Genomic DNA, 60,948 nt, shown 5'->3' on the forward strand with positions numbered 1-60,948 from the left:
AACCCAAATTTTACAAGCTCTTAAGGTGGGTCCTGTGAGAGTCTTGACCATTGACGAAGAGGGTAAAAGGGGGCTAAGAAAGTACACTATATTTCCAAAGGTATTCACTCACCCATCCAAATGATTGAATTCAGGAGTTCCAATCTCTTCCATGGCCACAGGTGTATAAAACCAAGCACCTAGGCATGCAGACTGCTTCACCAAACATTAGTAAAAGAATGGGTCGCTCTGAGGAGCTCAGTGAATTCCAGTGTGGTACTGTGATTGGATGCCACCTATGCAAGTCCAGTCGTCAAATTCCTTGCTGGACAAAGTGGAAGCAATTGGGAATGACAGCAACTCTGACACAAAGTGGTAGGCCACGTAAAATGACAGAGTGGGGTCAGCGAATGCTGAGGCGCATAGGGTGCAGAGCTCACCACCTTTCTGCTTAGTCAATTGCTACAGACCTCCAAACTTCATGTGGCCTTCAGATGAGCTCAAGAACAGCATAGAGAGCTTCATGGAATGGGCTTCCAATATAGTGTATGTAAAACAACAGATGCTAGAACTACAACATACATCTATATGGTATGTGGGGCTGAATGGACCTTGAGTGTAGAACCAAGGAGTACCGGTGTACATCAATATGTTTGTAGGCACCTGCCTTTCCAGAGATTCTTTAGAAATTAAGGATATTAATAGAGTTTCTCCTCCTTTGCTACAGTAACATCCTTTGCTTTTTTACACTATATTTTGGGATGTTGCTTTGGGGATTTGCATTCAGCCACAAGAGCATTAGTAAAGTCAGGTACTGATGTTGGATGAGTAGTTCCAGATCACCAACTCATCCTAAAAAACATAACATGGTTCCACTGCTCCTCAGCCGAATGCTGGGCATGATGACGCTAGGCTCATTCTATTGGCAGTACTTTTCTATGGCGATGATATTACCTGTATTTGCAATTAACACTTGTGTCAGCAATGAGTGAACCTTCAGATAGCTGAATTTACTAATTAGAAGAGGTGTCTGGATGTATTTGGACATATATCGTATATCTGATGTCTGAACAGGTTCTGGAAGGAAGATTGTGGGACCCTAGACAAAGACATAGGGAATGGGAGCCCCTGCACATTTCTAAATTAAAGAGTGCCATCTACACTGCAAAACAGGTCTAAGCAAGTGAAATTTTGAGATGGTTGCGTGATCGTTATATAATTATTTAACTACTACAGCCAACTGGCAGAAGGTACTGGTACAACCATCCCACCACCACTAGGCTCTGCAGCAGCTTCTTCCCCAAGGCAGTCAGAATACTGAACGTAATAATGTAGACTGTTCACCCACCCCTTGGCCATCAATGCACACCTGCACTTTAATTATTGAAAGCTTAATTTTATATATATATATATAAAATTCTTTATTTATCGTATGTGTTTTTTCATAACAAAAACCCCATCAAATAAAATAGAATTAAAAAAAAAAAGATAATAATAATAGATATACATACATATAAAATAAATAAATAATGGTCACAATACATATCCTGTAACTACCCAATCACAACAGACGGTGCCGGCTACATAAAACAGTCAGAGGTCCATAAGTGGTTCCTATATTTTCTGAAAAATGTCTCCTTTATCTTTTAAGCAGTAAGTAAGTTGTTCCAATTGCAATGTTTCATTCATCGTTTTTTTGAACAGACTGAGTGTTGGAGTCCTTTGTTGATTCCAGTTGTGCAAGATGCACTTCTTTGCTATGTGTGATATTAAGCCAATCCTCTTGACAGTTGTGGGATCCAGTGTCCTGTCCAGATCGGTACCAAATAGGTACCATATAGGTGCAAAACGTATTGGGATTTCCAAAACCTTAACAGTTAAATCAAGTATCTCTTTCCAAAAATGTTTTAATGCCCCACAAAACCAAAAAACATGAATAAATGACCCTAAGCACGTTTTACAGCGATGACATCTGGAGGAGGAGTTAGGGTATATTTTGTTTAAACGAACTGGGGTGAGGTTCATCCTATGTAAGAATTTATAGTTCTGTTCAATTATTTTGTTGCTAGACAATGAGATACAGACATTCTGACAGATAGTATCCCATTGTTCATCACTGAGAACACATCCCAAATCTTTCTGCCACACACTCTTCAGTGACGTCAAAGAGGAACTATGGTTGTCTAACAAGGTACTATAGAGTAGGGAAATTTTTCCTTTCAGTGGCGTGGAACTTTCCAAAATCTCCTCCAAAGACAGACGCCCATTCCTCTTCAGTGTAGTAATTAAGTGCCGAATTTGTAGGTATTTAGGTAGTTTTAAATCAGAAAAAGATTTAAAGACAAGTTCTGAAACTTGTATATACCATATTCTTTCCAGTTAATGAATAGGGATTTACCGACTGAAGGCGGCAAATCCGGATTGGAGGATATTGGAGCTAACAAAGATATTTTGCTAAAGGAACCACAGAACTTCTTTACATCTTGCCAAGCCAGCAAAATATTATAAATTACAAATGTTCTTGGCACTGAATGTAATACATTTATATTAGTGATGAATGGTAGGTAATCCAGAGGGGTAGGAAAACAAAGTTCTCCCTCAATATCTGTCCAGCAAGCAGATCCTCGGTTCTGTAAGCAGCCAATCAAACCCTTCACCTGAGCAGCCCAATAGTATAACTGTAAATCCGGGAGTCCCAATCTCCCTTTTGCTTTGGATTTGGTTAAAGTTTTTAGAGCTATTCTAGGTAGGATTTAAAGCTTAATCTTTTTAATGCTTTTATGGGACTTCAATTCATGTATATTGTTTTGCTGTTACTTGTGTGTCCTGTGTTTGTCATGAATATTTACTGTTCTGTTTATTTATTAATTTATTGACTTGTGCACTGTTCTGTATTTTTCTGATGTATCTATTGTATATTCTGCACTCGTTTAGTACTGTCATGTATCAGCACTTAATATGTTTTTGTGTTGCACCTTAGGGCCTGAACAACACTGTGTTCCAATGCATACAAATTATATTGAGAAAAGACAATAAAGACCACTTCACTTAACTAATTCAACATGGACTGCAGTGTATATATGCTGATGCATATCGCCCTCATGTGTCTCTGTAGTGTAACCACACCAGTCAACTCTGGTTTCATCTACCTCTACTCCTTTACTGTTGTAATGCTGTAACACACTGGATGCAAGTCATTCAAATAAGCTAATTATTAAGCCTTTATGATGCTTAGTTTAATGGAAAAATCAATTTTTCAGTATTAGAGAAACACACACTTTCTAAACTGCTTCTCCTTCTGGGTCACAGGGGGTACTGGAGCCTATCCCAGGGGTCACTGGGCAGAAGGCAGGATACACCCTGGACAGGTTGCACAAGGCAGGATACACCCTGGACAGGTTGCACAAGGCAGACAGACATACACTCTCTCTCTCTCTCTCTCTCTCTCTCTCTCTCTCTCTCTCTCTCTCTCTCTCTCTCTCTCTCTCTCTCTCTCTCTCTCTCTCTCTCTCTCTCTCTCTCTCTCTCTCTCTCTCTCTCTCTCTCTCTCCCCCTCTCTCTCTCTCTCTCTCTCTCTCTCTCTCTCTCCCCCTCTCTCTCTCTCTCTCTCTCTCTCTCTCTCTCTCCCCCTCTCTCTCTCTCTCTCTCTCTCTCTCTCTCTCCCCCTCTCTCTCTCTCTCTCTCTCTCTCTCTCTCTCTCCCACCTATGGGGAGAACTTGCAAACTCCACACAGAAAGGACCCTGGTTGCCCAGCTCCTTAAACGTTCTATACAAGGTTCTTGACCATGGTACACTTTTTCTTTCCTGATAATACCACCAACTGTTTCATCACCAAAAAACTAAAAGCAGATTTTCCGAAAACTAATGGAAGCACTAATATAAGCATAGGTGGACACAATAGATACTAAAAAATTATATTATTATTATGATTTATGGCTTCTGTGTGATTGTGTGTGCTTTTTGTTCAATAGATTTTTTACTTGATGTATGAAAAACAAATAACTTGTATTTAAAGGCATTTTTGACTGGCAATTAAATAAATGAGGGTTTGATCTCTGACATTTGTACAGTACCATATGAAGAATTAGTGTATGTGATGTTCATACATAAATAAAGAATACAAAAAGTAAACAAACTCGGTCTTTCTTTCTTAAGAGAATACAAGGATTGGCTCATTTTAAACATAGCTAAAACAGCTGCTAAATATAGGTGTATTATGTGTGAATTTACATATTTTTATGACTATTTTTATGGTATCTACTGCACATAATTGTGGACACCTTTGGCCACAAAAAGGTTTATCAAGAGTAGGCCTCGATTTTAAAATTCTTTTATGGTAACAACCGAAGTACTTCAGTACTACTGAAGCAGTCGATCTTATCAGCATCAATAAGACAATAAACATGCTGATTGGACTATAAGAAAATTTTGACACATCAGTATTTGTATCTCAATTGGTGTTGGACATTTCTGGATGGCATATACCCATCCAGTTCCATCACTGAGTTGAGCCTTGAAGCTTGTTTTGTTTGGCAAATTTTCAATATTATTATGGTAGTTATTTTTAAAACGTAGCAAATGTCTGAAATGCACTAATGCATATTGAATTAATTTCACTACAGGTCTGTTGATAACATGGTTTGAATTAATTGCTTTTTGGCGTCACAAAAACAAACACATTTACATACATCCTCTACTCATGCTATAGATATTCGGAGAGTTGCAGCCTGGGCTACTCCAAGGATTGGACACAATAACAGGTAGCCAATCAAATCTTTAAGGCACAGAATCCTTACTCTAAGGGTTAAAGAAAGTTCAGGCAACATAGAACTGTTTTTAATGCATAAAACCACATAAGGACATTAGGGAGAAAAATACAATACAAAAAAGATAAGGAAATGTGCCCTATTGTAGTCAGGCCTATAAAGGAATACAGTATTGCTACGTGCTAATGGTTTTTAATTTAGCAGCATCCAAATGGGTTGCTGAAGTAAAAGGTAATGAATTGCAGACTGTTTTACCGGGCCATAGCATTTACTGCAGTCATGTGAAGCAGCAAACAGGCTGAGCACAGCCTTTCTAGCAGCTAGTGAGGACTTAACAGAGATAATCAATTCTCACATGCTGTAAACAACATGAAAAATTGATTTAAACTAGTTTTACATGTGAAGCAGAGGCAGTAGGCAGTGGACTGGTAAATAATAATGAGCTCTATGAAAGAGGCTGCAATTGCATGTACACCATATTGCCAAACGTATTCACTCACCAATCCAAATCATTGAATTCAGGTGTTAAAATCACTTCCATGGCCACAGGTGTATAAAACCAAGCACATAGGCTTGCAGACTGCTTCTACATTTGTGAAAGAGTGAGTCGCTCTCAGGAGCTCAGTGAATTCCAGCGCAGTACCGTGATAGGATACCACTTGTGAAACAAGTCTAGTCATGAAACTTCCTCACTACTAAATATTCCACAGTTAACTGTCAGTGGTACTATAACAAAGTGGAAGCGATTGGGAATGACAATAACTCAGCCACAAAGTGATAGGCCACATAAAATGACAGTGGGGTCAGCAGATGCTTAGGTGCATAGTGTGCAGAGGTCGCCAACTTTCTGCAGAGTCAATCACTACAGACCTCCAAACTTCATGTGGCCTTCAGATGAGCTCAAGAACAGCGCATGGAGAGCTTCATGGAATGGGTCTCCATGGCCAAGCAGCTGCATCCAGGCCTTACATCACCAAGCACAATGCAAAGTGTCGAGTGCAGTGGTATAAAGCGCCACCACTGGACTCTAGAGTAGTGGAGACGTGTTCTCTGTAGTGATGAATCACACTTCTCGATCTGGCAATCTGATAGACGAGTCTGGGTTCGGCAGTTGCCAGGAGAACAGTACTTGTCTGACTGCATTGTGCCAAGTGTAAAGTTTGGTGGAGGGAGGATAATTGTGAGGGGTTGTTTTCCAGGAGTTGGGCTCAGCCCCTTAGTTCCAGTAAAAGGAACTCTTAATGCTTAATCTGTGATCAGTCACTCATTACAGAACTCTGTTTTTCTTTCCTTTCTTTGCCAAGTTGAATAGCTGCCCATCCTGCACATCTCATGCTGTTGCCTCTTCTGCCTTGATTGGGTGCCCACTGCTCTCTAGCCTTCTAGACCAGCTTGACCATCATTGAGCTTCTTGCTGTACAACAATGTGCCATCCCCACCCTCAGATGCTGCTGTTGCTGTATAATCATAAACTAATCTATCACCTATTTTTCCTGCTTTGTACTATAATGCTATAATACTTTATACTAACAATGTTTGCTATCCAGTGTTGACCAGAGGAGGATGGGTTCCCCTTCTGAGTCTTGGTTCCTCTCAAGGTTTCTTCCTCTTGCTCTTAGGGAGTTTTTCCTTGCCACTGTCGCTAGTGGCTTGCTCATGGGGGCTTGGACCCAGATTTTCTTTTCTTTTCTTTCTGTGATGCTGATTGTTCTGTAAAGCTGCTTTGTGACAACACCTGTTGTAAAAAGTGCTATATAAATAAAATTTGTTTGCTTGTTTGCTCAATGCTTCAGCAGACCAAGAGATTTTGGACAATTTCTTGCTCCTAACTTTGTGGGAACAGTTTGGGGATGGCCCCTTCCTGTTCCAACATGACAGTGCACCAGTGCACAAAGCAAGGTTCATAAAGACATGGATGAGCGACTTTGGTGTGGAAGAACTTGACTGTCACAAATGTGCTTCTGGATGAATGGTCAAAAATTCCCATAAACACACTCCTAAACCTTGTGGAAAGCTTTCCCAGAAGAGTTGAAGCTGTTATAACTACAAAGGGTGGGCTGACATCATATTAAACACTAAGGATTAAGAATAGGATGTTCAAGTTCATTTGTGTATGAAGGCAGATGAGCGAATACTTTTGGCAATATAGGGTACATACAGTTTTTGGTAATTCAGGTGACTAAATCACCTGCTGTTATGAATCAGGGTTACTGCACTTAAAAATGTAAAAATTCTTTCTAGGATTCTTCATCTCCTTTATCATAATGCCATTCACATTGACTCACTGCTAGTTTTCATCAGAAACTGCTGGATCTGACTGGACTTCTAAAACTGAGTAGAAGAATTTTTGCCTGGCTCTCTCTCTCTCTATCTCTCTCTCTCTCTCTCTATATATATATATATATATATATATATATATGTATATATATGTCTTTTTCTTCTTAGATATTTATGTTTTTTTGTTGTATTTAAATTCTATAAGGGGCTGTGCACCTATGATTTTCACTCACTTTCCACCTGTGTAAATGTGATGTGACAATAAACGTGACTTGATTTGATTTATACATTGATATATGATTATTGTATATACACTGCTCAAAAAAAATAAAGGGAACACTTAAACAACACAATATAACTCCAAGTAAATCAAACTTCTGTGAAATCAAACTGTCCACTTAGGAAGAAACACTGATTAACAATCAATTTCACATACTGTTGTGCAAATGGAATAGACAACAGGTGGAAATTATTGGCCATTAGCACGACACACTCAATAAAGGAGTGGTTCTGCAGGTGGGGACCACAGACCCCTTCTCAGTACCTATGCTTTCTGGCTGATGTTTTGGTCACTTTTGAATGTTGGTGGTGCTTTCACACTCGTGGTAGCATGAGATGGACTCTACAACCCACACAAGTGGCTCAGGTAGTGCAGCTCGTCCAGGATGGCACATCAATGCGAGCTGTGGCAAGAAGGTTTGCTGTGTCTGTCAGCGTAGTGTCCAGAGGTTGGAGGCGCTACCAGGAGACAGGCCAGTACACCAGGAGACGTGGAGGAGGCCGTAGGAGGGCAACAACCCAGCAGTAGGACCGCTACCTCCGCCTTTGTGCTGAGGAACAGGAGGAGCACTGCCAGAGCCCTGCAAAATGACCTCCAGCAGGCCACAAATGTGCATGTGTCTGCACAAACAGTTAGAAACTGACTCCATGAGGATGGTATGAGGGCCCGACGTCCACAGATGGGAGTTGTGCTCACAGCCCAACACCGTGCAGGACGCTTGACGTTTGCCAGAGAACATCAGGATTGGCAAATTTGCCACTGGCGCCCTGTGCTCTTCACAGATGAAAGCAGGTTCACACTGAGCACATGTGACAGACGTGACAGAGTCTGGAGACGCCGTGGAGAGCGATCTGCTGCCTGCAACAACCTTCAGCATGACCGGTTTGGCAGTGGGTCAGTAATGGTGTGGGGTGGCATTTCTATGGAGGGCCACACAGCCCTCCATGTGCTCGCCAGAGGTAACCTGACTGCCATTAGGTACCAAGATGAGATCCTCAGATCCCTTGTGAGACCATATGCTGGTGCGGTTGGCCCTGGGTTCCTCTTGATGCAGGGCAATGCTAGACCTCATGTGGCTGGAGTGTGTCAGCAGTTCCTGCAAGATGAAGGCATTGAAGCTATGGACTGGTCTGCCCGTTCCCCAGACCTGAATCCGAATGAGCACATCTGGGACATCATGTCTCGCTCCATCCACCAACGCCACGTTGCACCACAGACTGTCCAGGAGTTGGCGGATGCTTTAGTCCAGGTCTGGGAGGAGATCCCTCAGGAGACCATCCACCACCTCATCAGGAGCATGCCCAAGCATTGTAGGGAGGTCATACAGGCACGTGGAGGCCACACACAATACTGAGCCTCATTTTGACTAGTTTTAAGGACATTACATCAAAGTTGTATCAGCCTGTAGTGTGTTTTTCCACTTTAATTTTGTGTGTGACTCCAAATCCAGGCCTCCATTGCTTAATAAATTTGATTTCCATTGATTTTTGTGATTTTGTTGTCAGCACATTCAACTTTGTACAGAACAAAGTATTCAATGAGAATATTTCATTCATTCAGATCTAGGATGTGTTATTTGAGCGTTCCCTTTATTTTTTTGAGCAGTATATATATCACCTGCCACTTTATTATTATTTATTAGGTTGCCAGTAAAAGATTGGATCCCCTTTTGCCTTTAGAACTGTCTTAATTCTTCGTGGCATACTTTCAACAAGGTGTTGGAAACATTCTTCAGAGATTTTGCTTGGTTATTTGAGTTACTGTTACCTTTTCTATCATCTCGAACCAGTGTGCCCATTCTCCTCTGACATCAACAAGGCATTTTCATCAACACAACTGTGTACAAAATCTGTAAATCCTAGAGATGGTTGTGCGTAAAAATCCCAGTAGATCAGCAGTTTCTGAAATATTCCGACCAGCCCGTCTGGCACCAACAACCAGGCCGTGTTCAAAGTCACTTAAATCATTCTGATGCTCAGTTTGTACTTCAGCAATTTGTCTTGACCACCTATATATTCCTAAATGTATTGAATTGCAGCCATGTGATTGGCTGAGCAGCTATTTGTGTTAGTAAGCAATTGAACAATATAAAAAAAATATAACCTAATAAAGTGGCCGCTGAGTGTATATATAAACATACATACTCATTGTCCATTTAGTCAGCGGATTAGACACAGCAGTGCTGCTGGAGTTTTTAAACTCACCTCCTACCTTTTTGGTCCACTTGATGTGTAGATCTAAAGTCAAATCAAATCAAATCAAATTTATTTATATAGCGCTTTTTACAACTGATGTTGTCACAAAGCAGCTTTACAAAAATGGGAATCACAGCACAGAGAATCAGACAAAACACTGAACATAATATACAGAATATACAGAACCCCCGTGAGCGCTGAGGCAAGGAAAAACTCCCTCAGAGCTGGAGGAGGAAGAAACCTCGGGAGGACCAAGACTCACATCTAAAGGGGGGACCATCCTACCACTGGTCAGACAACTTATAAGTTAAACATTGAAAAGTCAATTTTACATCCACGCAGTTCTAATATATTCAGGTGTGTATAATCAACAGTGGAAACAATTAGAGTTCATATAGATTTGGATGTGATCTGTAGTGGAGAAGCTGCGTTCCAGAAACTAAAGTCATAGACGATAGTGCATCTGCTGCTTTGTGTTGGCAATCCTCTAGTCCTTCATCAGTGGTCACAGGATGCTGGTCACAGGACGCTGCCCACAGGATGCTCTTGGCTGGATATTTTTGGTTGGTGGACTATTCTTTTTTTTTTTTTTTTGGTGGACTATTCTCAGTCCAGCAGTGACCCTGAGGTGTTTAAAAATTCTCGCAACACTGCTGTGTCTGATCTACTCAGACCAGCGCAACACACACTAACACATCACCACAGTGTTACTGCAGTGCTGAGAATGATCCACCACTCAAATAGTACCCGCTCTGTGAGTGTCCACGGGGGTTCTGACCACGGAAGAACAGGGTAAAAGGGGGCTAACAAAGTATGCAGAGAAACAGATGGACTACAGTAGAACTACAAAGTGCACCTATATAGTAAATGGAGCTGACAATATTCTACCAGCAGCCTGTTTGCTCAGATTCTAAAGAAAACTATAACAGTAGCACTTCATCAAATTCTAATCCAGCTGTTGCCCAAAAGCAAGCTACCGGTCAGCAGCTACTCAACAGGGCACTAGCACTCAACAATCATGGGCTCCTCTGAGAAGATGGCTGAAGATCTGAAAATGAAGCTAAGTGATGCCTACAAGACAGGAAGGCTATAAAAAGATGTTGAAGTTCTTATAGCGGTTCAGGGAAATTGTGGTAGTCAATGCAAGATTTGGAAGACTAAGAAAATTCTCAGACAGAACTACTCTTATGTTGGCCAGAAAATCAAAAGCAAAAACCCCATATGACAAATGTCGATGTCTGAAGTACACACAAAAAAAGGCCTAGAAAAGTTTGAGGCATTTTAAAAACGATCTGTGGACAGACGAAATGAAAATAAACTCTTTGGCCAACAATTGCTAAAGGTGTATTTGCAGAAAAAAGGCACAGCATAAAATAAATAAATAAATAAGCATAGGCGTGGATGTATTATGCTTTGGGGTTGTGTGCCAGCCTGTGGCACTGATACATGTGGCAGCCCAGTATTAGGTGTGGTTATTACCTATCCCACATGATGGAATTTAACAAATTCATGTGATGGCTGGGGTGTCCAGGAGACATCTGGAACCAAACTGTTCTTTTTACAAAATAAGACATTATTGTTACCATACTGGTGAATCCTGAAATCCTGAAATTGATTGCATTCTATCTAATGATGAAAGCAGACACACTTATTCTCAAGGTAAATAGTTTAAATAATTAAATAAAAAGATAAAATAAAAGTATATATAAAAGTCACATTCTGTTTCTTGTTATATGTTATGTGATCTGAATGTAAACGTACATATATAAATACAAATTATAATCTGAATAATGAATATTAATGACTTAAATGCGTGTTAAATTAATACGTGTTGCTTTAGAAATTAGTTAAGTTTAATTCCAGAGGAATATTTCAGAATGAAAAATGCTGTTCCACACTGTCCCCCCAAGCTGAGCTGCCGTGACCCGGGCAGCGCAGCTGCGCTCAACGGGGGGAGGAAGGCCAATTGCGGGAACAGCCGGTCAGAGGAGAACAGCCAGCACGGGGGGGGGCAGGGCCAGCACAGGGAGTCACTACATTCCGGGCAGGAATTCAATAAGAGAAGCAGACACAAACAAACAGAGAGAAAGAGGGAGAGAGAGAGAGAGAGAGAGAGAGAGAGAGAGAGAGAGAGAGAGAGAGAGAGAGAGAGAGAGAGAGAGAGAGAGAGAGGGAGAGAGAGAGGGAGGGAGAGAGAGAGGGAGGGAGAGAGAGAGAGAGGGAGGGAGGGAGGGAGGGAGAGAGGGAGGGAGGGAGGGAGGGAGGGAGGGAGGGAGAGAGGGAGGGAGGGAGGGAGGGAGGGAGCGAGAGAGAGAGGGAGGGAGGGAGGGAGGGAGCGAGAGAGAGAGAGAGAGAGAGAGAGAACGCACGCAAGTAGGGGGAGAGAGAGAGAGAGAGAGAGAACGCACGCAAGTAGGGAGAGAGAGAGGAGAGAGAGAGGAGAGAGAGGAGAGAGAGAGAGAGAGAACGAGAACGAACGAACGAACGAACGAACAAACACCGGAGAGAGATTCTCTGGGTGGAGGCAGACACTCACTCACTCACTCACTCAGTCTCTCCCTCAGCAGGTCTGCCTTCATTCTGTCTGAGACGCTGAGGGCTGTTTTTGGTTTATGTTTTTCTGACTGGAGGCAAAAAGTGACATTTCCTCGTCGTAAACAGACACGGAATATTATTCGATAGCGAAAAAAAAACATATTTTAGCTCGTTTCGGAGTTAAAGACTATTGCTGCGGCGCGCTAAACATGAGGAGAGTTAGTTAGCACGGAGAGCTAACGCAGTTAGCTAACGAGAGTTAAGCTAGCACAGTTAGCCGCTAGCTCTGCTGCTAGCTAACCGCTTGCACGGAAAAGTGAGAAGAGATGGAGCGTGTGGACTTTCGCGAGCTTCACTGAGGACTGGATTTAGTAGTAACGTTAAGTTTGCGACGCGTACTTCGTTTGTTTGTTTACTCGTTTATTTTTGTTTTGCTTTATTTTTGAGCTAATGGATTCGGCTCCGAGTTTCCAGCCTCCGGCTGGTCTCCAGCAGACTCTGCGCCAGTTCCACCTGAGCTCCATGCGCTCTTTGGGAGGACCAGCCGCTTTCTCGGCTCGCTGGCAGCGCGAGGCTCCGTTTGGTAAAACCGGAGGGAACGAACCGCTTCCACCAGGACCCACACGTTCTCCGCCTCCGCCACTGCTCCCCGGGCCTTTACTGGTGCCTCCTGACCGGTCTACAGCGCGCTGCGAGACGGTGCTTGAGCGCGAGACCATTTCGTGCTTTGTGGTTGGCGGAGAGAAGCGACTCTGCTTGCCGCAGATTCTAAACACGGTGCTGCGCGACTTTTCCTTGCAGCAGATCAACGCAGTGTGCGACGAACTGCACGTGTACTGCTCACGGTGCACCGCCGAGCAGCTCGAGATCCTCAAAGTCGTGGGCGTACTGCCGTTCTCCGCACCCTCGTGCGGGTTGATCACGCAGACGGACGCCGAAAGACTCTGCAACGCGCTCTTGCACGGAGGATCCCTCCCTCCGCGAGGAGACCCAGGAGCCGTGGAGCTTGCGAGCACCGAGAAAAGCATCCCCGTCTACCACGAGTGCTTCGGCCGCTGCGACGGCGTGTTCGTGCCCGAGCTATACTCAAACCCCGGTGCCGCTTGCGTGCAGTGCGCGGACTGCGGGTTCATGTTCCCCGCGCGCCGCTTCGTGGTGCACAGCCACCGCCGCCGCGAAAACCGCACGTGTCACTGGGGCTTCGACTCGGCCAACTGGCGCGCGTACGTGCTGCTGGACCGTGACCGCGCGCAGCCCGCGGAGCACTCGGAACTCCAGAGGAGGCTGGACGAGCTGAAGGAGAAATTCCAGCGGGCCGGGAAACACACAGCACCAGAAATCACGGTGAGAGTTACAGTGTGTGTGTGATTTGAAACTTTAGGGTGAGGGTGCATGCATTTATGATCACTTGTGCGCACGTGAATTTAAATGTGAGAACGTTTGCTGGTTAAACTGCTGATATGTTGACTTGTGTATGTAAGAGTGAGAGAGAGACTGAAACTCCAACTCCTTTAGGACAGGCAGTTTTTTCATGTTCAGGTGTGTGTGTGTGTCTGTGTGTGTTATTGCGTGTGTGTGTGTGTGTGTGTGTGTGTGTGTGTTATTGCCGTTTGTCTTAACATGCCGACCCCCATCAGTTCATACGTTAATTCATATTACAGTGACATCTGAACCGTTCAAGACATTGTGAAAATATGTCCGTTATGCTGCTGTTTGACTTATTAATGAAACAGATTCGTACTTTTACTGCGGTGATGTAAGCACAGCTGCTTCAGAACACCTGCATCCACTGAACATTGCTAATACATGACATGTACGTGTACCTGGTCTGTATTAAAGAATGTAACACCTCTGGCCAACATTCTGCACAGTTAACCTCTGTGGCAGTGACTGCATTTCACCTGCATTTATCCATGCCTTGAAATTAGCCACTTCTTTTGCCAGATGTACCCATTTTTACCTCCAGAATCTGAAATTAGCAACTTCTTTGCCAGAGGAGTCCATTTTCCCTTCAGAATCTAACATTAGACGCATCTTTTGCTGGATGTTTTTGTTTCTTCTGCAATTTGCCCAAATGAGACACTTTCTCCTCAAAACCTGAAATTAGTCTTTACCGCTAACATTTCATATTAGGCACTTTCTACTGGATGAGCTTTTTTCCTCTTCCAGCATTTGAATTTACAGTTCTTCTCAATCTGAAATTAAACACTGTTACAAAAATGGAGTAATTACGTCTTTTTTGCCCTGGGTTTAGCACTCAGTGACATCTGTGTATTCCTACAGCTCCATTTGTTATACTTTATTATAAGAAAGATAGTAAAGCTGGGTGGGGGATGAGATAGAGGTGTGTATTGTGTTTTGTGGGGGTGCAGTGTGAGTGTGTGTGTGTCTACGGGGTATAGAGGTCATCCCCCAAAAAAGCTGTGGTGTTTGGGGTCACCACTGACCCTGTGTGCGAGTGGTCACAGACACCATGTGGCAGCTGCTGAACGCGAGTGTGTGTGTGTATGTGTGTTACCATGGTGTTACTCCAGCAGGCTCAGTGTGGCTGATTGGAGCAAATGCAGTTTGATTACTGCGAGAAATGTGAGAGACGTGACGAGTTTCAGAGATGCAGCATTGTTTATTTTTAATGATCCCTTACTACACAGGGTGATAGAATGAAGCACTAGGTCTACATTTCAGTTTATGCTTGCCCTTGAATTGTTTGTGTTTTAATAAAATGTGCCACTCAACACAAACACTGTACACATCAAAAGTATAATGATGCATTAGTCTAAGCTGCCATTTCATTTGCAGTAATTTTGGAATGTTAGAATTATTATACACTCTTAAAAAGATGGTTTAGGGTTTTTAGTAAAAAAAAAATCATTAACACTCAAAGGACTAAATTAAAGAGTTCTCTGCATCATGAAAGTGTTCTTCAGATTGATGGAGAATCGGTTGTAGATGGTTCTATATACATAGTTGAAACCCTTTCCTGATGCAGATCCTAATGTATTGTTTTTATTATCCATATTACACTCATGTGTTCTCAGTTCCTCCAGTTACATTTTTTGGTGCGTTTTCAAAATTATTGAACCAAATTACAGGTACTATTTATTGTACCAAAAGAATAAAATTAAACTGTAATTGAATCATGATGAAATTTAAGATTATGATTCACTGCATTGTTTCCACAAAATCATAATTGAATTAAGTCATATTTGAGTTCATTGTGTATTTTTAAAAAACGATGAATCGTGATAAGATAGTCCAATTGAATCTCTGTGAAATCTGAGACTGTGATGTGTTGAATCTTTTTTCTAAGGCGGCAAATTCAGTCGAATCTTTACATGGCTACTCATTTACACCTTGTCCTAAATGTCCTGATATATTCAGGATGGTGTGTGGTTTTTTTTTTTTTCTTTTTTTTTTTTTTTTTTCTTTCTTCCCGGATGAAGCGTTTGCGCTGGTTCATTGTCACAAGTGTCCCAGTTAGCATGGGGGTCAACTCCCCCCGGGATGAGTGCACCACTGTGTGTGTGTGTGTGTGTGCGTGTGCGCGCGCATAAATCATCCTGATGGAGCTGAACGGGGAGACAGCAGGCCACCCTGGCTCACTTACACACCAGACAACAGCTCAGTGTTATCTCCCAGCCACAGCCACCCTTAAATATGGCTGAGTTTTACTCATCAAACTACCCTCACACTCTCTCTGCCGCTGGTTCATGTCATATATATTTTACTTCATCTCTGCACTCTTCTTTATAAGGCTGCACAGTGTATTGTTTGTTTTAATATAATATTGGCTTTGCAAAGCTGAACTGTGACAGTGATCTATGTATTAATGTCTTGTATGTATGGTTCGAAAATGTGTATTATTATTTACATTTATTATGTTGTCATTTTCCTTTTTCACGCATCTCTTTTACAGTAGTTCTTTAAAGACTTTTTCATTTGGAAGACTCTTTAGAGAACCAAAAATAGTTCTTCTTTAGCAACGGTTTGCAAAGTAGTCTTCAGAGCCCTCCGGACAGTCCCCATATTTGCGATACATAGGGTTAAAGGGAAAATGTGGACTCTTTGGGGGGCCCTTAAGACTGGTTTGAAAACCGCTGTCCTATAGCATGTTTTGTCTCTGAAATGTTAACTACAGAATAAAGAAAAAAAAACCTAGTCTTAATATTGGTTAATGTCACTTAAAACTTGACAGGTTTACTTTCCAAAATTTCTATTGATCCATTCTTCATGAAGTGTTAATGCAGTGTAATGGGCAGGTAGCATTTTCAAATAATGTAAAAAAGCAAAAAAAGTTATTTATTTATGATTTAAGTACGTTCCTCAGGTTCTTGTGATAATGCTTTTATTCAGCAGTTGCTGAATATCTAGTCCACATTATCATGACTTTGAAAGGACGTGCTGCAGAGTCTGTGTTGTGGATAAAGAACTGACCTGAATCCTTTGAGGCCGGTGTCCAGACTTTGTCTGGCTGGCTGCAGCAGTGGGGAGATTGTTGGGAAGGGTGTTGGACATTCATTAAAAAATTGCCGGCTGTGTCCGCTGGGGCCTTGGCATGTATAGTCCAAGGGCCATGACACGTGACCTCTATGCAAAACCACTGACCCTCCCTGCCCCCAAACCCCCCTCCTTTTCTTTCATTCCAGCTAGCCAATCACATAGCCCTTTGGTTTTCCAACTCGACAGATGGCTGTCTGATGAAAGACCCAAAAATGGCGAATAAATTACTGGCAAAACATTTACTAAGAAAAATCATGGCTTGATGCAGGTGATGTTTTCACCTCTTATCCAATCTGCAGAATGTTGCAACAGAAACTTTGACAATGGTCCAAGCAGTTTACCAAATGTGATCTCCTTCAGAACACCATTTTATATCAGTCTCTGGATTAGCATCTGTGTTAGGGCAGCCCCACAGATTTTCTTAGCTGAAGTGTCTGATTTTTGACAAAGTTCTTTTCTCCTTACTTCACTTCATTGTATCTGAAAACGTTATCGGTTTTAAAACAATGCCACACCTTAGATTATAATGTTGATTTTGCTATGTATGTTATTTGAAACATTTTATTTTGTTGTGCACTGAGGGCTTCAGATTAGCATGCAGACCACCACCTACACTTTTTTTTCAAGTGGTACATCATCAGTGTTATACTAAGTAAAGTGCTGTTTGTAGCATTTACATTCCAACTGAAAAGGGATGCTCTGACTGATCAGTCATTTTTGATAGGCTGGTTTTTATCTGCATCTGAGCTTATAATTTACGGAGTGGTCCAGTTTCCAAAATGTTACAGAAAAGTGGAGCTAATTGTTCGGCTTTAATATTTGGCTTTATCGTCTATGCTATACATGCATTATATATTGTTTTGTATCTGTTATTGTAATGTTGGCTTCCACAGTACTGATATTGCAGAAGTCTAAAATATGCTGGAGAGTCCTCTAAACAATCACTTACTTTTACTCTGTGCTGCGAGTGTCCTGATGGGTCAGATATGCTTCAGGTATTTGGATGAATTGAGTCGTTCACACGATCCAATAAACATAAATTATTTTGGTTAAAATAATACAGAGCAGTCTTTAAGGTGGTCACATTGAGGGTTCATCGGTATGTTTTCCATACAATTCAAGGGTTTTGCGTTAAGTAGTAATTGCAGTACTAGTATTTTTGTTTGTATCATGCAGCTATAATAATGTTGCTCATGATCTGGCTTGATCGTTCTTACTCTCTTAGAAGTTGCTTACTCCCATTGAAGGTGCCAAAAAAAAACTCTTGGAGCAGTGCCATAGAAGAATGTCTTTTGGTGTCATGAAGAGCTTTCAGTAGATGGTTCTTTAAAGTGCAATTTATGTTTCAGATAATGTAAATGCCAGAAACTATTCAGGACCCATTATGCAATAACAGTGTAATGGCGATATGGTATTTTGTCTATATTTTGCAGCCCTGATCACTAAATCTATAATTGTATGGAAGTGATGTGATTTGGAAGAAGTTGCTCAGAATGCTGCTTTATCTTTCTTCCACTAGTGTACATTTCAGGTACCTTGTCAGTGTCCAAGTCCTGCCAAAGCGTTAGAATCCAGAGAGAACAGAAGTGGGAAGTAAACTAGACTCAGGGGTCATGGAGCATTTGAATGGAACAGATATGAAACTTGGTTTTTGTTTTCCTGCTCACGACACATTGTCCAGCCTGAGACAAAAACCAATCAGTTCAAGGTGATGAGGGCCATAATGAGTGGGGGTGTGTGGTAAATTTAAATAGGCGTTCACATCATGAAATTTCCCAACTAGCTTGTGCTAGTTCATCACTAATATTTTTTAATGTTAAGTAAGCTTAATCGTGATTTAATCTAATTAATTGCAGTGGCCCTAATATTGTTTGAGGATCAGGAATTTATCCTGTCTAAATTGGTGCTTACATAAATGACTTGCAGAGAATGCCAATATAATGGACACTACTGTTGTGAAGGACATTGGACTTGGAAGTGTCGTGGAGCCTTTGAATGGAGCTCATATCAAACTTGTCTTTGTTCTCCTCCTCTCTCAGCTCACTCCATCCCATTACTGTCCTATCCAAGAGCAAAACCAATCAGTCGAGTGTCCAGCTGAAGGCGGTGAGGGCGGTAATGGATGGGTGTGTGTGGAGGTGGCCCTTTGCGTGCGAGTTTGCATGCATAATGCCTGGATCAGCTGTGCCTGTGGGAGAAGAGATTAATATGAGCTCACTGCCTCCTCATCTCCATCCCCATCTGTCTACTGACTTCGTGGTGTGGACTGTGAGGCTCCATGCCAGCCAGGTTCGCTCCCACAGCGCCACCCACTAAGACTGAATGATTTATCACTAATCACGATATTATAGAGTCAATCACTTTATTCTCCTTTTTTTCATTGTTTTTCTTATGCACTTCCATGTATGAGGAAAAATTGGCAAAAAATATTATTGTTAAAAGCTGCTATATGGAAAGTGAGCACAATAACAAATTGCTTTAAGCTGTTGAATTTATGCCGTGACAAACCTCGCATATTCTGTGGGGGGTCAAGACTTTTGATTGGATAATCGTAAGCAAGGCGTGTGATCTAAAACACAGAAGTTCAGAAGTGTGGAGTTAGGTTTATAGGCTTATTGATGATAAGCCTTATTGGTTTTAAAGGGTTAATATGTTTTAAGATTAATTGCAAATATGTGGCAGTATGGTAGCAATGATACAATTATGCCCAAAGGGCGATATATTGCTTTCTCCACATTGTATAGGGTTACTGTGTTCTCTATAGCTGCTGTTGTTGGCTCTGCATTCAGCACATCTAGACCACCCGAGCATGCCAGTCTGAAAACAACACTTAAAATGAGACGCAAAAAACAAACTGGCTGGCTCTCAGCGGGTTGAGTTGAAAATCCACTTTTGGCCGGCTCCATGCTGAGCAGTTGAATTTTAATGATGCCGGGTGATGGGTTGAAACGTTCCCCGGAGACGCCTCTGAGCCGGGCCTCGTGGGTCAGACAAGCGAGATTCTCTTTCTCTCTCTGAGGTTGTGCCCTCTATTCTCTTTGCCCTGACCTCGTGGTTAAAGGCTGTCAGCTGTGGTCCTGTGCCGCCTGGTGAGGGGGTGAAGACCTGACACCTGCTTTTGTCTCCAAAAACTGACACTCACAGCATTTACCACTGACCTATCGGAAAATGCCCAACAAACTTCAGAGAAGCTTCAGGCTTGTTGATGTTGCTAATAACACATCAACTACAGTGTAAACATGGTTGTATATTGTTTTTGTTCACTGTACGTAGGTGGCTTATACATGATCATAGAACACAAACTGCTGTCAACTGCAAGCCTGCAGTCATGTTTAATGAAGTGATGCCAGTAAAATCTTGGCCAAATTCTGTATGTTTGTATGCTGCATGCCAGATTATAGGATAAAGATTCTCTGACAATGGTATGTTCCTATCAGCCAGCACATTTTGTGTCCGAACCTGTTTCTTTACTTTTGCGATGTATAAAGAAAAGCAAGGCTCCAAGATGGCTGAAAAAAAAGAACAGTACAGTGTTCTGTACTGTTGTCTGTTTCTATACGTAACATTAGGCAGTATTAGAAACTGCAGTTTAGATGTGATTTACTTAGTAACTCAAAATATATTGAGATTTAGGTATGCATTTTGCATGATGCTAATTGGAGAAGTGCATTGCATGTCTAAAAGTTTGTAGATGTTTACTCGTGTAATGTTTCTTCTAAAATCAATGGAATTAATAGGGAGTTTTCCTGCAGCATCTACTCTTCCCAGAAGGCTAATTGTCAGAACATTGCTGTGAAGATTTGATTGCGTTCAGCCACAAGAGCGTTAGTGAGGTCAGGAACCTCAAAAACATTACTCCAGTTCATTCCAAAGAGATTGTATGATGCACATCACTCTAGAGAGCAAATCTACTGCTCCATAGCTGAATGCTGCTTTATACCCATCTTGCTGACCCTCGGCATTGCCCAATATTTACAGAAAGGTAATGCACTGTTTTGTTTAGTTTTGTGATTTTGATTTAAAAGGGGGCATGGGTTAAAGCTCAGAGTGGCATAGCCAGGCACTGTCACCAGCGCATGCGAACAGATGGCACTGTGATGGCCATGTTGTTGTTATGATCAGTTTCTCAGATTGGCCCTGAAGTCTATAGTGATCATCTTCAACTTCAGTGATTAATACCGCGGTCCATCTGCTGCTCAGAGATGGAAGGAAAATCCTAAAGTACGCAGCTCCTATGATGCACAAAACACACTGCTTTAATTGAGCTTGCCCTCATTGAATTAATCCAGAACACACTTGACAAAGTCCGAGCCAGCAGAGTTTCAGTCCGGGCCGAGCTTAAAATTTTACGTGGGTTCACATTCGTTTAGAATTACCCTGCCCTCCACCATCATTGTTAGAGTTGTCCCCGTGTCCTCATATTCCCTCTTTAAACGAGTCAAAAGATGCAATTTTTTAAAATCCTGGTGGAATTTTAATCATTGTCCTGCTAGTTACACCAAATTAGGAATGAAGGATGGGCAGTGTGGCAAATACATCACAATGCTTGATGTCAGTTTCTGTCACAGTATCTAGCTTTTGTGAGATTTTTGTGAGAAGTTGAAAGGATACAAAATGCACTCTGTAGGGAAATTGGTGGTGCCATATTTAATAAAGGATGTGGAAAGCTTTGGGTGCAGTCATATACAGTGTAAAGTTAGATTTTATTCCCCCCACCCCCCGACGTCTTCACAGTGCCCAGAGCCTTCGCATGAAAGTTCCATCACCAGCACACCTGATTAATTGTAAAACAGCAAGAGTTAAACGAACATATAAATAAATCACTACTTATTGTAGTTTTATTTATTTTTTTATTAGTATTAAATTAAATTAAGTACAACTTTAACGCCATCATATTGTCTTAGGCTAAATTAAGTTATATGGTAGTGATCTGCTTACATTGAAAATTTCTTAACTATGCCTTATCTTGGTGCAGCACAGCAGGCGGGCCTGGAGCAGTGAGGTTTAAGTACCATACCAAAATGCACAACCCAGTCAGTCGTGTTCATTGAACTCATGACTTTCTGATTGTTGGATCAGCTCACTTTCTTGTAGGCTACTGTCTGTTTACCAATAGAGGTGGCAGGTAGTTGACAGTTAATAAAGCATGCCATGATTTTATGCTAATTAATTTGCAGCAATCTGTGTAAAGTGCAGTGATTTCTAAATGTTAAACCTATAGAAGAAGATATTTTATGTTCTGAATTTGATAGTGAGGTGTGTGTTTTTTTTTTTTTTTTTTTTTTTTTTGTGGTAAGAATAAACATCCTTGACGTTTTTCAGTTTTGCTGTATTTTTCATTTATTTAATCACAACATGAATGGAAAAATTCAGAAATGCAGTCTTGAATCTTTCAGGGAAGAATGTAAATCGTAAGTGTGAATGTAAACGATTTACCCTTCATAACTCAGTAATTATATAGACTAGTGCTATCTTGTGTTACTGCTGGTTTATTATGCTGTAATTAACTGTTATATTATGGAGGTTATAGTTCAGACAGTTTCTTTGGGGTTTGTTAGTCAGTGGGATGGTGATTCAATTGAGCTGTGTCTGTGTTTGGCGTGTGCATGTGTGTGTTGTGCGTGACGAACTGGCATGTTGCTCTCGCCTACGAACCGCCTACTGACCGCCCCCAAAGTTAGCTTGAAGATTAGCTCATGCATTTCAGATGAAGCTGAATATTAAATGTTCAGAGACCGCCCTGCTAAAAATGAGCATACCTGTTTTGTACAAGCAAAGACAACTGGAGATATTCAGTGTAGTTCTTATAGGATAACACCATTTACTAAGAGAAAATTGGCTGTTTTTAGGTTTTTGTTTTTCTTTTTAACTCCTAGAAATTTAAGAGCCTGTATGTGGACTGGATTCCCCATTCTCACTGGAATTATTTTATAGAGGTTTCTCACCCAAACCCGGTATAATAGTGGTCTACCATTACTACTAATGGTTTGACTTTGGATCACTCAAACATGCAGCCCTTAAAAGGTATTTTACTGGTCATATTGGTATTTTACGTGTTCACATTTCCCATGAGTCTTGATATACACAGTGTGACATCGACAGCATTAATGCCTAACAGCGCCTTCATTTCTGAATCATGTGCAATATAGATTCAAAACACTTTTGATTCTGAGATGAAGCTTCAGTTCTTTTGTTTGTTTTATGTATTAGAGTTTATATTTTATGTAAATAAGACCGTAAATGACAGACAGAAGAGCATGTTGGTGAATTTCCATGCATTGTTTATTTTCCAGTTTTTTTTATACTTAATTTAAAATTGTTTAAACACTTGCAGTTGTGTAGACAGCCTGCTCTTAGCTTCAGCTTCTCTACTTCCCTCTCTCTATCTGTATTTCTCTGTCTATATTTCTCACTCACTCACTCACTCACTCACTCACTCACTTGCACACTTTCTCTTTCTCTTTCAACTTTCTCCTGAAAATAGTGATTTTTTGATTTTAAGCAGTCCATGGCCTCTTGTTCACTTCTCTGAGGCACGCAGACGGCTCCACTCCACGCCCAGCCTGCATTAGCCACAAAAACTTCTGTGATTGGAGAGGCGAGTGCGGTTGCTAAGCAAAGCTGCTCTTCCTGTGCTAAATACGAACACTCGGTGCTTCCTCTGGCTGGTGGGAGCCGAGGAAAACCTGCCAATTCTCTCTCTCTGTTTCTCCTTCTAACCCCCCACCCCCCACCCTCTCTCTCCCTCTCTCTCCCTCTCTCTCCCTCTCTCTCTTGCTTCTCTCTGTCTTTTTCCCCTCTCCATTTCTTTTTTATTTCTCTCCCTTCCTCACTCATCCTCTCGCTCACTCTTTCTCTGTGCCTGCCTCTTTCTTTCTGCTCTCACTCTCTCTCACTAACACAGACTTATACTCTCCCACTGGCACATGCACACTCATCTCCAGCCTCTCTGGCCTCCTCTGTGCTGGTGGTGATTGTGTTAGAGAGAAGAGTGAGGCTCCAGCAAAAATTATGTCAGGATGACCTGGTATCAACAACCTCCGTTTTGTTTCCAAATGCATGAAAGTGTTTAATTAAATGGCATTTCAATTTGTTTATTTATTTGCTGTTATTGAACAATAAATATTACAGATTGCTGAACTGAACAATGTTTTATTGATATCAAAGTTACAAGTACAGTTGATACCGAAACAAGTCACAAACATAAATTAGATAAAAAAAGAAAATGTTATTTATGAGAATATTAGTTACCAATGTGGCTGTTAAAAAAATAAAAATAAATAAATAAATTCCTTTTCAATTGGAGCATTCTGTTGAATGATTTCAATAAGTATCAGAAGTTTCAACCCAACAGCACAGTAAACACTTTTGTACTCTTAACTTTCAGTACTTTAAATCCTTTATCTTATTAGGCTAACATTTTCTGCCTACAGGCGATTCTGATGGGAATGCTTATTTGATGCACGTTGGATTCGCATATGCCACTCCCAAAACTTGAGCACCAATCGTTAGCTAGACTGGCTAGAGCATCAAAGAAACTTGCTAATGAAGAAACAACAAAATGGGCCTAGAGTTTTTTTCATGAAATTTTGCTTGAAAAATTCTAGTTATTTTAGTCGAGAAGGAATCACCCATAGGGAGCAGGACAGAAGCTGGGTGGGTAGGTTTGACATTGTGAGACATGCGAATGATTCAGGTTTCACGCTCAGCCATGCATATGACGTAAGTAAGGACGGGCCTTATCGTTTAAGGTTGTCCCATTGCATGTGCTTTCCATTTTGACTCATGCTGTTATGTTGGTAGTATCCTTTGCAAGTGAAGTATGTCTCGCAGAAGAGTTCGAAAGCATTTTAAGCAGTTGGAAAAGTTTGAGAGGGGGCGCATCGTAGGGCTCTGGGAAGCGGGATGGTCTTTATGTATTACACCATACCGGTCATACAGATATTACCATAGCATGCTGTTGGCGGAAGTGGATAGAAGAAGGCACTCGCAAGTGACATGAAGTATCTGGGAGACCTACATGAACCACGGAGAGGCAGAGTTGATATATTGTCCAACATGTGCGGAGTGACCCAACAGCCATAATTGCAGACATTCAGCAAGCAGTGATGCCCTCCATGAGTCATCCTGTTGGTGCCAGCACCATTGGCAGACTGCTGCATAACGCAGGAGTACATGCACGCAGACCATTACAACCACTGTCCTTAACACCATGTTAGTGTCGCCAAAGACTGCAGTGTACTGATAAGTCCTGCTTTTGTCTTGGTGGAGATGACCAACAAATCCATGTGTGGAGGCACCGTGGTCAGTGCCAAAATGGAAGGTTTGTTGTCCTACATCACACGTCCAGAGATCTGGTGTTGTGTGGGGCGCAGGTTCATACGATGCCAGACCACTTTTGGTCTTCATTGCAGGCAATTTGACATCCCAACATTACATTAATGAGGTCCTGCAACAAGTGGCCCTTTTCTGATGCATACTCTGGTGCACTATTCCAACAGGACAATGCTCGTCCGCATACTGCTGCTATCTCAAGAGCTTGCCTTGAAGACACAGATACTATGCCATGGCCGGCTACAGCACCAGACCTTTTCCCCAGTTGAAAATGTGTAAGATGCTGTTGGATGTGCTATCAACACTCCACCCCTCCTGCAAAATCTGCAGAAACTGCACAAGAATATTCAAGCTGCATGGGGTGGATTGTCACAGGACACAACTAGGAACCTCTACAACTTAATGCTGAGGCTTCTGGTATGTTGCGTTAGCAAACATGGTAGCTTGACGCCATACTGAGAGGCACTACTTCTGTATGTGAAGCTCAATAAATATTGCACATATCACTATAAATTTTTAGTCATTTATTGCTCCTGGTAATCTTTGACTTCCTTCCGAATAGCCTCGCAGTCCAACACTTCCTTCTAGGTGCAACTACTGTTTTGATGATGAGTGTTATTTGTTTTTTTGAATAGTTCTTCCCAACACTCTTATTATCTAATGCATAAAAGATTTTAGTTTCGTATGCAATTAATCTGGAAGCTCGATTAAATGATATGACCGTCTTTGTGTTTTTTATTTTTTTATTTTTAGAAACTATTTTTTTTTTAACTGGCTTGCTAGCAGCCAACTGTGCGCAGCTGAACTACTAAGCCACTACGAAATTGCTAATTGCAACAAAATTGAGAGATTCTCTCTCTCTTGTGCGCTCTCTCTCTGTGAGATTGAGGCTTTCCTGCACGGCTGCTCAGTGTCTGAGGGTTTTGAGGCGCTTTTTTTCTGATTTTTCCAGAAAGGCTGATTCACCCCTGCGCCTCATACAGCTGGCTGGGCCTCCATTTTCCGTGCAATGGTTCTCAAAAACCCGGTGTTTCAGCCTCACTCAGCAAGATGGCTGTTCGCAAAACACACACGGCCTGCAGGAGGGCCTCCGCTTGGAGATAATGTCATTCTCCATATTGTGTACACTTTTCAGTATGCCTTGCTTGAGGAATGGAAGATTATTTCCCTTTAAGGTTGTTTTGCATGCTTGAAGTACTTCAGAAAATTGGATTCTTATTTTCAATCAGTGTTATGTACATTGATATTTTTTTTTCTTTTGCATCGACAGGTATGGAAAAAAAGCTTAGGAAAAAAAATGTATAACAGTAACTTTTACTTTAATTCAGATCATAATAAAATATCTTCTCTTACAAACACAGTTCGGTGGGGGGTGGGGGGGATTAGAAGCAGTGCTTTGCACAGATATCTCTGTTTCTCTGCGCCACGAATAAAAAATTTGCTTTTGTTAGTGCTTACTAGTGACTAAGTGAGTCATTGTCAGTAATTTCTCAACCAAACATTATACATAGCTAATAGTGAAATGGAAGCTAGTAGCTTTAGGATGATGTCATTTACAAAGTGTTAAATGATGGCTATTCGATTTCATTTCTTGTAAGCCTTTTTTGGCTGCGCTGTTTCAGTAGTGTGATTGTATGGTTTGTGCAGGATCGAAAATAGAATGCCAAAGTGAAAAAATAAGTTGCAGTACTTTGACTTTGCACACAGAGCTAAGCCTTTTTCATTGCTGTTCCTACTGAAATTCATGAATGTTTTCCAGTTTATGATTGGTGCTGGAGCATGAGTAAAACCTGCACATTACAACAAAAGTATGCTGCTCTCTCAAACATACAATATTACTGCTGCTGTATTCAGCATTAGAATGCAGTACAGATGCCTAAAGGCAAGATCCCCAACGTCAGACACATTCAGCACAGCTGTTCTTCTGCTAAACAGCCCAGCATAGCTGTATGAAAGTGTTTATTCACTCCTCCAGAACCTCCGCTGCTTCTGCAAACTGCATAACTAAATTATCTCACACTCTCCTCAGAGTTTTAGTAAAGCCTGATCACCTACCATGATGCTAAGTGCTAAGATGCGTTCTCTTTATTGTTAGCCGCATTAGCATGTTTGGTGTGTCTGTTCTTTTAAGTGATCTTAAATAGACTGTCTTGTGTGATTTTTTTGACATACTGTTCTCTGTAAAATGGACAGAAATACATTTTATCATCTTCTCTGTTTGGATCTTCTCCTTTGTTTATTTTGCTCTTGTGTTTTTGTTTTGCTGTGGTGTTGACCGGAGGCAGATTTTCCTTTTAAATAAACTTTTACTTTTGGCATATAAAAGATAGAGGTAGCAGCCATCTTAAAACCCAAACTTTGTCTGTTGTGCTTTTGTCTATTTATTTATTTATTTATTTATTTTTCTTCTAAACAGGGTCTGAGATTAGAACGTGATTTACTTATGCAGTTTGCATATTACCAATCACAAGTATAGTTGGTGCATTAGCCTCTTGGCTCCCAATCAGAACTAAAAGAGCAAACTTCAGACCACAATGATGTCTTTGCCAATAGATGACTTTTGAGGTAATGTAGGAAGATATATTTTTCGCACAACTGTTGCTTTAAACACAGACTGCATTACTGCTGCTGAATTCAGCATTAAAGCACAGCACGAATGCCTAAAGGATCCCAACGTCAAATGCATTCAGCACAGCTGCCTCTCCACTATACAGCCTAGCGTAGCTGTGTGGGTCTGTGTATTCACTCCTCCGCCACACTGTCACTTCTTCGCACGTTCTTTTGTTCCCTCCGCCCCCTCACCGACTCCTCAGCAAACATCTGCTGAACCTCTTTCCATTTTTCTGAGGATGAAGCTTTTTTCAAAATGGCCTGATCTGCCTTTACATTCATGTCATTCCCAATTACTCAGTTACACAGGGACTCTCTCTTCCCTCTCTCTCTCTTCTTTTTCTTTCTCCTTCTTCTCTGTCTGTGTTGCTCCTGCTTGTAACACCTATTTTTTTCCCAAATATTTTTAATGTTTGGAAAACATATTTCTTTGTCAGTCTCACTTACAGCTATATTTTGGCCAGAAAAGCAGATTTCTAACATTTTTCTCATCAAAAGTAAGTGACTAGCAAGACTTTTGGAGCCCTGGCTAAGACCCTTAGCTAAAGCCACTTTACCTGCCTCTCCAATTAGCCTATATATTCTCTCTCTCTCTCTCTCTCTCTCTCTCTCTCTCTCTCTCTCTCTCTCTCTCTGGTTGGTTGGTTGGTTGGTTGGTTGGTTGGTTGGTTGGTTGGTTGTTTGTTTGTTTGTTTGTTTGTTTGTTTGTTTGTTTGTTTTTTTTTAAGCCCTTTAGTGACCTCCACACCAGCAGCAAGTGCCTGAAATATCGTGCCAGCCATAGCAACACCCCTTATCCTTTAATGAGCCCACTAACAGCCTTGTGTCTTGAGACTAACCATTACAGTCCATGAAGGAGGAGGACAGTACCTGCTAGCTAATGCTAGCTTACAGCCTTACATCTTAAACAGCTCCAAGCTGATTTTCAGCTTACCATTACAAACTGGGTAATCACCTCTACTTTTGGCTCCAACACCTATATTCAGCTTCATAATGAGGCAGATTTGATGGACAGGTATAGCCCCATCTCCTACTCCTATGAAAAGTTTAATGTGTATAGGTCTGTGATTTTTGACTGTGCCAATGTAAAAACAATATTTCACCAAAAAAATATGTTAGCTACAATGACATTTGACTAAAGTGGATTAAAACATCCACTCCAGTCTCCACTCATAGAAATGGAATTAGCAAATTAGCTTTAGTTAAAAATCTAATTTTCACAACTTCTCACTTACATCAAGTGTAGGGGTTTTATTTGTTTTTTGGTGTTTTTTTTTTTTTTTTCTCCCCAAATTTCTTGCAAATTTAGTAAGTCCACCCACTGGTTAGGATTGCCGCTAATGCAACAATATGTTGCACCTGCTTAGCGGACAACGCTAACAGCCAGTTCTGTTATGTCAGCTAACAGAACTGGCTGACATACTACACACAAGTGTAGTTGATCAGCCAAGACACACATGGATTCTGTAGTTTGCTTTTTTAGTTTTGTATTGAGTTGCAACGTTAGTGTAGCTAGCAAGTATCCAGCATTATGCAACCAGTTTGCATTATTCCAGCTACTTGCCTAAAACATGCACCTCAAACCACATTAAATTAGGTCATCTCAAACAGACATGCTCATGTTGTCTCACACTATGACATAATGCTGTTGTTAACAAATAGACCAAAATGGAGAAATCCAGTCTCCAATATGTTAAATATTATAAAAGCTATTTGCTGTTGTGCAAAATGAGAAGATATGAACTACTAATGGTAAGTTGCACCAGAACTGCATGTACATTTCTTTTAGCTCTGAAAGGCTTAGTCAGTTTTACCTTGACAGCTTTTTCAGTAGAAAATCAAAAACATTTTATATAGGCAAAGAAGAATGAACACGCTTTTTGCATTTTTTTTTTTCCCTTGACCATAGAAATTACTACCTCACACACTTAAAACATAATTCTAATGTTGAATGTGTGTTTACAGCCTTGTGCTTCAGGTTGGAGTAATTTTTGGGTTGTGCATGTGTGTGTTTTTATAATTGCCCATTTCGCCTAATGATTAAGTTACTCATCTCCTGCGTGGGAGAGCAGGGTTCAATCCCAGCACAGAGAACCACTAAGTAGGCTCCTAAAGCTTTGTGCCAGCAATGTTTTGATGTCTCTCTGGTGCTACGTGTATGAAGTGATTTGATGTGTTCTGTCATCGTCGCTCTTGCATGGAAACTCCTATCGCAATAATGATAAAAATACGATTTGTCGTACAGTCCTAATTATTACAATGCATTCTGTAGCCTAATATGGACAGTATATCCTCAACCAAGGCTTAAAAACTTGTGTGCTTCGAGAGCCTGGTTAAAAACAGCTTTGGCAGCAGACTCTTGTGTAATTGCATATTGTCGGAACATCCAGATAAAAACAACCCCAGACGGATATGATCGGAATGTCTGGGTCAAGCTGCGAAAGCGTGAGTTATGACCGCAGCAAAGCAAGTACAGGCTGGAGGGTCATCCTGACCAAAGCAACATTGCTGCAACCCGTGGTTCAGCTGGCCTCGACTATGTAATGGGGCCTGTGATAGAATTAGTCTTTCCAAAAGGATTAGTCACCCTATCATCAAGCTTGCTCCCTAAATTTATCTCCCTTTGTTGTGGTGCAGCCTGCAGTGAATGCGACGCAGGGCCTTGGCTGAATGCAGTGGGAGGAAATGGGCCTTTGTGTGGCTGGCAGGTGCGCTCAAGTGTGGAGTGACACTGGCATGTGCTTGATTGGGTTTGATGGAGTTTGGTGGGATGGACGTCAGGGTTGGGGGAGTCTTTGTGACCAAACCTGTGGGTTTAGATTAGGGAGGGGGTTGGTAGGGGAGGATGTTATTGGAGGCTTAGGAGGAAGAGCTCGGATGGGATTTTGTCAAGTCATTGTCTAACCATGTACTCATTATGTAACCATCTATTTGAACAGTAAAATACTACTGAAAATGATTTTTTTTTTGTTTTTTTTTACTAACCAAATTAAAAACTTCAGAATGTATCTACAGCTACACCTGTTTACATGAGTGTATTACATAGCAGTGTTGCTAGGCTACTTTTGTTGAACATTGTTTTATGCACATGCGCGCGCACACACACACACTATGTGTATATATATATATATATATATATATATATATATATATATATATATATAAATATATAATTTTATTATTGTAAATACCTCGAACATAGATTGTCAATTGTCATTTTATCACACGCGCCTGCTTCCTTGTGTCTGTCTCTCTTTCTCTTTTTCCTCTTTTTTCTAATCACTCTGCCTCCACAGCGCAGGCGGAGTATAGCTGAGACATCCCAGAATCCTCCTCAGGAACTCCACTTGAACCCTTAATCACAGGCCTCCTCAGGGGCTGGCAGTAAAATCTTGAGGCAGATGTTTTTTTTTTTTTTTTTGCACTCCAATCTTGCTCTCTCGCGCTTTCTTTCTCTCCTCCTCCACTCCCTTGCTCCTTCCTCTTCTTTCTCTTTCTCGCTCACATCTGGTGCACAGTCCTTGTCTGCTTTTTTACTGTGCTGAGGTCATTTTCCTCCTCTGAGTAAAATGGAAACACATGAGTGGATCTGTGGGGGGACATGTGTGGCACTACAGTTGGGGGAAAAGTTGATTTTGTGTGTTTTCATTTTTTCTGTGTTTCTTCTCATTTTGTCTTGTTGCAGTGCCAGTACTGGTGATTCTCCAGTATGCACATTTTTGTGCTTTACCTCTATTTGTCAAGACTGATTCCAACTCCTTAACTAAATAACAAGCTCCTTGTGTACTGGGTCAGGTGTGTACAGGTGGGAAAACAGAAGAAAAATATGCAGAACATGGGATCTCCAGGACTGGGTTGGGAAACCTGGCCTATAGGAATATGAATAGTGAATTATGTAAGAAACTGTACTTAACTATGTAAAAACATTTCAAGTAGTATAGCAAAGGACAATAATGCCTGTAGACTTATAGGGGTTTTAGAGATTGTTTAGAAATACATCTGTTCTATCTATTTTGGTATAATAGACTTTGTATATATTCATTTTGTTTTTTAATTTTGCCAAGATATATTTTTGGCTCAGCATACCACTTATAAAATTTGGTAAAGAGAAAAAGGTGCAACTTAGCAGGTATTTGACAAATTGACATTTTCAACAAAAAAAGGCCTGCAGATTTCAGCCTGGATATTTCCACCCTGGATGGGCTTCAAGGTCGATCACAGTGTGTTTTCATTGAAATTCCTGACGAGCCTCAGCTTCATTTTGCTTTCAGAAGGCCTAGCTGCAGTCGAGACAGCTGTGGTCACTGAAATGTTCGCATTCAGCACGGAAACTAACTTTCTGCAGAAAACGGCAGAAATTTCCTGGAATGCAAACAGCCTCCCTGTTGGATTTTTTGAACATAAGCCAAAGAGGCGTCTTTTGGGGGGTGTGGAGTGCTTTCACCTCAGTTTGGGCTTTTAGCGCAGAATCAGCTTTTTTTTTTTTTTTTTGCTGGACTTCCGCTCCATCTTAGTTCACTTTCTGCTATCCCTCTCTTTTCCTTTCTCTCTCTGTCTTTTCTGGCTGTCTTTCTTTTCCTCTCTCACTGTTTTGTTTCCTGTTCTCTTTTTTAATCTCTCTCCTCATATCTTTCTCACCCTCTCTTCTCTTTCATCTGTTTCTCTTCCTCTGTTAGAAAGTACTATGGCATATGAAAAAATGTGCTGAAGCTGCATTTGTCCTTTCTGGCTTACACAAGCAAGAGAAAGCAAATTTAGGACATCCCCTCACAAAATACGCGCACACACACCCGCACATCTGTCCCTCCATTTTGAACAGATTCATGAGTATGTACTTTAATGCAGATAGTGACCAAAAGACACAAAATGAATATTTGGATGTTTTACTTGAATGTAATATGTTATTATATTATACAGAATTTTGAAAGATTTAGAATATGGTTTTGGCATTTGTAATCATGATCATGTATACTAAACCTTGTGGTGATATTCAAGAATGTTTCTATTCATTTTGTATTAAAACTCCTGCTCAAATTTTTATCATGGAAAAATCATATTTTCCTTGTTTTTCTGAAACAAAAGAAGTGTAAATGTTGTTAGTTTCAAAATGTATTTCATTAGACCATACAGTCTAAATATATAAACTATAAACTTTGAATTAGATATTTTAGTGATGTCACATTTATATATATCTGCCTATTCAGTTAATAGCAGTTCAGTCTCAAATCATAAAATAATGTGTCTGCCTGGACAACCTTTTGAATAAGAATAGTACAGGTCAGCCATTTAGAACAGAGCTAATTTACATATATCAGTCTTAAAGGCACAGTAACCAAAAAAAGCCTTTTTTTTTTTAATTTAGGTCATAACAAGCGGTCATTTAAAAATGAAAAATGTTTTTGACGCATAAATGCGCAGACCTTATGGAGGGGGAAACTACAAGAAAAGTATAGGATAGGGCCTTGTTAATGTAGCTTCAGTATTTTTCTGCAACCTTTGGCATCTGCCTTAGCTTCAGTCCAAATTAAGGTAAGTTGGTGGCTGGTGTTATTTTGGATGGTGTGAAAGAGCTCAACATTTCTTTCTTTAAGAGAAGCTGCCATACGTTCTGTTTTTACAGCAACCCCCACTAAAGTCACTGAGGAGACAGTTAACCTTCTAACTCCAGCAGCCCGCAGCCACCGCTGCCCTAATGATTCAGGAAAGGCCCTGACCGGGGTTACAGAGAGGTCAGGTTGAATTGCAGGACGTAAACGACAATGTGAAACTTCACCCAGCAGGGTAAATAAAAGAGGCAGCAGCTGAAGTGAGAGGGTGCACAAAATGACATACGTTTATTTGTTTATGTTTTTAAAGCACATTAAATGGTCCTGTCTGAATTTTTTACATTTCCTTTGATCCTTATGATTTCTGGGGTTGCCTGAGCATAAAGCTGATGAAATCAATCAAGCCATACAACTAAAGAGTGAGTTTGGTCTGTTTGTCCCAGTGAAATTCTGATCAGTATTTTTAATGATAAGTCCAAATTTGACTTTGAATAAAAGTATGACCATGTCATCAAAGCTTTTCAGATTCAAATGTTATTATATAGCTTTAATCAATCAGAAAATTCTGTGCCATTCTTTATCATACTTTCTAAGATTTTTTAATATAAATGGGTTTAGAAAGCCAGCCAGTCAATTAAACTGATAGGCAGCGGAAGCCATTGATTGATCCATTCTTTTATAGTATAGACGAGGGTGGGGTGGAGGTGGGGGTGTTGGCCTTTTAACCTCACTCAGGCCTGGCCGAGGATGAACCTGAAGATAACCCTGGTTGAAAGGCAGAGCTGATATGAAGGAGACGGATTAGACCTGTATGATATGGATAAAAACAGTAGTATTGCAAGTATATTGCATTACATACATTGCTTTTTTCAATTGCGATACAGCCTTGCAATGTATTTAAAAGCACTGATGAATCAATATTGATATGGTTAACAGTTGTTGTGAATTATTTTATTTGTCATAGTGATTTAGTTAGATTACATGAATACTTTGAATCCCATACGCACTCATCTGGAACTGACTGGTCAAGATGCTAACAGTATTCAGGCTTTTTTCAGCATTTATTTTATTTATTTATTTATTTAGAAAACAGGATCAATAAGACATTTCAGTTTCAGTTTATCTTAGTTCTATGGTTACAGTTCTGCATCTGATGCTCAGCCTCCCTGAGATATTCATTTTCTTTGTGGAAAACAAGCCACAATTCCAAGGCTGGGAGTAAATTCCAAGGGAGTAGGTAGGCCTATTCAGTCTTACAAAAATTTACAAGAGGAAAACATTCACAGAAAGTGTGCGTGAACACAAACAGGCAATTGTAAATTGTAACAATTCCTTCAAAGAAGATGATGACAAACTTCACTATGGGTAAATTTATGCTTTTTGCAGTAGTTTGGTGAAAAATCTAATTTACCCAGCTATCTAAACTAATTGGTTAACCTAAATGTTGGTGGTCATCCAAGACATGTTTGGTTTCTGAAGTTTGCTAAAATCTATTAAAATTTCACTAAATCAGCAGTGATTTATTGGACAGTTTACATGATGATAATAATGCCCATTTACATTTTGAAGTACAAAAGCCTTTTTCTCTTTGTGCAGTAGTTTGTCACCATTAGTAAAAATTCTGACCGTCTCTATCCTGCGTTCTCAAGGATATCACTGTTGTTTTGCAATTTGGTGGTGTGTTGTTTTTTTTTTTTTTTTTTACTTCTTTGTGAATGTGGCCTTTTTATGTAGCAGAGGTCAACTGGTTTTACTGGAGTTTCAGACAAGTCCAGAGGCACAGGGGCACACAGTTCCCCCACCATCTGGCCACCATAAAAGGCTGGAAGTTTGGATTTTAGTGCCGTTTTTACAGCCCTGCAGGGTGAGACACCGACGCAGCCCTAAAGATGCACTCTAAATGCCCCCAAACTCTGGAACTTCCTCTGAAAACCTCTATAATGGGTCAGAAGTTCATTGCCTTTCTCCCCACCTCAGTTTGTGAGCAGTATTTGGTGTTTGGTGGCAGAGGGTTTAACCGTAAGGCTGGCCTAAATGGTGACTTAAAGGCAAATAGTTGCAAGTTCCATGCAACATCATTTTTGTGCAGCTTGACAGTAATGCAGAGGAGTTAAAATATAATCAAAGTTGCATGGAACAGATTATTTGTAGCTTGTAGCAGAGAAGTTCTGTAGAAAATCCATGTTCTGAACTGTTGGTGTGTTTGTGTAGAAGAGGTGAATTGAATGGAATTTGAGGTCATTTTTTTTTTGTACTTAGTCTTGTTTTGTAGAAATATATCTTGAAACAAACTCGGAGAAGGTGTAACAGTTTACCAAAACTAAGGCAATAACTGTGGTCTGCTTAGAGTTAGCAGACATTTTGTGCAGATTGGTGCGGTGGAGGGGGTTTTATTGGGCAGCAGACATGATTCACACAGATGGTGCAGAGTTTTATGCTCTGGGATGACTCAGTGGATGAGGTGTGTATGTGTGGGGTTATGCGTCACCCTTTGCATCAACTGTTCACTTAAATTTAACTGACTCAATGTCAAGTAAATTTGGGATTATAAAAAGGGACTTGTATAAGATGCTTTAATTACCTTCCATTTAAGAGTCATTCGTAACACTGAACTTGTGCGGGAGGGGAATGGGATGGAACGTTTAATGCCAGACTGACTGCCACACTCCCAATCAAGGTTAGAGTTTCCAGTGTTGAATATAAAAGCAGAATATAACGCCGTTTGAGGTTGGTTCCTCTGAAGGCTTTGATGTGACTTACGTCACTTAATGTGATCTACTTTTCTCCTTTAATGTGATTTCTCAAAGATATTATTGGATTTATATTGCTATGAAAAATATAACTGCTGAAAATTAAGATTTTGTCATAGTGCAGCTTTTTTTTCATATAGTGAATTTAGAAAAGGTTTTCAATGTTTCGTCTATTTGAACACTTTTGTAATGCCCACTCATATGTTACGTTGCTATCGTATGGCAGTCTTTTCACACTTTTTAAAAATCCCAGCAGCCTTTTACATTGTGTAAAAATTTCATAATGAAAGAACTCCTCTGAAAAATCCTTATTTCCCTGTACATCCTTATTTCAAAAAGCCTTATGGGCTCCTAAAAAAACATTTTGCGCACACAAGGTTTTCTTTCAACACATTTTTTACGGAAGTGTGGCGACCTCCTCACTTCTCTCTCTTACTTAATTTTTTTTCCCTCTTGCCGCCCCCCCCCCCCCCCCTCTTTTTTTTTTTTTTTTTTTCCTTTTTTTCTTCCTAGCTTGAGGTTGAGTTTGCAGCCTCTCTTCACCACCCCCACACTTGCATGCTTTGTGGAGAAGAAAAAAATGCTGACGGCGGAAGAATTAAAAAAAAAAAAAAAAGGGGGGGGGGGGGGGGGGGAGTGTTAGGCAGGCACGCCCTTGAAGGTTTCTGTGTCACTCAAGCCCATTAAATTTTTAATTATTTCCTCACTGTGGTGTACTGCTCTACCTCTCCAGCCGGCTGGCTCCATGCTGTCTCTCGGTTCATGTGCTAGACACTGCGTTAGACGTTCTGTGGTTAAATCTGTAAAATCTGTTCAGATTCATAGACGCCTACTGCAGGCAGGTGAGACTTTCAGTATTGAGGGGGGGGTTGTTTTCACTATGCTTATTCAGTTCTAGACTGCAAATTGCTATGATGTGCCAGACTGGGTTTTCAAGCCAGTTAGGTAAGAGGGTACTAGAAGAATGTCTGGCCTACAGGACATCATTGATTTATATTTAATCACACAATGATCATTGTGATGATACTAAATAGAAGAGAAGCTAGGGAGCCTTTAAAAAACATTCTCTTTTTTAAAATTACCTTTTAATGAATTTTTGTTTTACTTTTTTTGAACATTACTTAGAATTTATGTTAATAAAATGTCCTTTAGTAGTAAATTTTGATGTTATAATAGTAATAATTAAATAGAATAATGTGGTGGTGGTTGTTACAATCATTGCAGCCCTAAAACATGTTTTTGTCTAAAATAGCTGTATTTTCTGAAAGAAGTTGTAGAAGACACTTACTAGCCTGCTTCAGTTCTCAAATGCAGCTTTGACTTTCAGACTGATGCACTTAGCATCTTAGCATCCATTATTGCTATTCCCTGCCCGTGCACGTAGCTGTAATACAATCCCTGTTTGATTTACAAGCAGAAATGTATATCACACATCCAGCCCTCTGGCAACAAGCTGCAGTGCTCCAATACTGCCTGAGCATGGCTGCTGGATTTAGCCACTAATAATTATCATGATAATGACTTCAAATACGTTTTCAGGCCAGGAACTTTGATTGCACTTGACAAGCAGCATCAAAGGCACCTAAAAAATGGCCTGAGATTTACTAGGGCTCTTAACATATTTTTAGCTTTTTTCTTGCTTTTTTGTGTCATTTTGAGGTCTCTTAACGTCTAAGAACATAAGAAAAGGAAAAAAATTGCAAAAAAAGGAAAAAAAGAGAGCGAATGAAAGCCTGGAAATAATGATCTCTGTTCCGAAGCGGTTGCATCAACAGGAATGATTCATAAGAGAAAAATGTGGAGTGTGTTTCTTTAAAAGCTTCGGGCCGTCTGCAGAATGCATTAGAGATCCTGTGGAGCAGACGCAGGCCGGAGCAGAGGGAGGGGGTGGGTCCTAAAGCAGCCAGCAGAGGGGGTGCAGGAAGAGCAATGAAACAGCCAAAGTCTGGGCCTCCAGCCGGCTGGCTAGACTGCTGAAAGTTATTACAGAGTTACTCCCTCTCTAACACACTGCTGTCTGTTCACCCTGTTCACATTTTCTCTCACACAATGAATCTGTGCTCTCTCTGTGTGTGTGTGTGTGTGTGTGTGTGTGTGTGTGTGTGTGTGTGTGTGTGTGTGTGTGTGTGTTTGCGCATGTTTTGTACAATATCAGAACAAAAATGTCTATGTAGATTTTATGTGAACTTTGACCCCAGCAATTAGTACTGTGCAAAGCTATTCTCCACTGCAAAACTAAGCAAACTCCAGACACCAAACGTCCCAGCTTTTTTTTTTAATAAAATGTAGTATTTCTGCAAGCTTTCCCTTTATCCACGTCATGCAAAATGGATGGCCTGCTGTTCCAGGGCTGCGGGTCAGTGTGGATTTGATGCAGGGAAATCTGGGAGATTACTTGCTAAAGCTAATGCTAGTGCCCTCTACATTTGCTGGACTCAAGACAGAAGCACCAGGCCCTAATCCTTCTGACCCGATCAGACTGAACACGTTAATGTACAGAGCAGAATGTCCTCATTGCACACATACACACTCACTTAGGAGACATTTATGTAACATGCCTGCATCCTCTGTTCGCTCTCTCCACAAACTTGCCCTGGCCCAGTGGTCACGTTTTCATTGGCTGCAGATTTGCAGCATATGAAATCACATCTCTAAAGTCTGCAAGATCTTTGTACATACACAGAATGTTGTATGAACTATTTATGCCACACATTTCCATTCAGTCAAAATTCAGAACAATTAGCACATCACTGCTATTCTAGGAAAACCTGTGAAATCCAGAAACTTCAGTACATCACTTTCAGTGTATTTTTAAACAGTGTGAAGAAATCTAAACCAAAAAAAGATGGTATAGGAGTTTGATTTGACCACAATGATATATGGAGTTAGAAAGCAATTTAAAATGTAAAAAAATTTTTTTTCATTTTATCCAACAGATTGGAAGCTTCTTGGTTAAATTTTTGGTGGTGAAAATTAGGTGGTGATTTCATAGATATTGCTGCAGCCAAATGCGTGCAAATGTAGGTTTGTAATGGAAGTCAGCTGCAGATGGACTTTGAGAAGCATTCAGGGTTTTTCAGGCTGGCTAATGTGGACCGCAGCAGGAGCTGCTGGGAGAGGATCTAGTCTGGGGAAAACCCTGGCGCAGACACGACGAATTTGGTATTTTGTTGAGTTCTGTTTGTTGAGTCACAGCTTAGCTGTGCTCGAACTGTTATGTGGTTGCTATGGAGAAAAACATTGGCCCCTTCAAATTCAGAGGAGTGCTGTAAAACGGTCCAGGAAAAAGACGCTTCCAGGAACTCGCAGGGCTGTGAAGCAGACAGCACACGAAGTGAATGAAATAATGTAATGTGTCACACCCTGCGTCAGAGAGGTTTTTCAAAATGCATTCTTAGATCTAGCAAAAGAGTTCTAATCATATAACCTCAGTGCAATATTAACAAAGCAACAATTTTCTTAATTTTTTTTTTTAATTGCTAAAAAAATTCATGGAGTATTTTACATTTTTATTTCCTTTGTTTCCTGTCCTAAAACAACGTGTCCTCCTTTACTGCTCAATGAAAGACTCCCATCATCTCAGTATCACTGTGACTTATTTTATGTAATCATCTGGATTGTAGAAACACATTAGACGCATTTTGTGCAGAAGTGTAAGTATGATGGAAATGGAAACTAGTATATGTAAAAAGGGGGATTTTCTAAAATGTGTATCCATTTTGAGATGATATGGCTTCTCTCATGTTGCATTAATAGCAGCTAAATCAAACTTTATATGCCTGTAAATATTTTGGAAAAACGATCTGTCACTGGGGTGAGCTCACTGTAAAATAGCAGCTTGGTAGCAAGTCTTTTCTTTCACCCAGTTTTTTTTTTTTTTTTTCGTATAACCACATAATCCTTCTTTTCTCCCTCTTCTGTTATTTCTAATGCTTCCTGTCATTCTGCCCTCCCCCCTTTAGCACTCCAGCCGCACTTCTGTTTGTTTTGACGAATGCTGAGGGAACATTGGCCTTTCGGAGTGATTGTGCGTAAAAAGCAGAGCAAAGTAAAATAAATACATTCCCAACCTTGGCTGTATCAAACCCTAATTAGAGGCCCCTTCATCACCCACCCCCACCCCCAACACACACACATACTTTCGGCACCACTCTACAAATGCACAGGGCCTGAAAGCATTTTGCAGAATCTGTCGTGTTTTCCATTAGGTTCTTTTGCGGTGATGACAAGCAGTCTCAAATGGACACAGCATGGACTAGTGGAGGTCAAACCATGACCTCATTCTTGGATGGAAGGAAGCTTTTGTGGCACTAGCTAGTTGCTAGTCACAGACTTTTCTGAGGACATGCAACATTCACCTTTACTGCCCCTCCATGCTTCTCTTTTACCATGTTACCATGTTATGCTACAGCCAGTGGATGAGGAAGGGGCTGTTTTAGTGTGTGTGGGTTTTTTTTTTTTTTTTTTTAAGAAGGAGCCCAATAGAGGCTGTAAATTATAGACGGATTTATCACACAGCTTTGGCCAACTACCTCACACCCCAAACTCCTGGGGCAGTCTCAGAATCGCCCAGGACCCTAAATGCTGACCCTAACTTAACCTCACCCTCTAACGACCTTTTACGAGCCCTGTAGCCTTTTCTTACCCTTCTACCTCTTAACCTTCCCTTGGCATTCAGCTCTCTATTCATTCTCCCCAAAAAGTTTACATCTTGGCAGGAACTGTGATCTTATGAAAGAAATGATATCTGCATGGACATTTTCAGGCATTTGCTAGGACACCAATGGATGCCCATTTACATATATTAAAAAAGTCATTAGAGAAAACTTCGAAAAAATAAAATGGGCTGTGAAGTGCTTCTTTCACCATTTTAGAAGTATCGATGATACCCACGATGTACTTAGAAAAGTAAAATTGCATTATTTACCTTAACAATAGCATTTTCAAATTACCCACCCCTGTTCTGCAGTCTTCTAGAACTTCCTGTTGCGCCATGCTACAATGATGGAGTGAGTGAGGGAGTGTTTGTGTATTCAGTTTCAGACTGAGCACAGCAGTGCCCTGACAGGGCGCATATCCTGTGTGTGCTGCTCTGTTTAACTGTTTATGCTGACTGATGAGTGGCTGGGCTGAACTCCTCAGATCAGAGGAAAACCCCTGACCTGATCACACCTTAAATTCCAGATGAAGCTGCACATTCAGGCTCTACTTTGAACTTCAGCACTAACGACAGTCAAAGATTTTTCACACTTGACCTCAAACTCTTTTTACCGTGACGTTTTCAGCGATGTGGTGCTCTGGCCCGTCAGTGTGGGTCCGATGCAGTATTTACACCATGAATTGTAACGCAGTTCAGCCAAAATAACAATAAATAATTGGAAACAAATTTTGTATATAGGTGGGTAGTAGGAACGTCACTGAGGGATAGTAACGCAAGATTTGAGTTGAAGGTTTAATGCAGTGTGTTTTAGCACTTGTTCTTTCCTTGTTTGAATCCTATTTTACCTGCTGTCTGATATGTCGCTGTTTATTTAGAGCCGAGTGTGTTTGGGTTGAGCCGAGGTTATCCCACGAGACTCTAATCGTGTCTTTGCCTTCCGTGTTTGTGCATTAGTGCTTAAGCTCCCAGATTAAAAATGTGAACCAGCCAACTCTCGAGCTTCACTAGTGTCTTCATGTCCTTCTGGCTGTCCTGGTTAGTTTTCTTTTTCCCATGTACACTCACTGGCCCCCTTTTGCCTTCAGAACTGCCTTAATTCTTCGTGGCATACTTTCAACAAGTTGTTGGAAACATTCCTCAGAGATTTTGCTTGGTTATTTGCCTTACTGTTGCCTTTCTATCGTCTTGAACCAGTCTGCCCATTCTCCTCTGACCTCTCATATCAACAAGGCATTTTCGTCCACACAACTGCCGCTCACTGGATATTTTCTCTTTTTCGGACCATTCTTTGTAAACCTTGTGTGTGAAAATCTCAGTAGTACAGACTGGCACCAACATCCATGTCACGTTCAAAGTCACTTAAATCACCTTTCTTCCCCATTCTGATGTTCGGTTTGCACTTCAGCAAGTTGTCTTGACCACCTCTACATGCCTAAATGCATTGAATTGCAGCCATGTGATTGGCTGATTTAGCTATTTGTGTTAACAAGCAATTGAACAGGTGTACCTAATAAAGTGGCTGGTGACCTGGATTTTACAAACTAATTCAGGCAAGAATGCTTAACATTCTATAATGGTAACCTTCATTACTGTGCTAATTGTTATTGCGGTATTTCAGAAACATATGTCATATATATGTCATATGTCAAGTACCCTTGCTTGTAAGAGGAATTTGCCTTGATCAAAATAATTCGTGTATATATATATATATATGGACAATCCAGAATTCTTGCTGCCATGAAGATACCTTGTATCTCCAAAATAGTAATGTTATAGGAGAAAAAAACATTTCTAACTTTAATGTATGTTAATTGAACAGGATTTTATTTCATGTAGTACATTTTCCACTTTTTAGCCATGTCACCATGAAATGTTTGGTTAGCTTCCATTTTCAAATGGAAAAAAAATAAATAAACAAATATAACTTGGACTGTATAAATATAAAATTACATTTTAACACAATCAAAAGAAATGACAAAGCATGCAGGAAAAATAAATGCTTTAATGGAAAGCGCATTAAAAGTTTTAGTAGCACTGTCTAGTCCCAGAAAATTTAAGCTGTAGCCACTATGCATTTCTGCATGATTTTAAAGTAAAGAGGGTGAAAAGGGCAGTGAAATAGCTCTCCTATCACGAGGCCCTGTGGCTTCCCGGTTAGCATTGCAGCTGCTCCTTCATTATTAGTGCTCAATATGTGAAGAGAAGCAGAATGATATTGTGTGTGACTGTGTGGATTGCGTGTGTTGGTGCGGAGTAACTTTATCCTGTTGTTGCCTCTGTAAATGCCCTGTATTGGGAAACATGCTCCACGTACCCCAAAGCTTATGGACTTCACAATGCATAGATTGATTCCATTTAGGACCGTGAGTACAATATAAGCTTAATGAAGAGATTCCTTTGCATCAATGGATAAAAATACTCTCTAATACACTGCCCATATAGAGTGGTTCGTGTGGCCAGAGATACCAGCTAGCCAAAGAAAACTAGCAAACTAGCTGCATTTAATCTTTTGATTAGCCGTGTATGTCCAGACATCGTTGGGTAAAATCCTCCTCTGGGTATGAGTGTAAGAATTAGATGTAATATGTAAACATTCACTCTCCAGTGCAGTCTGTCCATATATAGAAAACATTCAGTTTGATGATTTCATTATTTGTTTTTGTGGTGTTATGAAAATCAGCACGATTTACATATATCCACCCATACAACTTATTACTTAGTGTAGGCTACAGTAGTTCTAGCTGTAAGGAGTGTTTCAACCTCAGTTGCTATTTGAATAAGGCACAGTAGTTAGGGCATCCAATCAGAACAGAGATTATTTACATACACTCACTGGCCACTTTATTAGGTATTGCTTGTTAACACAAATATCTAATCTGCCAATCACATGGGCGCAACTCAATGCATTTAGGCATGTATAGGTGGTCAAACAACTGGCTGAAGTGCAAACTGAGCATCAGAATGGGAAAGAAAGGTGATTTAAGTAACTGAACGTGACATGGTTGTTGGTGCCAGACGGGCTGGTCTGAGTATTTCAGAAACTGCTGATCTACTGAGATTTTCACACACAACCATCTCTTGGGTTTACAGAGAATGGTCAGAAAAAGAGAAAATATCCAGTGAGTGGCAGTTGTGTGGACGAAGATGCCTTGTTGATGTGAGAGGTCAGAGGAGAATGGACAGACTGGTTGGAGATGATAGAAATGCAACAGTAACTCAAATAACCACTTGTTACAACCAAGGAATGCAGAATACCATCTCTGAATGCACAACACGTCGAACCTTGAAGAAGATGGGCTACAGCAGCAGAAGAGCACACTGGGTGCCACTCCTGTCAGCTAAGAACAGGAAACTGAGACTACAATTTGCACGGGCTCACCGAAATTGGACAATAGAGGATTGAGAAAAATGTTGCCTTGTCTGACGAGTCTCGATTTCAGCTGCAACATTCAGATGGTAGGGTCAGAATTTGGCGTAAACAACATGAAAGCATGGATCCATCCTGCGTTGTATCAACGGTTCAGGCTGGTGGTGGTGTAATGGTGTCCGGGATATTTTCTTGGTACACTTTGGGCCCCTTAGTACCAATTGAGCATCATTTAAATGCCGCAGCCTACTGGAGTATTGTTGCTGACTATGTCCATCCCTTTATGACCACAGTGTACCCATCTTCTGAGGCTACTTCCAGCAGGATAATGCACCAAGTCACAAAGCTCATCATCTCAGACGGGTTTCTTGAACATTTCAATGAGTTCACTGTACTCCAATGGCCTCCACAGTCACCAGATCTCAATCCAATAGAGCACCTTTTGGGATGTGGTGGAACGGGAGATCTGCAGCAACTGCGTGATGCTATCCTGTCGATATGGACCAAAATCTCTGAGGAATGTTTCCAACACCTTGTTGAAAGTATGCCATAAAGAATTAAGGTAGTTCTGAAGGCAGAAGCAACCTTTTACTAGCAAGGTGTACCTAATAAAGTGGCCGGTGAGCGTATATATTTCTTAAAGGCACAGACTTAAAGGTCTTAACGGAAAAAGAAAGATTGTAAAGCGGTCATGTAAAAAGGAATTATGACTGTCTTTGGTACATAAATCTACATAAACATAAGTGGACCTCAGGGAAAAATGTGAAGTATTTACCCTTCAACTGAGTGAGTTACAAAAACTTAGAAGAGATACACAGTAACATTGGCAAAAATATCGCAGTGGAACTTTACAATACTTGACATTTTCACATTATACAATGTGTATCACAATTTTTGATGTTTAAGACCCGCCCAAATCTGAACACATACTACATCAGCGCAACAGTAGTGCCAGATTTTTAAAAAGCTATGAAAAACTTTGAGTAGGTGTTTTTTTTTTTTTTTTTTTTTTTTTTTTTTTGTTAATTCCAAGTAGGTTTAGTTTGCTAAACTAAGTAGGAACAGGTGCAGATGTTCAAAGTTCTCAAAGTACTTGCGTTACTTATGACTTACTCAGAAAAGAATGTAGTGATGTAATTTATCACAGTAATAGCATATTTTGCCCAGCCCTAATACATAGTAACAGTGCAGGCAGATGTTAGCTGTTAACTTTTATCCTTGACCTGAAGCAGCTGCAAAAATGACGAAATGTTCCCCTGACCCCATGAGGTTTGAGTGGACACAGAGTTATTGGAATAGATTTCAGTTTAAGTATTGCCCAAAGTTGTGTGTGTGTAGTGCTCGTCATAGGCAGATGGAGTGTGTTCTGCGTGGATTATATATTTGAATCCAGGTGAACCCTGTCTGCATAAACAGCTCCTGAAAGTCTGTCCACTGCCCAGCTCCAAGTGACCAACTCAAAGGCTATTATCCCAATCCAATCAGGACCGATTTGTCCTGAGACTGTCCTCACGACATGGGCACCGTGCCCCAGAACACACGCATACATGCACTGTTTCTACTCAAAATTTGTGGAGACAAAGGGCAGACAAAGTAGTGCAGTAATTACTGGACTAAATTGTCAGTCCTGATCATGAAAATATTTATTTATTTATTTATTTATTATTTATTTTTTGTGGGATATTGGTTCTGTTGTTTCAGCCTTGAAGTTAGAATCGGGTAGAGCTGCCAATAAATAGTATAAAACCCGATGTGGTAAGTGAAAGGACATCACTGTATTGGTGCATCACAAATCCCTTGCAGTTGCTGTTGGAAAACGAAGGTAAAGTGAAGGCTTTAAATTAAACACTGCTGTTTTATGCACAGCTGACCCATCATTTTAGTTCATGTTCATAATTATACAATGAAAAATTACTAAGGGGAGTATAATTAGAGTATACAATATTCAATCCTCTTTTCCACAGTCATTTTAATATTTAAGTTCTCAAAGTAGAAGCACCTGATTCCACTTGGTTTCATTTGGCTTCAGTCTTCAAACTACTGATTGTTATATGAGGTGTGCTACTGTTTGACTGAAAGGAAAACCTCCAGACCCAGATAAGATTGAATACCCTTGGCCTGGGCCATAACAGCTTTAGATGCATACAGGTTCTCTAATGCAACAGACAATTAGAATGACATTATGTATTCAGTTAATTTTGAAAAACATTAAACATGCTGTTATTTACATAGTAGTGGAATGCAGATAAAAACAAAATGCACCAGGCTCTTTTTGGAGGGTTATATTATGGCCAGAAAGTGAGCACACAATGATGAGTACTGATGCATATTTTTTATTATTGTAACCGATTGTTGTCGATTATAACATTCCAAAATCATTGCTGTTGAATTGCTTTCATCATACTGATTGATATGACCGTTTCTAACTGAAATCCCACCACTAGTAGTGAGTAGTGGAAGTGACAGAGCAGCTACAGCCACGTGCTCAATGTTTTCAGCCACAACAATTGGGCTTCCAGGAAAGGAAGCAAAAGGCCGGATGTCAGGGGATACAGCAGGACGAAAGGGAAAAAAAAGATGACATTGGCCAGCTTAGCCCTGACCAGCTGCTGTTGGGTGACCACTGAGCTTAATATAACAGAAATATATACACACAGATTCCCAATGAACTAGGGCTGCATTACATGGACAAAATACCAGTATTGTAATTTTTCCAGTATACACCTTGCAATGTGTTCAGAACTCATGGAGTAATAATTGATCAAACCTATAGTTTGGTAGAATTTTATGCATACCTTATTTCATTAAAATACCCACAGAAACTTGTGTTAAACTGTGTTTAGGTAAGATAAGTACGGCACCCAATTTGTTCATTTTTGGCATTTTCGTATTGTAAGCCTTCACACATTAGTATTGCAAAAATCAACATTGCCTCAACAATTAACAAACAGTATTTTGTGAAGCTCTACAGTGCACATAGCAACTCAAAGGTATGCATTCCATATTCGCTTATCTGAGCCACCCGTGTCCGACACCTCTCAATAACACCTTGGCCCCGGCTGGCGCTGCCAGGCTGTTGCTGTTGAGCCTGGCGAAGCTCGCCTAAACCTGCACGGATCTGAGGATTTACAGGGCAGGGTTTATTCAGGGGAGGGAAGCTGTAACACTAAACTTGTTATGCTGGTTGCTGTGCACCAGTGACAATGTACAGTAGCATTGCAAATTGGGGCATGCTATTGTGGGCCTGCTGTCTGCCTTAGGGAGTTCAATAGTGAAGACTAATATATATATATATATATATATATATATATATATATATATATATATATATATATATATATATATATATATATATATATATATATATATATATATATATATACATACACACACACACACACACACACACACACACATACGTGTGTGTGTGTGTGTGTGTGTGTATATGTATATATATATATATATATATATATACACAATGTACAAGTTTACAAAAATGACAAGGTTTTCATTTAACAATACGAATTTTTTTAAGTGTTTTAAGAGGAGATTTAGAAGAAGCCTAATTGTCTTCCACTCAAAAACCATGAGGGAAAAGAGGGGAAAAAAGCTCATGAACTACTTTTGTTTCAGGTTCTACATGGCTCTTCTTGATTTACATTCAAGGAATATTAACTGAATTTGGCATCCTATTGACAAGTGTGCAGGCAGCAGTGAACGTTAATTGATGTGGTTCTGGTCAGTTACAACAACGCGCATCCCTACGTTTCACATGCAAGATTGTGGCCAGTTTACATACTGGCACTTGATTCAGTTGTATTTTGGGCCGGTTGAAAAGAAAGTAATTTTGATCTCTTGTAAGTCAATAAACTCTGTCTTTTGTCATTTCTCCCATCATGTCTGTCATTTCTCTCTCACACAAAGCTGAAACATGACATGATCATGCTCCAGTTAACACCTTATGGTAGTGTTGAGGAAACAGCTGAGATATAATTCAGCTACAGCATGTGGAAGTTCTGTTTCCAACATTTTTTTTTCCAGCAATAAGTGAAATCAGTTTGGTCATGCTTCTGCTAGTTTTATTCACATAGAATCGTGTTTGCATTATTTATGCCCTAGCTTCATAGTGCTTGTCTAATAGTAGAGGTTAGAGTAGGCTGCTGTCATATTGAGACCCTTTTTCACTTTCATATAAATCATTTTACTTAGATATTGCTAAAAGTAGCACTTACTCACTCCATGTTGGATATTCAGTGTTGCTATCCAAACCAGCCAGAGATTTTGTGCTGTTGGCTGATAATGTGAATTTATATATCAAGTATTTGCCAAACATGAAGTGAATTTTTACGCGCACAGTTTCTTGATTGGCAGAAGTCTCTGATGTAAAACTCTTGATTGTTGTCTGTTGTGGTGTGATATTAGTGTTTATTTTGCACACTGTCAAAAAGCAAGTGTGCCTGGGCCTTGAAGGTGTAACCATGTGTGGATATGTCTTAAATTATTTCTGTAAGAAAAACCTTAAAAAAAAGTATAAAAATGTAAAATACCAACTGAAAGGCATTTTTTTTCTCAGTGCATATATCTTATCCATGCCTTAAGGGGGTGTGTGTGTGTGTGTGTGTGTGTGTGTGTGTGTGTGTGTGCGCGCGCAACATCAAAGTAGCGCCATACAATGGGCCGCTGAAAGGACATAGGATTGAATGGCCACTTCAGGAGGCTGTACTTGGCCTTCAAGTATAAATTCCTACACACACACCCACACCTTTCAGGAACTACACGTACAGTTCCCAGAGAGCTGCCAGCCAAAGCAAACTACACAGAGAAAATGTACCTTCACTCATTTGTTCACTCACTCATTTACTGACACACTCCCTCACTTCATTCATTCATTCATTTGCTCACTCACTTGTTCACATGTTTACTCACTCACTAACTCATTCACTTGCTCCTTAACCCATCCATTCACTCATTTGTTCATTTCCTTTTGCATTTACTCGCTCATGCATTCTCAGTTTTAGTTTTTAAGGCTGGACAATAGGAAAGTGTACACATTGTTGTGATAAATTGTTACAATGCAGTATACTTTTATGAACATTGTGTTTATTATCAGTACTTTTACACTGACCGCATGTGAAATGAAATGAAATAATGAAAAGAGCAACATTTTTCCCGTTTAACTGGATTTAGTGCAACACAGCCAAGTATTGAATAAACATACATTTCATATATGTCCATATTTCGTTTTTGACATTTTTCGAAATGTAGTACTGTGTGTTCTTTTTTTTCTGTTCCAACTGACAAGTTGTCTAACAAAAATTTCTTTGTTGTGTATCATAAAAATTTCTTGAAGGATCACAATGTTGTATTTTTGCCATATCATACACCTCTAGGTTTGTTTTTTTCTTCTCCTTTGTATCATGAATCATGAAAGTTGGGTGACATTTACCAGAACTAAAGACCTGCAGTGATCAAAATGATATTGAATTAAGTACACTGCAATGTCTAAAGTTTAATTAGAAGAAAGGTAAAATTTTGACAACCTTTTTTCCCCCCATACCAAGCAAACTATGAGTCTTGAAGTTAAATATACCCAAAGACTGAAACAGTGTGTTTTGCTTGAGTGGAGAGTTTTTGTACCTTGAGGTGTGTGTGTGTGTGTGTGTGTGTGTGTGTGTGTGGTTTTGTCTGGCTGTTGGATATGGCATTACATATGTCAAGCGTCTGGCCGTTTGATGTGCTAGTGAGCGAAGGCCACGTCACGGCACACACACACACAGGCTGAGCTCTGGGTGGCGTCTGGAGTGTGTATACTATGTTTTGTCTGGGCTCTGCGCTCTTCCGGGAACTGCAAACCTCAGGGAAGGAACAGCAGCAGACAGACGGGGTGTGTGTGTGTGCGTGTGTCATGTTTTGATTTTGCCCATCCGCAGTTTGTTGGGTGGTGGGGGGAAAGTTGACCTCTTTCCTCGTAGACAGGCTCGGGAAGGATTTGGAGTGTGATATGTTACCAAAGGTCAAATACATATACACTCTGCAATGAGGTCAGGCGATATTCATTGCAATATTGACGTATATTAAAAATCTAAATAGGTGGTATTGTACATATTTTGGGTGGGGGAGGGCCCATATGTAATAGTTCTAAATAGTATCTAAACCAGGTAATGTATAATTGTCTTTTGATTGAAAAATTGATTGAAAACCAAAGCTTAGTTAATTTGTGTGTAATTTGTGTTTTAGCTTTCCAGTGTTTTGCAAATATGTGTTAATCTTTCTAAAATAATATTAAATAATAAAATAGTATTTTATTATTTTTATTTCTTGTTTTTGTAACAACATACTAATATATCTTTATAGAAAGAAAAAAATTCAATACATCGCCACAGTCGTAAACCAAGTCCGATAACTCAAAAAAAAAAGTGTATTTACAGGAAAAGCATTAAACATTCAGCTAAGTTAAGTACTTTTGGATATTTTTTTGTCAGTTTGTTTATAAAATTAAGATGTTTTTAGACTGCAAAAAGAAATGAACAATACAAGGTTTTTGTTTGATAGCAATGATATGTTAATGTAAGGACTTTATACCAAGTAGTTTTGGATCAGTTCTATTCATCATGAAAAGTGCATACAAAGCTAAAGTATTCAGATAAAAGTAAAAAGTACAGTCAATATTGCTCAGCACTGCTGTAATCATCCAACCGTTATTCTCTGTGGCATGAAATATTCTTAAGTAAAATTAATAATCTTAAAGAATTTGTGTGTGTGTGTGTGTGTGTGTGTGTGTGTGTGTGTGTGTGTATTTTAAGCCTGTTTAATCATAAACATAATGAAGCATTAAATCTATGAAAGTGTTCTCTCTAAGCAGCTGAAGAGTTCTTCAGTATGAATTGCCACAGCCATTCACAGAACACTTCATTCACAGAAGTGTGTACGTGCGTGTGTTTGTGGTGCGCTAGCTCCAAGAGTTTTTGTGCTCACTAAACTAGTCAAAGGCGAGAAAACGAAAGTGTGTGTGTGTGTGTGTGTGTGTGTGTGTGCGTGTGTGTTTAAGAGTGGGCTCCAGACAGTCACACCACACGTATATCCATACCTTGTGACAAAAGGAGCTGCTTATTATTATGGTCTTATATGACCTACAAAAAGAAGGTAAAGAGGCAGGAGGGAAAAAGACAGAATGAGCAATAGAAAGGGAACAAGTAAAAGAGGGAGGGAGGGAGGAAAAAAAGCAAATAAAAGGGAACAAGTAAATGAGAGAGAGTGTATCACTGGCCTAGTGTGCTATTGTGACATTAAAAACCTGACCAACACTGTCTCCTGGTGGCCGAGCATCCAAACTGCAGTGTCCCTCTCATTTATTCCTTTCTAACTTAAGTGCTCATCTACATTTTATTCACTATAGACCAAACATCTGTATACGACAACTTTAAAACCTTGTTTTTATTTTTTTATTTAAAACAATGTTTTAAATATCCAGAAATAACCATTGATGATGTATTTATTTAGCAAGAACAGATGAGTTTCTGAATATATGTAGCAGTGGTGTATACAGTAACTGATCGTTAATGAGTTTTGCAGCATAATCTCCACCCGATTTCCACAAAGCTTCCTGAAAGCTCGATCACCACAATCAGGTGTGCTACATTAGTTGTGAATGAATAGTGATTGTTATTGACAATGAGTATAAGCAGGGCTTTTCCCAAATAATTGTGTTCTATACTGTAAAGTATACTGTATAACAAAATGGATTGACTGCTTTTAAATAGAACATATACAATATCACAAGAGTAATTAATATCACAGCCGTAAAAAAAGTGTGTAACGGTTATCCTTACACATGCAAAAAGATTTCACCCGTATAACATATTAGAATATGACTCTGAAAACCAGTGACATATTCTGAAAAAAACTTTTTGTTTAACTATATGGCAAAAAACATATTGTGGTTTTGACCAGTTAATTTAATTCTGAAATTGCTGCTTGCTTCAAGGCTTTTGGCATATTTTTTGAGACATTTATGCAAAGCATTACTGACTGAACTAGTCTAGACTAACACAGGCCCTGCAGTTTAAATTCCTGAGTGTAAGTCAAAGAAGAGCAGGTCTAGGCAGGTTTTTAAAAATGCCCAAAGTAAACACATCCTGTGTTGGCAAGCGCTAACCTGAGGGCAGCAAGATTACTCACTGTCAGCTTTTACGCCTTTTAACGCCCCAATGACTTTGTTTTTGAATGAATGAATACCTGTGGTGTTTTTTTTTTTCCCTCCTTTCTTCTCTGCCCCTCACCCACAACGGACAGTAGCTTGTACTTGGTTTCAGATGTTTGCAACAAGCTCTAAAAGTGTAAGTGTGTGTGTGTGTGTGTGTGTGTGTGTGTGTGTGTGTGTGTGTGGGAGGGGGGGGGGGGGGGATTGTCTTCAGGCAGGTTCACACCAACCCAACCTCATAATCACAGCACGCTTCCATGTGTGTGCTGTATATTACTGTCTGTTAAGTTGCTTATACACAATTTATTATTATACACAAAGTATATTTTGTTTTGCTTTAACAGTAGTGAAATAATAAATTTACATTGTTATCTTGGTAAGGTGAGGAAAATAAGGTCAAAGGCAAATAACAAGAGGTATGAATTTAAGGGTTAAAATAATTTTTTCCTGTCTTTCTCTCTGCTACAGGCATACAGTCCTGTTCCATCCAAGAAATCCAAACAGGAACGGTCACGTTCACCATCTGAAGACAAAGAAAAGCAGGCTGATTGGCTGCAGTATCTGACTGCATCCACAAACAAGGTTGGTAATTCTGAAACTGGATTGCTAACAGATCTGTCATCCCATTCATGGCATTTGGCTGATGCTCTTATCCAGAGCAGCTTACAGTTTGTTCAATTTACACAGGTAGGTGAAGGTAGTGTTAGGAGTCTCTTACTGGTATAGTGCTTGTCAAAGCAGAGGATTGAACCCCAGCCTACAGCATAGAAGGCAGAGGTGTTAAACATTACACTATACCTACCACTGCCCATCTGTCACTGTATCAGTAAGGCACCAAATTAATCACTTCAGTTGATGTCTGTGGTTATTAAAGTGCTGAAAGATATGGTCAGGGTCAAGATTTTTTTCCCTTTTATTTGAGATCAGTAATTCATATTTATGTATGTTTCCTAATGCTCACTTTGAATTTTGAATACTGTTTTAAACACAGGATATTTTTTTACTGTGCACGTTTTTAAGCATTTTAATATCTCATCTATATAGCAAGGCACACTGTGTCACCTACTGAAGTAGCAAGTAACCATTTAAGCAGAACATTCATCAACATAAATATTTCATTGAAAATAACATAAATCTGTATTATGAGTACTGATAACATGTTTGATAGCAGTAATTAAAATCAAAGTGAACTTTATTGAAGTCTCTTCATTTAATGCTTGAAGTAGCATAGATGTGCATGTATTTTTATCAGTGCAGTGATATTTAACAATAGGATTTAGTAATGTGACTAACAAAGATGATTTAAACTGCAGACAGTGTAAAGATTAAAATGACTGCATATAAAGTGAGTTTCAAAGTAAAGTAGCTGAGTGCAGAAGGTAAAGTGCAACAGGTGAAAGTGACCGTCTACACTATACCATCCTTCACTTTAGGACTCTTGTGTGCATCATGCATGTTGCACCACTTAAATCCATGAAGGGGCCTTCCATTGTGCTCTTCTGTTATAATGAAAATAGTTTATTTGTATTTAATTGAATGTAATATTTTGTTATTGTAATTATAGTAACAGTTTGTCGTGTAAGCGAAGTCTCTGACATGCCCTTTGCCCTCTGTTTAGGATCTGAAGCAACTCCAATTCAAGCAGCGACCATCGGCATTCCGGCCGTGGAGTCCCAGAGTTCCATCCTTGGAGAGAGCAGTGCCCAGTCACAAACATGAACGGTATGCTTCTGCACCTACCTAGCTATTTCACATGAATAAACCATGGCTCTGATTTATCTCTTGTCACATTGCATGTTCAGTTTGTTTGTTTGATTTTCTGCCTCTCAGGGCTGTATGCTTACACCTTGTCCTAACAGCAAATCAGTGTTCAAATGCAGTGTCACATTACCAGCATTAACTTGCAAAGCCTTTAAGATGTCTGCACCTCAAGTCAGTACTTAAACTACAAAATTATCAACTAATAATACAAGACTTTGGCTGTAAAATGGTTGTGGTAATTAAGTGTTAATCAGTGTAACCTTTGCAAAGAGCCCCCCACCAGATTTTTTTTCTAAGCTTCTTCCCAACTTAGTTATATCTAATTCCACCCACTACTTTGGAATTCCCAGTCACATAATACTGCCAGCGCTAGTTGGGAAAGGTCAAGTTTAATGCTAACCAACAGTTCTGTTATGCCGCCTTGAAATCCTGGCCATGGATGGCTGTAGTATCACTGGGGATCAAACTTTGCGATTTACTGATGAAAAGGCCAGAACCCCACCTGAGTGGGAACACATTAACACTTACATGCTCTTAAAATAAAGCATTTATATTATTTACAACAGTATACTATACATTTTCTTATGGATTGAAGCCATATTTTATTTCTTTACACTCAAGGGAGGAAAAACAAGTGGGTTGTTTGGCTTAGAGACCGAAAACATTCAGAATTTCTAAATTCTAAGTTTTAATTAATGTTCAGGTATCTTATTCCATGTACACTACCATATTTTGATGTAAATGTGTGGTGTAATCAAATTAATACATTGGTCTATTTTTGTGTGTGTACAGGCTGTCCCAACATTATCTCATTAAAAAATGTAAACAGATTTATTCTTCTGGCCCTGACACTAGTTAATGTCTTGTATCACATACTGCATGTTCAAATTGTTTGTTTGATTATTGCTCTGAAATGTTTTAGATCGCCTCCTAAACGCCCTGAGAGTTTGGCCCCTAGTGTGACCGTGACCTCGGCTGGCCTTAGTAAGGATGAGACACCACAGGCCACAGGCTATCAGCCTGCAGCCCCGCTCACCCTTAGCTCCAGACCCACCAAACACTGGCCATCTGGAGAGAGCCGGTCTTTGTCTGCAGCGCGACTCCATCAGCCAGCGAAAAACGACTCGGACACGGACGCCGAGATTGAAGTGGACACCTGCGACGAGAGTGAGTTTCACAGAAAGGCAAAAATTGGGGCTATAAAACTTTTGCTATGATGTTTGTTAATTGTTATTGCACTATTGGCTATCACAATCCTGATATTGCACAAGACTACAGTATGCAGGTGTTGCCTTGATGGTGGAGTGGATGACACCGCAGTGCTGCTGGAGTTTTTTAACACTGACACACTGAGAACAGTCCACCAACCAACAATAACCAGCCAACAACATCCTGTAACCACTGATGGAGGACTAGAGAGTGTCTAACAAACTGTGCAGCAACATATGAGCTCCTGGCTCTTACTTTTACATCTACAAGGTGGACCAACAATGTAGGTGTTTCTAATAGAGTGGGCAATGAGTAGCCAGAGAATTTAAAAACTACAGCGGCACTGATGTGTCTGGTCCACTTGTACCAGTGCAACACACACAAACATGCCATCACCACAACAGTGTCACTGTGGCCCTGTGGGAGTCCTGACCATTGAAGCATAGGGTGAAAGGGGGCTAACAAAGTATGCATACAAACAGATGGACTATAGTTTGTAATAGTAGAACTACAGGCTGTGTGGTACAAGGTCCTGATAAAATGGACAGAAGTATAGAAACACAGAGGCAGCTTTAATGTTATGGTTAATCGGTATGTAAAAGTAACAGTACATGTATGGGTGGGTAACACAATATTGTTATCATAAACAATATTCTGTATATTGTACTTTATAAACAGTAACAGCCAGTGTAGCGTAATGTCAGCCCAGTATGCCATTACCTTATTATATTAGTAAAAGCAGAGGTCAGTAGAAACAGAATCATAATTGGGAATTTTAAAAAGATGTGCTAAATTGTAGACATTTTTCCCAATTTCTTTCCTGAATTATTTGATGTGAACCATATGAAAATTATAGTTGTCGAAAGACATGATAATAGGATGTACCCTTAGCATTATTGTTAGAATTATAATTACAATTTCTCTACATGGAATCTCCTGTGTGTTGTTGTTGCAGTCCCTCACGCACATTCATTAAGTAATGGAGTGGCAGGCTCCAGCCCAGCAGAAGTGTGTGATGTGCGGCTGAAAGTGACCGGACCCTCAGAGCTGGAGGCGCTGCGGCAGACGCTGTACAGTGACTTGAATTCCAGAGAGGCCAGAGAGAGGTTCCTGCAGGAGATCATTCGCATGAGGGTCAAACAAGAGGAAAAACTCACTGCTGCTCTACAGGCCAAACGTAGCCTTCAGCAGGTAAAGTTAGCAATTAAAATGCCCATATACTATTTTTTCTTGTTTTGTATGATGTCTGTGTGGGTTTATGCATCTGTAAGAGTTTATAATTCATTTTACATTACTATTTTACATGACTACTTTGTCTCATTCCTTGCAACATTAACTTTAATAAGCTAAACTGCTATAGTCTAAATAGACAGGTATTTTTAAATGCATTGAGGTTTGTGAGATAACAAAATTTAAAACAAACTATTTTTGCACATTAGTTTCCATTTATGAACTGTATGGACTAGGGAGAATTATCATTGTCTTGTAAGCAGATTTCAAGGATCTATATAGAAATGTCTATAAAATTACAAACACCCATGCATTTCAATGGTTCAGGTGAAATATTTCATTTTAATGATGCCAGGAGCTGGAGTTTGTGAGAGCAACGAAGAAGGGCAGATTGCGGGAAGCCATTGAGGCCAAGCGTAACCTGCGGAAGGAGATTGAGCGACTGAGAGTTGAATGTGAAAAGAAGGTGCGCGATGCCAACGATTTGTGTGGCAGACTGAAGCGGGAGGTGGAGAGAGAGCGACAGCTTCGAGTGTGTGATAAAGGCTGCGAGTCCGGACGCCTGCGTGCAAAATATTCAACACAGGTAAGAAAGATACAGCTACTTCCTGACTGCGTCAGAATGGATCTAGGAATTTAGTTACTTTTGCTGTTATGCTGTACATTTACATTGCATTAATGTTTAAATGTAATTGCCTTATTACACAATTTAATTGTCTGCACATCTGTTTCGACCTGCACAAATGAAAAACTTTTTTAGTTTGTTCAGTTGTGAAAAACATGGCAAAAACTGCAAAGGATATTTTCTTTGTGCAGAACAGCAAAAACATTTCATCAAATTCAAATCAAAAGGTAAAATGGGAAGAAAATGTAGAATCTGCACTTTCAACTTCTTCCCTTGTGTCAGTAACATACATCAAAAAAATTGTGAATAATAAATTGAACTAGGTGACAATATCTCCATTTTTGTAATTATTCACTTTTTTGTATCACGGAAATCTCTAACAGCCCTTTTGACTGTGTTAAAATTCCATGATCAGTCGATCAATGGTATAAAATTACTTGGAAAGAAGACACCCACTCAAGATTGTGATGACTTGCAGTAGGGGTGCATTAATACGGTTACTGGTATCATGGTACGATACTGTGTTTATGTACTCGTACTCGAAAAAAAATATTCACTGATACCAACATTATGATACCAGCTGATACTATGTGACATAAGCCGAGTGTTCACGACTGCACTAATGAACTAAAGCTGACAGTGAAAAAGGCTCTGCTCTGCTCACACAGCAGTGTTACTCACACAGTAAGTATTAGGTACACCAGTTCAATTGCTTGTTAACACAAATAGCTAATCAGCCAATCACATGGCCGCAACTCAGTGCATTTAGGCATGTAGAGGGGGTCAAGACAGCTTGCTGAAGTGCAGACTGAGCATCAGAATGGGGAAGAAAGGTGATTTAAGTGACTTTGAACGTGGCGTGGTTGTTGGGGCCAGACGGTCTGAGTATTTCAGAAACTGCTGATCTACTGGGATTTTCATGCACAACCATATCAAGGGTTTACAGAGAATGGTCCGAAAAAGAGAAAATATCCAGTGAGTGGTAGTTGTGTGGATGAACATGCCTTTTTGAGAGAGGAGAATGGGCAGACTGTTTCGAGATGATAGAAAGGGAGCAGTAACTCAAATAACCAAGCAAAATCTCTGAGGAATGTTTCCAACACCTTGTTGAAACTACGCCACAAAGAATTAAGGCAAAAGGGGGTCCAACCTTTTACTAGCAACGTGTACCTAATAAAGTGGCCTGTGTGTGTGTGTGTGTGTGTGTGTGTGTGTGTGTGTGTGTGTGTGTGTGTGTATATATATATATATATAGTCAGAACTTTGTATTTCCAAAATGGTAACTTTACAGGAGAAGGAAAAAAACACTTTATTTTTAATGTAAACTAAAAAATTTTCACAAGTCAATTTTGTGCTGTTTATTTTGGTCCATTCATCATGAGATTTATATACAGTGTAAAGGACAACAGACAACTTTAAATTATGTGAAAAACTGAATTTTATATAAATATATGCACAAAGAACTGCCTTTTTTTTTTTTTTTTTTTTTTTTTTTTTTCTTTCTTTTTCAGATTGAGGATCTGCAGGTGAAGCTGCAGCAGGCTGAGGCTGATCGAGAGCAGTTGAGGGAGGAGTTGTTGAAGGAGCGTGAAGCAAGGCAGAGTCTGGAAAGAGCAGTGCTCCAACTACAGCAGCAACTCAACCAGAACACAAAACAGGCACACACTCAGGAGAGCCAACAACCAAATGGTCGAAAGAATGGAGAAGCTGTGGGCACTTCATAGAAAAAAAACAGTAAACACTTGGAGGACGCTTTCTGATACGCCTCAAACAAAGCGATCAAAATGAACAAGTGACACACACACACACACACACACACACACACACACACACACACACACACACATATATATATATATATATATATATATATATATATATATATATATATATATATATATATATTTGTGTGTGTGTGAGCAAAATAAATACATGATACAAATACATACATTTTAGTAACACACTTATGGACGGTTACGAAGAGGTGAACTGGAACAGGGATTGGATTAGCAAGAACTTTCCAAAGCAGAAGTTTTGTTTTAGGCTTACTAAAACCTTTTTATCGGTCATAACAGTCCAAATCAGCATTAAAAAGAAACACCGAAATAATCACACTCTGGATGGAAATCACCACCACATTGGACTGACATCTTAGCTTCTCAAGCTAATCCGAGGAATTATATTTTGTTATAAGCTATTTAACAAAGATACTTGAAACTATGTTGGAAACCAAAGTGTTTCCTAATTAGCGAGCTGACAGTAGCAGATAGTTGACCTGCTAGTGCCACATGAAAAATCTGTAAACAAACAAACAAAAAAAAATACAAGAAAGTATTAGTAAAAAAAATAGAATATACGCAGGACATGCATTTTTCACTACATATGATAATGTTTATGATGCTTTTTCCTTTCTTGTTGTATCAATATAATTTGCATGAGCAGCAGTGCTATGTATTTTCTGGGCAGGATTTTCATATAAACATGCATACTGGTTAGGGGTGGGTGTGTGTGTGTGTATATGTATGTATACTTTTTTTTTTTTTTTTTTTTTTTTCTTAATATTTTTTGAATACCATGTGGATTAATTAACCCCTTAATTTACCCCCTGTAGTACTGCCCATTATGGACCCAACATTTTCCTTAAGTACAGTATCTTTTTAAGCAAGTGTTATTTTTTTATACTCTGTGTAACTCTTGGTTCCGTTGAAATGAACAGCACTGTGGAGGATTTTGGTGAATATTTTAACTGTTCAAATGGTCAGTCAGCAGAACTGAAACTTCTTTTTATTTGGTACAATTATTTCAGTCTTTAGCATTATGATGTGCTATAATCTTTCAAATGTCAATTTTAGTCACTGGTTCTAGGGATTGTTTAAGAAAAAAAGTTTATGAACATAACATTTCTACTTATATACAAAAGTATGGATATATATTTTTTTACTCTACCAAAAAGAATTGCACTTTGAAAAAAAAAACAGAATTGTACTGTGCATTTTATGCCCTCTGATTTTTTTTTTTTGTTGTTTTTGTTTTTTTTCCCCCTCAAAATGTCAAACAGCGAAACCTGGTTTAAAAACTGTTTTCTTACATTTATTACGTTGTATATAACATTATAACAAGTTAGTGGATAAATATTGTAAATAAGATAGTTGCCAGTATGTTTGCTTGCTTTTACTTGTTAATGCTATTGTTTTGCTCTATACCAGTATATGCTGAATGTTTGAGATTTTCATAATTCTAAACAAAAATCTCACATTTTCTCACATAGAGGGCATTTACTGTATAAAATTTGTGTAATGATGATGTGGGGGAAAATCAAATCAGTATATTTCTGGTTCCACTCTGTTTGGAAATCACTTTAGTAACATACCAAAGCAGCTGTTTTGAGATTTTCTCAAGGATTGCCCCAGATGTATAACTGACATATTGTAAATAATGTTATGTTTTATTTCTCTTTTCAACCAGAAGCCCCTTTCGTATCCAGACTGATTCACATTTGCGCAGTTATGCAGTATATTTTACCTTCATTACTTTATTTATTCTGGGTGACTTTCTAGCAGCCCTTTTGTGTACTGTTTGCCTGCTTTTCTTTGTTTTTTATAGCCACATCCCTTTGTGCTTTAATCCAATGAACCACACACACACACAGAAGACTGCTTATACTTTTGGTTTTGATATGGCTCATTTTGGCCACTTGTTTTTTCTTTTCCCTGCATATAATACCCATTAAACAAAAAACGAGTATTGCAAGTTGGTGTCACATTTATTTCAAAGTACTGATGTTGAGGTGGTGTGTTAGTGTGTATTGCTGGTACGAGTGGATCAGACAAAGCGGTGCTGCTGGAGTTTTTAAACACTGTCCACTTACCATCCACTCTATTAGACACTCCTACCTTGTCAGTCCACCTTGTAGATGTAAAGTCATAGACGATGCTACACAATTTGACGTGGTCATTCTAAACTCCTTCATCAGTGGTCACAGGACACTTTCGGCTGGATATTTTTGGTTGGTGGACTATTCTCAGTCCAGCAGTGACACGGGTGTTTAAAAGCTCCAGCAGCACTGCTGTGTCTTATACACTCAGACCAGTGCAACACACACTAATGCACCACCACCATGTTT

The 60,948-nt window shown here is 39.8% G+C and overlaps 1 protein-coding gene across 1 annotated transcript; it reads left to right on the forward strand.

Annotated features, from left to right (window-relative positions):
• Window positions 1-11,957: 11,957 nt before the first annotated feature.
• skib (v-ski avian sarcoma viral oncogene homolog b) lies at window positions 11,958-60,575 on the forward strand. Its single transcript, XM_017692868.2, has 7 exons — window positions 11,958-13,377; window positions 52,469-52,582; window positions 53,619-53,722; window positions 54,684-54,928; window positions 55,926-56,161; window positions 56,556-56,786; window positions 58,337-60,575. The coding sequence occupies exons 1-7, from the start codon at window positions 12,484-12,486 to the stop codon at window positions 58,547-58,549; spliced, it is 2,037 nt and encodes a 678-aa protein (XP_017548357.1). The 5' UTR covers window positions 11,958-12,483; the 3' UTR covers window positions 58,550-60,575.
• Window positions 60,576-60,948: the final 373 nt, after the last annotated feature.

This window comes from Pygocentrus nattereri, chromosome 21 (assembly GCF_015220715.1).
Source record: "Pygocentrus nattereri isolate fPygNat1 chromosome 21, fPygNat1.pri, whole genome shotgun sequence".
NCBI classification, from domain to species: Eukaryota; Metazoa; Chordata; class Actinopteri; order Characiformes; family Serrasalmidae; genus Pygocentrus; species Pygocentrus nattereri.

What these genes read in the sequence shown, in the direction of transcription:
- skib (XM_017692868.2), top strand. Translation starts at nt 12,484, where the DNA reads ATGGATTCGGCTCCGAGTTTCCAGCCTCCGGCTGGTCTCCAGCAGACT. An exon ending in ACACAGCACCAGAAATCACG is followed by an intron (nt 13,378 to 52,468) that starts GTGAGAGTTACA and finishes TCTCTGCTACAG; the next exon opens with GCATACAGTCCTGTTCCATC. An exon ending in CCAAACGTAGCCTTCAGCAG is followed by an intron (nt 56,162 to 56,555) that starts GTAAAGTTAGCA and finishes TAATGATGCCAG; the next exon opens with GAGCTGGAGTTTGTGAGAGC.